This window comes from Podarcis cretensis, assembly GCF_951804945.1.
Source record: "Podarcis cretensis genome assembly, chromosome: 5".
NCBI classification, from domain to species: Eukaryota; Metazoa; Chordata; class Lepidosauria; order Squamata; family Lacertidae; genus Podarcis; species Podarcis cretensis.
The window spans coordinates 53,115,769-53,187,857 of NC_137174.1; the positions used below are offsets into that span (position 1 = coordinate 53,115,769).

At 41.1% G+C, this 72,089-nt stretch overlaps 1 protein-coding gene across 1 annotated transcript; it reads right to left on the minus strand.

The window, feature by feature from the left end:
- Window positions 1–2,302: 2,302 nt before the first annotated feature.
- Window positions 2,303–58,112, minus strand: LOC307217455 (uncharacterized protein; the record flags this gene model as incomplete). The annotated part of the gene is made up of 4 exons (XM_079978627.1): window positions 58,015–58,112; window positions 55,730–55,778; window positions 29,838–29,863; window positions 2,303–2,606 (listed from the first exon to the last, which is right to left on the minus strand). The coding sequence occupies exons 1-4, from the start codon at window positions 58,062–58,064 to the stop codon at window positions 2,303–2,305; spliced, it is 429 nt and encodes a 142-aa protein (XP_079834753.1). The 5' UTR covers window positions 58,065–58,112.
- Between the last annotated feature and the right edge of the window lie 13,977 nt (window positions 58,113–72,089).

The following is a 72,089-nucleotide window of genomic DNA, read 5'->3' on the forward strand; positions in this document are numbered from 1 at the left end:
TATCTCAAGAGCCACCTATGTACTATGAGAGCATATTGGGTCTGTAGAGCATTGCAGCCTGAAACAGCCAATCACTGTGTTATTGTTGATAAAAAGTTGTTCCTTTCTTCTGTGGGTTTTTGGGGGGGCAGAGGGGCTCTTTGCCCCATCCAATGTAGCATTTACTCAAAGAAAAATATATATCAAAATAGTCCCTGTTCTGAATGGAGGCGATATTTCAAAGAGGCAGGTTAAATTTTATTTAAACCCTATTGCAGAGATTAAGGCCTCTTCATGCAATTCGGAAGCACATCTGGTTGAAGTCTGAGATATCAAAAACTGCATGGTGACTTATTCCTGACCTCTGACTTTCTTTAAAAAGTTAAGAATAAATATACAGAAACATGATCATCTGGACTGGGGTGGAGTGGGGATAGCGAGTGGGGTGGGGCGGACGTTTGAGTGATATTATTTTCCACAACCTAAGCTGAACCTGTTTGAAATGTGTGGGACACTTTTATTTGAAATCGTAAATGCTGTGGAGTCTGTGAGAAAGCATTAAAAATCTGTAGAGCATTGAAGCTGCAAACCTAACTTTTGAGCCATGCCACTGAAGGTTAGGATAAGGTGGGGCTAACCTTCTACTGGATTCTGCTGGTGTGAAGAGCTCTGCCGCGGCAACTGGGAGGCTGAGAAGTTGCTGTTGCTGGGTTCTCCCACAGTTGGTGGCTTGCAGAAAAGCCCTGAAATGGGGATTGGGGGGAGTTTGCTTTGGCTTTGGATCTGAGTGATCTCCCAGCCACACCAGTCTGAACTTGGCACAGTAAAAAGGAAAAGAACCACCACCTTCGCCTTTTGCCCTGGCTGGGGCAAATGGAAAGGCTACCCCACTACTCCCAGGCTGAGGCTTAGGACTACCAAGCCATTAATTAATCCATCTATCTATTTATTGTTATTCAAATATCAATAAGCAATACATAATAATAAATATGAATTATAGTTCCTAACATGGTAGGCATTTTACTCCTGACATAGTAGATATTTTACTATTGTCAGAGGTTCACAACCGTGGCAAAGCTTTACAATTCTGGAAGAATGGTTGCGGCCAGAGCAAAATGCAAATAAACACAAAAGATGATTGACATCTAATGGAATTTGCCTTAGCCTAACCCCTTTAGTGATCTTGTTCTACAGGCCTGCCTTCCCACATTGATTTGAAACTCTGAAACAGATCCTTCAGACCTTCCTGTCACTGGTTGGTAGAGCTGTCATCTTTGTGCATTGTACATTCTTTGATGAATATATATATATATATAATTCACAACTCCCATTTTGACAAGTAACTGCAGGTCTTATTTTCAAAAGCAGTTATCATCCAGCTGTTATAGAAGCTTAGTATGATGAGTTGCAGGGAATGAGTCCCCCCCCCCCTCGATCCAACTCAAATGAAAATACTAATCTCTTTTGAAGATAAAGTAAAATCATTTTATCCCAAAACTTTAAAGAAAGAGAACGTCTGAATCAGATAGCCTTTAGGAAAAAAACAAACTGTACACGAGAAGAGGGGTCATAGACTAGTGGGGGAGCGTTCGTTTAGCAAACAGAAGGTTCTGAGTTCAATCCCTGCTCTCTCTATTTAAAAAGAATCTGGTAGCCGGTCATGTCAAAGACCATCTGCCTGAGACTCTGGAGTGCTGCTGCTAGAGTAGACAATAGGTGGTTAGATGGACAAACTGACTAACCTGGAATAAGTCAGCTTCCTATGCTCCTACAAACATAGTAGGGAATGTTCTCCATTATTGGGGTTCTGACAAAAAAAAATATCACTACAGATCTCTGATGAGAAGGTTAAACCAGAACTTCTGCAATAGAGTTAGATCATGTCAGCTAACAATGCAATAGTTTTATCCCATATCTGCAGCAACCACACACTCCTTGTGTGGGGGGTTCACAGTACATCAAGACATAAAGAGTTGAATAAACATTCACAAACTTTTTATTGATAATTATTACTTAAATAGGTTGAGGATCTATACAACTGTGTAACATGCAGAAAACAGCATTTTTAGAGAAATCGAAGACTGGAACTGAGGGGAGTCGGGGGGTGAGGGGGTCAGTTCTGTGGGGGGAGGGAGGAAAAAAGGGGGAAAATAAGGATGATATGTTTCTGGATAATTTGTTTTAATTTTGAATAAAAAAGTAATTTTTTAAAAAAGACATAAAAAAAAGAGGGACATAACGTGTAAGTTTTCCCCTATTGCTGTGTGGTTGCGATTCAAAATGTGTGTTATCTCTCTAGATTTTCAAGCACCTCATCTTTTTTTCATATTGTTTTCCTCGAGAATATAGTTGCAGCTGCAAAAACTCCCCATGACAGCAAGCGCTGAACCAGACCCACCCACAGCATTGGGCAATTATACATCATTACAGCACATTGTGTATCTGTGTGTCTCCCCCACCACGCATGAAATAATAATGGCCTTGCAGATGGAAAAGTCATTACACTTTTGTTTAATGGTGTTGGAAGTGAAATTAATAAGATCAAAGAAAGCACAAGATTGCTAGATTCCTCTGCTCTTCCAAATAACATTTCCCTGTAAAAGTTGGTACAATAGACTTCTTGTGGCCTGTAAGGAGAAGGGGAAGGGAGGGCATTTTGAGAAAGACTTTTTTACCCCAGCCATATTCACATTTCCATAATTCAATCTGGACTAATGTGTTGTAATGAGATGAAAGCTTCACCACAATAATGCTGCTCCTTTTAAGGCAATCTATCTCCTTTGTTGCTGTGAAATTCTTATACTCTATAACCCTATTGTATTTTGGTAGAATTTGCTTACAGTAATAATGTGCACTTTTTGCTGCACCAAAAAAATGCAATAAAGTGATTTAGAAAAATATGTACATAATAGATAGAAAATGACGTCTGGAAAATGATTTGGTTGAGCAGTCTGCAAATAGGAAGGCTTATATGATGCTTTGCCATGCTGAATCTAGTTTAATGGCTGGAACATAAGTGCTGAATACAGAAAATCTCCACTTTCATTTGTATAAAAGTTTTTGCTTTTATGGGTTTAGGGGGAAGCTTTAAAATGTGCAATCAACATCTTGTTAATGCTTAGAAACCAAACTGGAGAAGTTCTAGGCAATGATTCTTGAGAACTGAAAACATATTTCCTATCCTTCCCCATTGCCGCTCTCCTTCAACAATTTTATGACTTATTTAAAGTAGGTATGCATTTCTACTACAATATTATTTTGGGGGGAGGTGAGGGGGTAGGTAGGTGTGGTCTATGACCAGATTGAGGTGGCTTGAGAGACCGCCTTATCCCTTATATACCTAGTAGGCCATTGCTGTCTGCAGGAGAGCTTCATCTACCAGAGAGGGCAAGCTTTCTGGAGCTCACTTTCATCTAACTCAGATTCTGAGTCCTTACAAAGAAAAATCTGTTAAACTTTGGATCAGTTTTCTAAACAAATTCAAGGGCTCTGAACCCATCCATTTCCACAATCCCCCCCCAAAAGCCATCCCACCACCGATACTGCAATACAAACATTCCTTTCTAGCAATGGCAGCTGGAATATCAACAGCTGCGATGTGCTGGGAGGGGAGAGCAGAAGAGCAAGCCTCTCTCCCTTTCCTCCATCCTGTTCCATTCTAACATGCTTGCTTGCAGTGTGGACAAATGCCTGGGGGAACCACAGGAGATATGGTTCTCCCAAGGGTTGCTGCAGTTACAATCCCAAGAAAGCATTCCCAACATTTATTACATTAAGAGTACCCAAGAAATATCCCTCACGGCTTACTGCACTACAGAGTCAGCCCTGCTTTAAAATCAATTTAAAAAAAAACAACCCACAGAATTTAATTTTATCAGTAAATAAAGGTTTTATGTTTTGAGGAAGCAAAAGTTTGATAAACACTCTGCTTCTCAGAAACATACAAGAAAGACTCCCTGAGCTGCCTTAATTTTGTTGTGGCTTTTGTTTATATCTCAACAGGAAGCTACATGTAGCCACTTATTGATGTATTACAAACACACCAAAAAAGAAAGAGAGAGAGAGAGGAGGAAAAGATCATACAGAAAAATAATGCGGCCCAACTGTTCTCAGTCCCTCCAATGCAATTTGTGCTAGCACTGTGCAAAATAAATTATTCCTGGGATGATTCATCCAATACTGCTAACACAAAACACAATAATACATCCCACGAACTCCCTAGGAAGTTTCAAAAAATGCATGCAATTAGTCGTACTAAACACTACAAGTGCATCACACTATTCCCTGCTCTTATTTTTCAGATTTCACTGGATGCTTATCGGCTGGCTGATTACATTGCAGTTAACTATTTATGTACAATTCATACAATTGTTCAAATTTGAGTTCAAGGTAAATCAAATGAGGATTGGTCCGAGCCGTCTCCAAGTCATGGTAAGAAGAGAATGACTTCAGATCGTAGGTTGCCTTGGGGGCAGAACCTGTGTCTAGATAATGCAAAATGATTGAGAAAATCTACTTGAAGCAGTGGAGGAAATATACCAGGGGGAAAATGGCAATGTGATTCCATGCCAGTAAAGAATAAAACCTTAAGAAACCAGCTTTTCTTGGTAGGTTTACCCCATTTGGCACATTTCTCCTATTTTTTTCCTCCCATTCCCTCCTTAAATCTCATTAGCAATATTATAAGGATTTCACCCACCTTTTTTAGACTGCATTTGCCTTCACAGCATCCATAGACTTGTATTTTTACTGGTTTCCTTATATTACTTTTTATTTATTTTTCATTTTTTATTCACCTGCTATAAAATGATCTCAAGTCAATGTACAATATAAACACTAAAACAGCAGATGAATTTAAAACAAAGCAAAACAAACAAACAAATACAAAATAGACTCTCATGGCAAAGCCGCATTTATCCAAGTAGGAAAATCTGTCAAAACTAAAATGCAGTCCTTGTTTTCAGGAAGTGCAGATAATGAGTGCCTGTTGTATTTTGACAGGAATACTATTCCACAGACCATGGGCAGCCACACTGAAAACCCTGCTTTCAATCACTGTGGAGAGGACTTCTGTGATCTTTGGAAACTGAAGGAGAAACTTTCCCACAGATTGCAGCAAACTACCAGGTATATAAGAGATAAGGCCGTCTCTCAAGTTATCTGGTCCAGAGCTTCATAAGATGCTATATGTTAATACCAGCATCTTGAACTTGGCTCAGTAGCAGATTGGCAGCCAGTGCAAATCTCATAAGCTAGGTGTGATATGCAGGTAGCAGTTTGCCTCTGCAAGCAACTTAGCTTCCCTGTTTTCCTCCAGCTGCAGCCTCTGGACCAACCTCAGGGGTAGCTCCAATGAAGAATTTGGAATAGATAATTGGCTGAAACTCCTGCAATTAGTCTCATCTCTTTTTTTCTGCCTATAATATATTAATGGGGGTTTATCCTAAATTTCAGAATTCAGTGTTCTGTCAACAGCTGCTCACCCAATAGCTTCGGGGAGGGGGAGAGAGAGTAATCACTCTAGCTGTTAGAGTTTTCACTGAAAATGTTCTTTCAAGTTAGCTGAAAACTACAATCCTAGGGAGAGACTAAAACAAAAGAAAATGTCCCTGTTATGAGCTGGTATGGTTATGGCTCCGGTGTTCTGCTTCTCTAGCAACTGTAGATATAATAGATATATTTTAAAATATTTTCTAAACATATATATCAATAATTCTATTAAAGTAATGATTGGATGAATAGACATATCAGCAATTAAACAATTCAGAAACATGTTATTAAACAGAATCACTGAAGTTATCAACTATTAATATATAAACCAGCCAATAAATAAATTGCAATAGGTAAAAGGTAAAGGTACCCCTGCCCGTACGGGCCAGTCTTGACAGACTCTGGGGTTGTGCGCCCATCTCACTTAAGAGGCCAGGGGCCAGCGCTGTCCGGAGACACTTCCGGGTCACGTGGCCAGCGTGACATCGCTGCTCTGGCCAGAGCCAGAGCCGCACACGGAAACGCCGTTTACCTTCCCGCTGGTAAGCGGTCCCTATTTATCTACTTGCACCCGGAGGTGCTTTCGAACTGCTAGGTTGGCAGGCGCTGGGACCGAGAAGCGGGAGCGCACCCCGCCGCAGGGATTCGAACCGCCGACCTTTCGATCGGCAAGCCCTAGGCGCTGAGGCTTTAATCCACAGCGCCACCTGCGTCCCTATTAATATATAAACCAGCCAATAAATAAATTGCAATAATATAAAGCAAATATGTAAAAGGAACACAAATGATATGCAAGTCTTGTTCCTCTCCAACAAAGTTATTGTAAAAACAGCACAAACCACCTTCCTGATTCCTAGTCCATACACATCAAGTCAGAGTCATGTTGGAGTCTGAAGGATGTGAGAAATAGGCTTTCCACATGACTCTAATGTCCTTAGGCCAGCTGCCCTATTTATCATGAGATCCTAACCGGATTATGAGGGAAGTCCTGATCTTTGAATTTTTGCCTGTCCCCATTCCACCACAACTGTGCATCTCAAAACCTTCTCTCACAAGGAGCTGTCCAGCAAAAGCAGTGAAATATGTACACCTACTCACTCTTGGAAGGGCCACTGCAGTATCCCACCAGCCCAAATCAGTGGTAGGTATGAAGTGTGATGAGAACAGGAGGTTCAAAATCTTGGAATCATAACCAAGTTTATTGGCAACCATGACAGCACATCCTTGGAGACACTCGGATACCATTAATTTTGTGGCACATAGAAAGCTGACTTTTGAATTAAGCGTGTGTGGGCATGCTTACTACAAGGATCTTTGCATTGGTGCCTTCACATTCTAGCCCTTGGTGATGATTGTTTCTGGCTCTCCTGCATAAAAAATAGATATACAAATAGTCCTCTGCTGGAGTAAAGAGTTGAATGTTCAGATACGCAGCCTCTCATTTTTTAAATACTGCTTCAGGTTACAGACTCCACTAACCCAGAAATAGTGCTTCAGGTTAAGAACTTTGCTTCAGGATGAGAACAGAAATTGTGCTCCGGCGGCGTGGCGGCAGTGAGAGGCCCCATTAGCTAAAGTGGTGCTTTAGGTTAAGAACAGTTTCAGGTTAAGTACGGACCTCCGGAACAAATTAAGTACTTAACCTGAGGTACCACTGTATTGGGTTTATATTCCACCCTTCATCAGAAGATCTCAGGGCGATTCAGATGATAAAAACATGAGAAAAATTACCAAAGGATCACCTTTTGTCAGTACATAATACTTCCTCTTGGAATACAGAAAGTAACACTTCACGGTGTACATTTTACAGTGTTCTACAATGCCCTGCCTTCTTAATTGGCAGCACTGACTACATTCCAAATCCGACACCTTTAATTTTTACAGCTTGAGAGCAAACAATATTATTTTATTCATCGGTATTTAAAAGGACTTAAAAGAAAAAAACAGTGCTTCAATCTATTGACAGCTTTGAACAAAGTGATTCATCATTTAAGTACAAGAAAAAGTTAATTATACTTGGCATCCCTACTCCTGTAATCAGTTTTGTATTTCAAAGCCACTGCTTCTGATTTACACTGCAGCCAGCAGGGTACTGGAGGAGCAAATAAGCTTTTGCATGCACTTTAAGAACTGGAGTACTGAATTTATAGGTCCATAGTTAAGACAGGAATGTCTGCAGAACAAAAATATATAACGAATCAGTTTTGTGTAGCAAAAAAGCAGATATCCCAAACAACCAAGCTTCCGACTGTAAACCGACCAGCAGGTGTTTACCTCTGTGGGACGTGCTTGCACTTAAGTGTTCCTGCTGTTCTGTACCTTTAAAGAGTAATTTGCAGATGTTACCAGGAAATGCGTTAAATAGGGTGCCACTTAAGTTTAATTAAGATGGAAGAACTAACTGGTTGCTGGCAGAGGAGGCAGAAGGATGGTTTCCCAGCTGGGACTTACAAAAGAACAAACAGCTTTTGCCCTCGCTATGACCGTGAAATCCACCCATTCACAAACCTGCTCACCTCCCGTGATCTACTGCACTTTCCCCTAAGTTTCCTCCTTTTTCTCAGTCAAAAACTGAAGCACACCTACACTCCCTTAAAGTGGAGAGTGGGAGCATTCTGCGTTTTCTCCTATGGGATTCTGCCGCACTGCCATCCTCCTGGAATAGGAATAGGAAGGGGTGAAGCAGTGTAAAGGGACTAGGTTGTTGGTGGGGGGGAGGAGCACAGGTGTGAGGCCATCTGCATTTGCCACCTCCATCCCAGTTCTCCTCCATCCTTGCCACTGCTCTGTCCTGCCCCAGCATTTTGCTGCAATTCAAAACTGTACCACAGTTAAAAGAAGTTCTGCTTCCTTCCTGTCCATAACACCAAATAAGACTCGGATCAAAAGGCGATAATAAGTACTCTGTGCATTATTAAATGATTAAAAGAGGAAGGCTCATACATCAGTGGTAGATAACTAGCTTTGCATAAAGACAATCCCAAGTTCATCTTACAGCTTCTCCAGGCAGGACTGGGAGAGAGAGGCCCTCCTTGAAACCCTGATGATCTGCTGCCAGTCAGAGTAGACAGTTCTGGGCTAGATGGACCAATAGTCTGAAACAGTGTCTGATATCTGGACAGGTGACATTCAGCAGCATTAGATGGTTGGAATGATACACAGTTTATTATTTGACAGCAGAGTGGTACACATGGCCTAACCATTTCCTTCAGAGAACCTTGGCCATATTAATGTTTGCTAAGGGAATTCTGCAATGACAAACCTAGACAGCATCTTAAAAAGCAGAGACATCACCTTGCCGGCAAAGGTCCGTATAGTTAAAGCTATGGTTTTCCCAGTAGTGATGTATGGAAGTGAGAGCTGGACCATAAAGAAGGCTGATCGCCGAAGAATTGATGCTTTTAATTATGGTGCTGGAGGAAACTCTTGAGAGTCCCATGAACTGCAAGAAGATCAAACCGATCTATTCTGAAGGAAATCAGCCCTGAGTGCTCACTGGAAGGACAGATCCTGAAGCTGAGACTCCAATACTTTGGCCACCTCATGAGAAGAGAAGACTCCCTGGAAAAGACCCTGATGTTGGGAAAGATGGAGGGCACAAGAAGAAGGGGACGAGAGAGGACGAGATGGTTGGATAGTGTTCTCAAAGCTACCAGCATGAGTTTGACCAAACTGCGGGAGGCAGTGGAAGACAGGAGTGCCGGGCGTGCTCTGGTCCATGGGGTCACAAAGAGTCAGACATGACTAAATGACTAAACAACAAAGGGAATTCTACCTGTCTGCCACAGAATCCCTGCACACTGTATAAAGGAATTCTAAGGTTTTTAACGTGTGATATTTTACTGTATTTTTGGTTTTTATGTAAGCCGCCCAGAGTGGCTGGGGAGGCCCAGCCAGATGGGTGGGGTATAAATAATAAATTATTATTATTATTATTATTATTATTATTATTATTATTATTAGGCATGCTCTAAGATGCACATTCAATACATTATATGGCAATGTTGAGCCTCACTGATCCATTCAGCCACTATAAACTGAGTGTGTCCTAGAACTCATTCCTTTATGACTGCATATTGCAGAAGAACATCCTAAACATTCAGCTGAGAAAATAGGGATGCCTTCCTGCATGTCTCCATTCAGGAAGCCATGCAGACCAGGTATGTGACTGGATAGATCACATTCCAGAAATCCCATCTGAGTCCAGTGTCCTCAAAACATAACATATATCTGCAAATTCAGTAGACCTCATGCACCATGGCATATTTCCCATGACCATCACAGGCACAGTAGAACATGAAAAGTACAAGATGTATTTATCTGCTAAAATATGCATTCTTATTTGTTACTCATGGCTTTTGGAGCTCATAGCATAAACAGGGCAGTGTGTTAGTTTATCTAAGTGGTTGCATATGTATAATTTAATAAAGTGCAGTCGAGAGCATTTTGTTCTCAAAATCAACCTTGTTAAATCGTGCCACTGAGGGGACAAAGGGGAAAGCTACTAAAATTAATGGGATTTTTGACAGAAGAAACCTGCAAAAAATGCATACAGATGATCATTTGTATGCATTAGTACCCCACTGATCTATTATTTAAAGCTGCTGTCAGTTCTGACTGAATTCAACGGAGACTGTTCTTGCAAACCAAATTATGTGGGTCTTGTGAGTATTAAATTATGGAGCCATATAGAATCATAGGGCTGGAAGGAATGCTAAGGATTGTCTAATTTAATTCCTTCTCCAAAGGCAAGATTTATTACACCTAAATATTCCCTAACAGATGTTCGTCCATTTCCTGGTTCCAAATCTCTATGGAAGAAGCATCTATGAGCCCCATAGATAATTGTGCAATCCTTTACTATTTAGAATATTCTGGCCTTCTTTTTTCCATGCAATGTCCCGGCAAAGAAATTGGGCTGACTGACAAAATGTTCCCAAGAATTTTAAACATCAAATCAGTGAGCGAAACCAGTGCTACAACCACTATGCTGCTCCGACCTTTAATTGCCCTTTTGCCATTTGCCAAATACTATTGGCAAAGACTATTAAAAAGACGGCAAAGTGGACTTGTGAAGGATTTTGGCCTAGATGTGGGATCTTCAGGATGACAACACGCATTGATGGACATTGGGGAACGCAACCGGGAAAGGGGGGAGGGAAATTTGGAATCCAAAGGGTGTTAAACTATATTTTATTCTTTTTTCTATTTTCTTTTATTTTAATCTATTCTGCATATTAAAGAGGGGAATTCGTGGAAGGGAGCGGGGTCGATTTTAGGGGAGGGAAAAATACTTTTAACATTGGGTTAATTATAATAAGTTTAAAATTTGGGGTAAGAACTTGTTGAATCTATTTGAAGGAATTGGAATACAAGAGGGGGTGGGGTGGGGAAGTCCTGGAAAGATGTCAATGAATATAAGGTTACAAAATGGATGTTTTATTTCATTTCTTTTTTCTGTTATATCTGAAAATGTTCAATAAATATTATTAAAAAAAAAATGCCCTTTTGTCCTTTTCTGATAATGATTCCTTAACTGATTTTACCAAACTGCCTCCAAGGGATAATGAGGACATTACAGACGAAGGGGCTATGCCATGCTTCATCTAAGCCATGGGTGGGGAATTGGATCCAGCTGTGGGCTGGATGAATATTTGCCCTGCAGCCTAGTTTGGCAGGTGGGAAAATAACATCGGATGACCATTTTTCACCCATTCTCTGAGGGGCACTTTGGAGCCCTAACAGGCCAGCTAAAAATGGTCCTCCTAGGCCACAGCATAATGCAGCCAGAGGGGGTGGCATTGTCCTCTTTTTGGATGATATAAAACCTCTTCTTTTGGCAGTGCATAACTAATCACCACATTGAAAGTACAGTTCTGAATTTTCTCTTGTACAGTGGTACCTCGGGTTACGTATGCTTCAGGTTACAGACTCCGCTAACCCAGAAATAGTACTTCGGGTTAAGAACTTTGCTTCAGGATGAGAACAGAAACTGTGCTCTGGTGGCGCGGCGGCAACAGGAGGCCCCATTAACTAAAGTGGTGCTTCAGGTTAAGAAGAGTTTCAGGTTAAGAACGGACCTGTGAAACGAATTAAGTACTTAACCCTAGGTACCACTGTACTGCCTTCAGTGACACTGATAGATCTGCTGTGCTCCATCTTTTTGTGACAGATCTAGATATTTTCAAAGATTATCATGTTCACTCCAGTCCTAATTAGTTTCTATATTTACCCAAACATGAGTAAACCATGGAAGGGTAATGGGGCTGTACACAACTGCCTCACACATCCCTACCCCACCCCAGTTCTACCCTGACCTTCACATATTGATTGGGAGAAGTCTGAAAGGTGATTCTTCATGTGTTTCTCTGAAAGCACTTAGAATCATCCCCATAATTGGGACCCCTGATTACACTACATTTCTGATCACAAGGTAGATTCTTAGTGTGTTTGACAGAAAGGATGAAAAATATCTCCTCCCCCCCCCCACACGTATCAGTCTCCTTGCAGAATGCAGAAGCCAGAAAGGATGTTGGCTGCTACATGAGCCTCTATGCCATCTTCACAATTTATGCCCACCCCCCTTTCTTTAAGACCTGAAGAGAACTGATGTCAGAGACTTGCAGGGCTCAGAGGAATGGGAGAAAGAGGTAGTGGGGCCATAAGCTGATTCAGTGGAAGGGGACAGTGATTTATGAGGGTTTGTTTATATCCATTATAACATTGTGACACCAGACGGTGCTGTGGAGTTCCATTTTTGCCAATGCAATTTCTCATACAAAGTTTGCAATGCGTTTAACTGAAACACTTCTTTGATGTGCATCTTTGATGCATGATGTTGATCTTGTTCTGTGAACCACCCTGAGACCTCCAGGTATAGGGCCGGATATAAATTCAATAAATGAATGAATAAATAAATAAATTCAGCCATAATTTTCAGGATAAACTTTCAAATCTATATACTTTTATAGACCACCTGAAACACTACCAGTTTATTATTTCCGATCATTAAATTCATATTCAACATGGAATGGCCAATTTTCTGGCGTATGGAATCAGTAATGATAACAGGTGGCGCTGTGGGTTAAAGCCTCAGCGCCTAGGGCTTGCCGATCGAAAGGTCGGCGGTTCGAATCCCTGCGGCGGGGTGCGCTCCCGCTGCTCGGTCCCAGCGCCTGCCAACCTAGCAGTTCGAAAGCACCTCCGGGTGCAAGTAGATAAATAGGGACCGCTTACCAGCGGGAAGGTAAACGGCGTTTCCGTGTGCGGCTCTGGCTCTGGCTCTGGCCAGAGCAGCGATGTCACGCTGGCCACGTGACCCGGAAGTGTCTCCGGACAGCGCTGGCCCCTGGCCTCTTAAGTGAGATGGGCGCACAACCCCAGAGTCTGTCAAGACTGGCCCGTACGGGCAGGGGTACCTTTACCTTTAATCCTAAACATGTCTACTCTGAAGTCAATCCCATTGAATTCAATGGGGCTTATTCCCAGGTAAGTAGAGTTAGGACCATAGTTTATGTCACCATGGCAATCTGAATGTGGAGTACTACAACATATGGTGAGTCCAGCAGTTGCTTAATTAGTGCTGCTACTTCCTGGACCTCACAGTTTTCTTTAGATTGTCTGCAATATGTTGTTGCAGCGTTACCTTCATGAGTCATTAAAACCTTCTTGGCCACATAACCTCAAGTCAGTTTTGCATTCATTCTGTACTGATGTATTCACAAATAGGTTTTTTCCCAAAAACATAATCGGTATCATTAGTTTAAAAATGTCAACTATTTATTTTCTACAGGTGATTTTATAACTTTGTTTTCCTACTGTCTTTCTTATATCTATTCCTGATATTCGTATTTAGTTGCCAAATCTATTTTTATGTTAACTGCATTCTTTTTAGCTATCAGAAGGCATGCCTTTTTCTGTGAATTTTCTAGCTTTCTGGAACAATCTACCAAACGTTTTCCACATGACTGATTCCCTACTACCAATAAAATGGATCCCAGAAGCTAGACATTCTTTCTTCAAAACTTTATTAGACTAACTTCCCATTACTGTACCAGCAGGAAAACTTAATGTTTTCTGCTATATTTACTGTTCCCAACTATAAAGAAACCTTCCCAGCAATGAAAGTTCCAGACAATATTTTGAGAAATGTGCCTCCACTTGGAAATATGAGTTCTCAGGTCTATCTCCACAGTATATTTCTGAACATCAGTTGCTGGGTATCACAAGTGAGGACAGTGCTGTTACACTCAGGACTTCTAATAGGTATCTGGTTGGCTAGGATGCTGGACTAGATGGGACTTTGACCTGACTGAGCATGATTCTTATGTCTGCATTTAACATCCACCAAAACGAAAACCTTCTTCAGGCATTCTGATGGTGTGCTAAGGGGCTGTTGGATGAGTATGCTAGCTCCATCCTCATACTTGACACTCTTTATGAGTTGCAGTGTAATATAGCCTCTTGTACCCTGGGTACTAAATTGTTCCCCACTTTAGACAGCTGCCCTCCAACTCAAGGAAAGAGATGTGACAGTGACAGGGAGCAGATCTTGTGCACTCACCCACACAGGCCCCCCTCATGATCAGCTTTTGCAGAAGTGCAATTTTCTGAATTGCTCATATTGTCAAGAATTAGTTCAAGGGACTTGGCTACTACTAACATCACAATCCTGGTTTTCCCAGTAGTGATGTATGGAAGTGAGAGCTGGACCATAAAGAAGGCTGATCGCCGAAGAATTGATGCTTTTGAATTATGGTGCTGGAGGAGACTCTTGAGAGTCCCATGGACTGCAAGAAGATCAAACCTCTCCATTCTGAAGGAAATCAGCCCTGAGTGCTCACTGGAAGGACAGATTGTGAAGCTGAGGCTCCAGTACTTTGGCCACCTCATGAGAAGAGAAGACTCTCTGGAGAAGACCCTGATGTTGGGAAAGATGGAGGGCACAAGGAGAAGGGGGCGACAGAGGACGAGATGGTTGGATAGTGTTTTCGAGGTTACCAGCATGAGTCTGACCAAGCTGCGGGGGGCAGTGGAGGACAGGAGTGCCTGGCGTTCTCTGGTCCATGGGGTCACGAAGAGTCGGACACGACTAAACGACTAAACAACAACAACAACAACAACAACATCACAATCCTACGCATGTCTATTGTGTTGTTGTTTTTATTAAGTATTTTGCAGCTTTATATCTTGATTTTATTCTGTGAACTGCCCTGAGACACCCACCCACACACCCGGTATAGGGCGGTATATAAATTCATTCAATCAATCAAAAAAGTAAGGACTTCTGAGTTCAGTGGAAATTACTCCCAGTTGATTGTGTATAAAATGCAGCTCAGTAAATCAGCCCTGATCTTCATGGGACATTCACTTGTACTTGATGCCAAGTACAATGCCATCTTAGAAACAATGCAAGGTAACTGTTTTTACAGATAATTATTACAAAGACTCAAGATGAAAGTTGGGGGGATGGAGAGAGAGAGAGGGAGGGGGGAGAGAGAGAGACTCATTCTTATCTACCATTTCAAATGTACTGCCAAACAAACACTATGTGAAATCAAGACAGAAACTCTAGGGCAGGACTACAGCTATAGCAGGAGATGGAGAAGGAGATGGAGATGAAATCCTGATAAGTCAGTGTGGACAATATGGAGGGAAGATGGACCTGACTTGGAACAAGCAGTTTCCAGTTTGAAATAATAGCAAGTTTCTCAGTGAGCAGACAAATCAGGAAATAGCTAAAAAGTCATCCTGGCCACAATGTCACATCTGAAGCAATCAAAATATAACCCCATTGCATGCACACACATTTGAACTTTGAGGCCCCCAAGCCCTTCCCCCGTAAATAACTTCACACTGAGACATAAATTTTTGTTTAAGTTATTGGGCAAAATTTAGGCCACAACTTTATTGATTACAAAACAAATTGAGTAGTATTGGCCTAGGCATTGGTCAGACACTATAACTGACTCCTGCCTCTCTGGCTGGCAGTCTGAAAGGGTAAACACCAAACAAGGGAGCAACATCGATGAAGATCAACCAAAGGTCACCCCAGGGTTCCTGTGGTCCTGGCATGTCCCTAGCCCCTCAAGCAGACTTCGGACAAGATCCAGGACTCCCAGATTCCTTTACCGGAATACCCTATTTCTGGAGGGGCAGGTGACGGCTGCACCTCCCCTCCCACACACTTCAATAGGCCAATGCTTAACCACCAAACCTTACAAAGTTGTGACAATTGCTAAGGGGGTAGGCAAAAACCATGTTCCTACAGCCAATCTGCCAAATGGAAAAATTCCTACCCAGCCCCTGCTCCAAAGCAGGCGAACCAATCCAAAGCAAGGCCAAAGCAGCACGACCTAAAGTTAGGGAGGGAGGGTGTTCTGCAGCACAAAGCAAGTGCCCCCAATCATGTCGCGCTGCTGCTTTTATAGGCCCCGGGAAACACGCCGCTCTCCCCAATTGGCCAAAACAGCCTGGTGTGATCCCAGGGCCTAATGGTTAAGGCTTGGCCCACCCACCCTGCAGGGGTGTCCTGGGTCTCTAAAAGCAAAATAGCCCTCTGCATCTTACCATGGGCTCATTCATTGCTGCTACATCTGATCTCGAGTTTTTTCCAGAATTCTTAAGTGAATGCTTATATGCTTTGAAAGAAGGCTGAATTTCAGCAAGAGCAGGGAGTAAAATAACTCTGTCAACATTAGAAATTTTCTGACAGCTGTATTTATAGTACACTCAAAGCATTCCATCTTAGTACAATACCAAGAAGTACTAGAATATAGGCTGCAATCGTGTGCTCACACTCACACTTCCTAGAAAATCCCAGTTAAAGATGGGCTTCTGAATAATCATGAATGGAATTTTCCTGCTTGAAGAGGGTCCAGTAATATGACCCATTAAGACAAGAACTTTCCTGTTTTTGCCAATGGAGAAAGAAAAAATCATTTTAGTGGCGGATTTAGATCATGGTAGAACAAAGAGGGGGAATGGACCAGAAAAGCAGTTAGGAAGAGGTCAGTTCAATTTTGCTGCCCTACTCCATTGCTAGAGGTGGCCTTTCTAGTGTGAAGTCAGGACTGATAGTTTAGTTCAGTCCTATGCGGTGCATAGATGATATGCTAAAGATCATATAGATAAGATAGCATTTCTGGTCAACCTGAGAAGTCATAAAGGAATATGCAAATGACCTCTTATTTCAGCTATGTTGGCCTAAACTTTTAAAGATTTTATTAGACATTACTTAGACCTTGACTTCACCCCAGAAGTCAAAAGGAACCCAGTGCAGACATTGGATTGTTGGGAAAGGAAGTCTTCACAAACTGTAGTGTCCAGGGACTATGACTCAAGCAAATACACTATACCTAGGTTATCAAGAGGTTCCTATTTGCGGCAAGTTTAGGGATCAACAGTGTGACTCATTAGCCTGCTTGCGCTATTGGTGCTTGTTGACTAATGAGTCCCTGGTATGAAGAAAGGGACAGTTGCCAGTGCTCAAGGCTCAATTCTGGGAATCTTGAAGAAGATAAATCATATGCAAGAAGTAGAAAACTCTAAATAAGAATGTGCCCATTGAATAACAGTTTGTTCTTTCCTATAGTTCCCCTGAATTATCACCAGTACAAGAACATTGACTGTGAGAGGTAGACATGGCTGTGTGTATGGATAGAAAAATGGGGGGGGTGGAATGCTCATGAAAGGGAACCAAACATAAAAATACCTGTTTATGTAAATATATGAAACAAAACAGCCTTAGCTGGCTATATAAATAAGTGTATCACCAAACTGAACGTGTTTAATTATAGTGCAAAATTACTATAAAAGTTCTGAAAAGATCTAGTCTGAAAATAATAATTACACAAATTATAGAGGAAATTGTGTGAGGATAAGCTTGCTCATATCCTTTTACTTAAAAATAAAGGAGATTTACATTTTAATTCTCATGAAGAGGAGTATGCAGGTTTCAAAGCAAAAAGGTTAACAGAAAAGAGCTTTGTTAGGAGCAATGATTCAAAGAGGGATGAGAGTTGTAGCCTCACACTTCATTGTACATGGCTAAAAATATATTCAGGGTGTTCAAACTGGAATGAGACAAAACGTTCTGTTTGTATGTGGGTGACATGGTTCAGATGATCTTTAGCTTTCATTATAAAAAAACTATGGTGGTTTTGCAGATGTTTAGTAAGATTTCTGGCAATAAAGTAAATCGTTGGCACCAAGTATAAAACTAAAAGTTGTTGAACACACAGAAAATGGAAGAAGAGGTGCTAGAAGACTGCAATCTTAGCCGCCCTTACCTGAGAATAAACTGCACTGAATTCAGTTGGATTTATTTCTGAGTATACATGGTTAAGATTGCAATGAAGAATATGGCCTAGTTAATGAACTCTTTTAACTCTCTGGTTGTTAGCATGCATCAGGTTTTAGTGAGAATATGGGCTCAAAGCTTTCAGTCATGGTTAGGGATGGATGCTTCATATTGTGTGTTTGTTTATTCATTAATAAATTTGTATATTGTCCTTCATCTGAAGATCACAAGGTAGTTCACAACATAAAAATACAAAATGAAAACGCAAAATACATAATAAAAATAAGAACAAACCAATAACCCCCTCCCACAAACACATTTAAAAGGATGTTGCATGTTAATCAGGCAAAGGCCGGGTTAAAGAGAAATGTTTTCATTTGGTGCTTAAAGATATGTAATGAAGGCACCAGGTGTGCCTTCCTGAGGAAAGTGTTTCACAAATGGGGAGCCACTGCAGAAAAGGCCTATTCTCACTTTGCTGCCCTCTAGACCTCTTGTGGAAGAGGGTCTCAGATGATTATTGTAGGGTCTGGGTCAGTTACCTTCTTTCTTTTCTCGGCCAGTCTATTGAAAACTCCTACACTTAAGTTAAGCACAATGCAAGCTAGTATGGATAGGTTTTAACTAAACTTTAAGAAAGCTGGAGTTACTCATATTCAGAGGCATGTTAAAAGTGGGTGATTATCTTCACCCAACATTATAAGATATCATCTAGTGGCACTTCTGAATTCTTTGAAGCAATGAATATAAAAATCTAGTTGACATTACCTTTTTTTAAAAAATACCAAGCACCGAGCAGAGCTTCTATTAACTAAATGGATGTGGCTCTCAAAAGTAAATTGGAGGACCATTCAAGAAAGTGAGACATGATCTGCCATTATTTCTGCATGAGATAGGCTTAAAGGGATGTTAGCACCACCTATTTCTCCTTTAACATCATATATTAATTGTAACAATTTAGGTGGGAGGTAGATTAGGTGATTTTGAGATTTCACTGGGCCATGTGTCTAATGTTTTTTCAAGAATGGAAATAAATATTGTAAATTACAGAACTGCTGCAAAGAGGATTTAATCCCCCCCCAAAAAAAGAGATATTTGTATAAAATGCAGAAATGTTCAAGTTTTGAGCTTCTTCTAAATTGGAAGAATTACTTCTCTTAAACAAACACAGATAGAACTTAGGTAGGTAGCCATGTTGGTCTGACGCAGTCGAAACAAATTTTTAAAAAAATTAAAAATTGTCCAGTAGCACCTTAGTAGGTCTCTAAAGTGCTACTGGACAATTTTTTAAATTTTATTTATTTATTTTTGACAGATAGAACTTCTTTCTGAACTGTATAAAATACTTGATAAAATCCAGCAGTATGATGATAAAATCTGAAGCTGGGTGGGGCAGGCAGGAAGTGTTTCAAATTGTAACCAGAGTAAATCAGTGGAATCTTATAAGTGCCGAAGAATCTAAATACATACAAGAGGGTGCTACAAAATTGATCAGAAAATGAATGGAGGTCTACTGGAGGTGTGCTCTAGGAATATGGGGGAGATTTTAAACATGGTGGTTGGGTATATAAAGATAGACATGTTTAGATGGGATTTTACAAATTAATGAAATAACCAGCAGCGCCATGTGACCGGGTTAGGGTGGTAGTGGATTCCTCATGGTAGCAGTACTGCTGTTTGCAGTGTAGGATTGATGAGGTGGCAGCCAGGATGAGGGAGCTCTGGGCTGGTGCTGGTGGTCCTGCAGGAGTCTGGCCCTGAAGGCATATCAGTAGTTGCAGCACCATGGAGAGCTCCTACTGAACAACATGCCACAAGCCCCACTGAAAGTGAGCAGAGGCCTTTTGAGCCTCAACCTCCGGTCCCTCTTTCCTAGGCTGTGCTCCTTATGGCAAACTAAGAGTCTCTTAAAGAGTGCCCAACCTACCAATCTGAAGGCAGGCACTCCTCCTGTGCCCCATGGCCTCCTGCCTGATACACTCTTTCCACCAAGGTACAGTAGGCATATTGTTCATCAGGATAAGATACCCATAAGGATCCTGGTGCTATTTCTATAGGCCCTGATGTATGGCATCTGGTTAAGAGGACTCCTACTTGTCAGCCCCAGGTTCAGGGGTTTCCTGGTTAACATCATCAGGTACTAAGTCAGGAACCTGGTCTAGCTCCTTAGGTACAGCACTGTAGCCTCTGACTCAATATCCCCATTGCTGCTAGGCTCTGGGCTCCTTCTGTTATCTTCTCTGTTTCATTTAGTGTAAAAATTCCTTGGCCGCAAGGACTTGTTTTCTTCTTTTTACTGAATCCCTGCAAAGCACTGTGCATTCTTGATGGTACTGTTTAAACTTTAAATAAATGATAATACTGAATCAGCACTACAGCAATTACCAAATCTGATGAACCAGACATGAAAAAAGAATCATGTTGGTTGAGCAATAGAATTTTGCATTCTGGGTGCTGGGAAAATACAATTTTTGAAGCTGAAGCCCTAAAGGGAAGAAAGATTTCTGGATCCCACATAACAGCCCAGCAGTGTTCCCTCCCCAAATAGCAAGAAGGAGACAGCTACATTAGCGCTATTTAGTCTCCAGGCTACAAATACTCTTTTCATCAAAGCTTTTAATGGTTCTAATGGTTTATTATGAGCTGCTGTGACAATTTAAGGATATTGGCTGGTTGTTGTTTTATTATATTGCTGCGCTCTTCATTTTGTTGTTTTAGGATTTTGTAAGTTAGTGCTCTATGAATGTTATTGCTGACATGGTCTTTGTAGGCTTATAAATAAATAAAACAGCACTGTTATTACACAACCTCCATCCCACATGTATGTGTGTGCATGCACACACACCACAGGCCATTTGAATAGGCAGTTTTAAGAAGAGAAGAGCCTGCTGGATCAGGCCAGTGGCACATCCTGTTCTCGCAGTGGCCAACAAGATGCCTGTAGGAAGCCTGCAAGCACGACTTGAGCACAGGAGCACTCTCCTCACTTGTGGTTTCCAGCAACCGATAGCCAGAAGGATAGTGCCTCTGACCACAGAGACAAAGGCTAGTAGTCACAGTTTTAGCATTTCACATGGCTCGATGCAAGAGCAGCCACTGATTCTCTGTCCTCAAGTTCAAATGCGCAACTGAAAGTTCTCCTCCACATCATCATCTTTCTTACCTTGCAACATCCAGGTTTCCTTGGGAAACACTCCATTCCCATGATAGGGAAATCAGAATTTGTTCTGTTTTGAAAGAGCTGATGAGATCACAGCACAGTGGTAGCACGTAATATGGATGTGAATTTTTGGTGATGGGAAAGCTTCAGAAGCTATTTTAATTGGTGAAGATTCAGTGCAGACTTGATGTGCTGAGGACTGGAAGTTCCCATCTTTAGTTCCCATCTCACACACGTATGCATTTTCTTAACGCACGCAGCCACCCTCAATGGTGCATATCAGGCTCTGTTTCTTTCCACATGCTGTTTTCGAAACATTCTTTCCACAAATGCGACTTCCTATCAGAGGCTAGTACCATAGTCCAAGGTCACTTGTATTGGACACGGGAGAAGAGTTGGCTCAACAGATACTGAAGCATTAGCTAGAGGCAAGGAGACAGTGTTTTCCTCCCCCAAATTAATAAAGGAACTGTTGAGGGGGCGTCGGGGGTGGGGGGGTTAGAGAGATAATACAAGACCCAAGAGAAAGTATGTGAACTTTAAACTTACTTTTTTAAAACAAATCACTTGCAGATGATAGCAAACGTGAAGCAACAGAAAGAATGTCTGCCAAAAAAATAAACAAAAAAGCATTTGCACAAAATGTTGAGGTTTAGTGCACAAGGAAAAATAATAATATTGAGTGCTCTTGCAAATACAGCAAATACAAAATATGGCACCCGAGGAGGAAATGATTCGCTTCTCTCAACAGTGACGCTCATACTTGGACTACTGGGCTTGCTTCCAGCTGCAGTAATAGCCCACTGTATCATAGCCAAGATGTATTTAGAGGCCTAGACGGAGTTGACCAACCTAGGTCTGTGGTTTTTTGACCAAATAAAGCCTGAAGGAAGGGGAAGGAACAAGAAGCATAGGCAAAAGTTTCTCAGCCTTAGAGAGTCAAAATCAATGTGTTGTGAAATGCATATTGACATATTGAAATGCATTTTTTTTTAAATGTAAAGAGCATCAGCTAGAGTGGGGGCTAGTCATTAACAGGACTTCAGTAGGCATGGGGGCTATCTGAACTGCTCCCTCCCCTGCTGCAGTTCTGAATAAAATCCCTCCTCTGAAGGGTTTGGCATTGGAAGCAATGTTTTGGAGGAACAGATGTGGCTCAGAAATCAAAAACTGGCTGCAGCCCTGCCACACATGAGCGCCCAGGCGAAATGCGGGATGAGTGGGCAGGTCGGATCAGGCCCAACGGCATCACCTGGAGGCAGTGGGGTTGTCTCAGGATCCAGTAGATTCCAGGCCAGCTTATCTCCTACCTGCACATGGAATGCTTCATTTCAGGACTTTATGTTGGAGATCCCAAGGGTGACACTTCTACTCACATGCAGATTTGGCTCATTTAAATTCTCAGGTAGTTTAACTTTTAGTAAACTTCTGAAAATCAAGAAAACAAACTCCAGAATCTGAGGAGGTGGGATACTGGGATGAATAAACAGTAGGCAGCAATATATGTATAGTGAGAGTCGGGAAAACATTTGCCCTGGACACTGGAAAGCCCCACGTAGCTCTGGTCTGGGAAGAGGTGAACTGAGGGCCAGATTTAGGGACAGGAAAGAGATTTCCTTAAAAAAACATATGTTTGTCTCACACCTTTCCCCCACTACCCTACCCATGGGAATAAATAACTTGCTGTTTTGTGCGTGTACTCACACCCACACTGATGATCAAGAATTCTGATGATCAAGCAGGAACTATATTTTTTCCCCATTAGACACATTTTGTGTAGTGTGACTGCAATCAGGGATAGTCTTATTCTTGTTCTTATTCTTTTATTAGAAAAAGAGTCCATCAAACCGTTCCACAAACAGGGGCTTGTCCTGGGCAGTTACTGAGCCTCTCTTTTATTTAAAAATAAACCATGTACTGTTAAAAAAATATCATGGAAAGGATCATAATTCTTTGTACAGACAGTACGTTTGAGTGCTTGCTTTCCCAGTTCCAAAACGAAACCCAAACATTCCTTGTCTGTAAACAAGAATTCAGAATAAAACAAACATGATTACAGCTGTCATTTTAAAGTGGACGCAAATAGGATTCTTCAAATTTATTTGTTTCTTGTTTAACCAGCCCTGTCCTCTCAAGGGGGTCAGAAGAAAAAAATTAAACTTTGAACATTTTACTTGTATACTCACATTTACATTTTCGGCGAATTGCATTTTCCTGTTGAAACAAAACAGCTTTTTTAAGCAGAATAGTGAAAGGTGGTCTCGTTTCTGAACCTAGACTATAACTCATGTGTTATACATGGGTTAAGTAATTATGGACAGTAGCACCCTTTTAAGTATACCATTTTTCAAATGAACCTTTATCATGAAGGCTATAAACCAGTGGTTCCCAATTAGGGGTCTGGGGACCCCTGGGAGTCTGTGGAATATACCCAAATTTTATGGTCTGATTTCCAGTATTCCTAAAATCCTTTGCTTATTAGGGGCTACCCCACATTTTGTTCAAAAAATTGTTTCGCAGAGGTAACTACCACAGTTATAAAAATTGACAAAAGTAGGGGCTCCATGGCTTGGCTTTTGAAAAATAGGGAATCCTCAGTAATTAGCTAATTGGAAACTACTGCTGTAAACAACTGATCCGAGTAAAGATTATTCTTAGTCTATTTATCCTAGAGAATGCTGCCAACCCAATGCAACATACTTGATCCCTGCTTCTCCAGAGGGCAGGCATGCCTAGAACTCACATTGGGAAATTCAAAGGATAAGTTTTTGGAGAAATATCCTAGTGGTAAGAGGTGTTTGACAGTGGAACAGATCACCTTAGGATGCAGAAGACTCCTCTTTACTTGGAAGTATTTCAGCAGAACTGAATGGGAACACTGCTTGCACCCTGCATTGAGCAGGATATTGGATAAGATGACATTCAGGGCATTGAATGGGGACCTCCAAGTCCCCTTCCAGCTACACAATTGTATGATTCTATTACCCCAACTACACATTGTGCTTACTGCTGCCATTTTTTTTACTAAAAAGAGACTTTCAGTACAAAAGGGAAACAGAATGCCAGGGCACACCAGAAGGATTGTATTTGCTTCTCTCATCCCCTTCAGAATGTGATCCAGTGTGTTCATCACTTCCTACCCATTCAGTGTAATAAGCAGACACTGATATTAATGGCAAATTTCACACCTTTCCTCTGGAATATATTTATATTCACTATGAAATTGGACGCCTCTTAAGATATCATAACTAAATTTAGCACAATGGTTGCAGAGACCAAGGAACAGGTTTTCATCAAAGTATGGGTGGAATAGGAAGCCATTATGGATCAATATGGTGGGCAGAAGCTTTCAAAAGTGCCCTGATTTGGAGGGGTTCTTAGAATTCTGGAGCAATGCCAGATATAGGAGTTTCCAATATCTATAAATAATTGCTAAGGGCATTGTTTATATGTAATTCGTAAATTCATTAAAATATATATATAACAATTACCACTGGACTGATAACCTTTATGGAGTAATTGATCAAATCTGGGTCATGGTCCAATAGGGGTACTGTGCAGGAAGCCAAATAAGGTGAGACATTGGGCATTCATGATTGGATTTCTCATGATTTAATTTCTTTGAAGACCAGGCATGGGAGAATGCTACTTGAAACAGAACCAGGATGCTGAAGAGGTTACCTTTTTCCTGCCCACCAGTTTCCCACTCAAAATTCCACCCTGGTTAAGAGGGACAATACAGCTTGATTGTGATTTTAGTAATGCTATATGCTATATGCTGTATGCTATACATAAATGCAAAAAGGAGAAACTTCTTCTCAAAAGGGTCAACTAATGATCATGGTACCAGACAGGCAGCAAAACCTGTGCAAAAGCTGCTTCAGCTATTCCGCAGTTTTTGAGGGCTGTATCCAACATTAGTTATACTTAGAATAGACCCATTGAAATTAATGGGCATGGCTAACTTAAGTCCATTAATTTCAATGAAACTGTTCAATTAGGTTCATTAATTTCAATCAGAGTAGGGTTCAGCCAAGTTTAATATTGCTGCAGAAGAAGGAGCCTGTGTTCTGAAACACACTGAGCTATAATAAAGCCTCCTGTTCATTTGTTAATACATTACTGTAAAAGACCCTGATGCCTGCTCCCAAGACAAGTGCTTCTATCACTCCACCTGAATTTTAAAACAAAGTTGGTTAATGATCTGTGAGACTGCAGCTCTAGACTTTCCACCGCCATCTATGCATTGCATAGTCTGGAGCAAACCATGCACTTGGGCTTTGGTTCCCATCTTAATTTTAAAAAAAATAAAAAAATCCTCCCCAGAGTTACCATGAAGATAACCACAAACAATATTGCAAGGGCAGAATTAAAAGTGCTATACTAATATTGCTATTTCTGTTTCTCAAGTAATGCTAAGAATGTCTTGTTCTCTCTCTCCACATATTATTTAAGTTTTGGAGTATTACCGAAACCACTGACTTCAAGTTGCGAGAAAGAAAATTCTGACTAAATATCAGGAAGAACTTTCTGACAGTAAGAGCTGCTTGACAATGGAATGGACTCCCTCAAAAGGTGACAATTGGAGGCTTTTAAACCAAGGTTTGGTGGCCATCTGTTGTGGGATTGGACTAGATCAGGGGGCGGCAATTTTTTTTAGCCGAGGGCCAGTCCACTGTCCCTCAGACCTTGTGGCAGGCCAGAGAAGTGGCACTGGGGGGGAGAGCTGGAAGAAGATGTGAGGGGGCAAGTAGTTCTCCTCCCCACCCCCCACCCCCAGCCTCAGCCACTGCGCTTACCTTCCCTGGGGCTGCTGCCGCCGCCACCACCACCACCGCTGCTGCTGCTGCTTCTTGTGGGTAGGCAGAGCGAGCTCATCTGCTCCACTCTCTGGCCCACAGGAGCACCAGGGCGGTGGAAGAGGTGGCAGAGGGGAGATGAGCAGCGCAAAAGGGCTGGCTCCAGAGAGGGGCTGCTTAAAATGGCACTCAACCAGCTCAGCCCAGCCCCCTTCCTCCTCTAGGCAGGGCAAGGAGAAGCTGGGAGGAGGGAGGGAGGAGGCACCGCCATGGTGTGGGGGAGAGATGGAATGGCGCAGGGGGGGAAATGGCGCAGCCCGAACGAACAGAATCTCCATGCCGATCCACAGACAGTCCGTGGGCTGAATCCTGTAGGCAATTGGGCCTGATCTGGCCGACCCCTGGTTTGCCAACCCCTGGACTAGATGATCCTTGAGGTCCCTTCCAACACTACAGTTCTATGTGCCCATTTGACACAAACCTGCACCCACTTTTGTTCTGTCATTTAGTGATGTGTAAGTGGCCAACCTCATCCTTGGGCCTGTCTACGGGAACATTGTCAAGCCTGCACTTCTTTTTGGTTCTTCCACAGGGCACTGCTGGAGATCAGTAGGCAAGAGGGGGAAACCGCAGAAGGATGCTCCACATTTTAATGCACAGTAGAGTAGCACTATCAAACGCTTTCCGTTTAACTTGTGGCACACTTGCTGAAAAGGGTAAACCAGCAGTTTATTCAAAGAACAGCTGTAAAGCAGCTTCAGATTTGACATGTTGCACTTCCTACTCTTATTACTTCAACAGCCAGGAAACTGCAAGAGAAAAGCAAAGTGCTCATTTTTATTTTTATTTTTGCTTTGTTTTTCTCCCGCATCTTCTGGGCCTACGTGATTTGGAGATCAAAGGAATTTATGTTCAGTGTTGCCAGCTTATTCCTCTCTGGAGTGTGCTTACTGACTTCCTCTTTATCCAGTATGATGTCTGTCAGTGTTTGAATTACTTCCTCATTCTCTCACTCACTCACTCATCCACTGAGGCTCTGCTTTGCTGGGTGTCCTAATACACAGTGGACTTAAGGGACCTATTGTCTATTTCATGTTTAAAGAGGATGCATATATTACACACACACAAAAGATGTTTATTACTGCCATTGCTATTGAATCTGTACAACCGTACCTACCTGAAAAAGACTTGTTCTGAATAGAGGTGGTACATATTGTTTATAAAAAAAAATACATAGACCACATAACATAATGGTAAAAAAAAAAAATCACAAAACAGTAGCTAATTAAATGCAGCAAACTGTTAATCGTACATTGTGCCAGTGGTGCGACATATGGCTGTAATTAGAATGGAAGCCCTAGGATAAATATTGGTAATGTACTAGTCCTCATGGACACATCTGGGTCTCTATTCTATTTATTCATCATGGAAAGCATCGTTTCTGGTGCATGGTTTGGAACTGGGGAGAAAAAGCATTCTCTCCTTTATCATTAAAAAAAGTCCTCTAAAATTCATAACAAAGATTCATACTATTTACAAAAGTACAGTCTTTTAGAAATGCAGATATCAGAAGGTCAGAGGCAGAGAATGTTTCCAGTGACTTCAGGCAAATTTTATCTATTATCTGAGCTTTTCACCTGGCTCTGAATATGGTTTAAATATATGCAATATTAAATTTCCTTTCCAGTGATCCTTAATATGTAAATAGGATTAGATCTTTGATGTATCCAGTTTCAACATCACACAGAAAGAGATAGAGGTGGTGTTGCATTTCATGCATATACAAATTATTTTTTCTTGCTCTTTTGGCAAAATGTCATAAAATAAATCCTAACGTGACCTAACCGGCCCTTGAATGGTGGTGGTGGTAGGTAGTTCTTGGATTTTAATTTCCAATTTTCATACACAGAAATCAGTATCTCGTACTGCAGCCTCTGAACTTATTTAGGCCATTGGTAAGGCAGAATCATGTAGAACAGGGACCCATCTTCTCTAGGGCCTCATAACAGTTCCTAGAAATGTGATGATCTAGTTCCTAAGGATTTCTCTCTTTGTTCCTGTAAATAGGAATATTTCTAAAGGCAGACGCTGCAAATAAAAACAAAATAAAAGGGGCAAGTTTTATTTAGATTCTATCAAGGCTGCAATGAAGCATTTTGTTTCTGAACCTGCCACTCAGTGCTTTATGAAGCACATAACCTGCTCTATACAGTTCAGCTCATTTAATTATTATCTGTCATCTGAAGTGAAAGTTAAATATAGCATTTCAAGCTGCTTGCGAACTAGACCATCTTTATTTTCTTTCACAAACCACATGTTTATGCCATTAAAGGCTGCTTTCAAGCTGTTTTCAAAACATCTCATATTCTACAGCAGGGGTGGTCAATCTGTGGCCGCAGATGGCTATCAACCCAATTTCATGCAGTGTTTGGCCGGGAGTGCTATATTTGTCCCCCAGTCCCAAGGTTCCTGAACCCTGATCTAAGTTATCTCTACCTGAAGCACAGTGGCAGCACTGGGTGGTGAAGTGGGAAGAGGCAGTCTAGAAAAGTTGCGAGCCTTTGAAAAGGCATACTCAAAAATGAGAATGCCCTTGTTCAAAAGCCTGCACATCTTTTGAGTCAAGCAGCTGGCTGTACAAGCAGTTGAGCAGGCTTTCCTTGCTTCACAGTGCTAGTGGCTGTCTCCCCATATCCTATCATGGGCTCACAAGCCTTTGATGAGGCATAAGGTGGAAGTAGCACAATGTGCCCAATATCACTGCCTGATTGATGTAAAGGTCTAGTCAAGCATCCTTCTTTCAGCCATGTTGAAATAGCCAGTTTCCTTAAGGAAGTGCCCAAGCAGGGTGCCTTGTCACCAGCCCACTCCCTTCTGCATTTGCCATTCAGAAGAATATTGCCTCTCAAAATTTAATTTCAGGTGACTGAAAGTCATAGGACAGCTGAGGAGCACATGTTATACTTCTGGGCTTCCCATAGACATCTGGTTGGCCACTGGGGGAAGCTGGATGCTGGCATTTGGTCTTACCCAAAAGGGTCCTCTCATGTAGGTTTGAAGCATTGAAGTTTAAACATTCATGACAAAACTGAATGAATAATAAACCAACAGAAACATAACCTGGATCAATATTCAATGAGTTCATGTGTATGAAATCCTGAGCTGAAGTCTGATCTTATAATGCCTTTGGAAATAGGCTTTTCAAACAGTATATCCAAACAGCAGCACTAATTTTAAACTAACTGTGCTTAGATGCCAGGTTGCAAACCTGCTCTCCCATGCTCATTTACCCCTAGTACCATCAATATATATTCTTATATTATGTTCTTACAAGTCCTCATGGTCTGTTTTAACACCACTACTCTACGTAGCCAATGGTTGCTAACTTAAGCAGCAATAGCTGACATGGTGCCAACTGTAAAAGTGTAAACATAGAGAGTATTTGACTTCTGGGCTGGGAAAGCATTTTCCCTGGAAGAAGGAGGGCATGGCAAGTAACAGAAACCAAGTAAATATTTGCATAAAGGAGACAAACACCTTTGTTTGCAATGTTCCTGGAAACAATCAACATCTCACAAGCTATGAGCAATTATTTTCACTACTTATCTACAAAAAAAAAAACCTACAAAATGCTGTTTAATATTTCATCCCCCGCTCTTCTGCTTAAAAAATATATTCCAGGAGAGGCTAAATGACATATTGACACATGCTGTTTTAGAAACGGACCAAGGAACAAATATGCAAATAATATTTGTTGAAGTGCAGTATCTTCAGAAATGCAGATTGCCTAAGAAGAGTCAATCTAGTCCAACATCCTGTGGCCAACAATATGCCCAGAAGGAACTCGCAAGCAGGATTCAAGAGCAACAGTGCTTACTCTTCTTGCTGTTTCTGGCAACTGGTATTCAGAAGCATGCTGCCACCAATAGTGGAAGTTGAGGCTAGTCATTATGGTTAGCAACCATTGATAGTCTTATTGCCCATGAATTTATCTAACCCTCTTTTAAAGCCATTCACATTGCTAGCAATCATTGACTCCCGTAGGAGCAAATTCCATAGTTTAGCTATGCACTGTGCGATGAAGTACTTTCCTCCTCTCCCTCCTTACCTTTTCCCATGTGGTGTCCATACAACCTGGAACAAGGACATAAACAGGTATTAGACTAATAACCACTTCTTTATTAAGAACAAGGATCTGCAAACAATTAGCAGCCTGGGTAACTTCATTAACTCGACAGGCAATGTGTTACGATAAGAGCTAGGAAGATGTTTCTGCCCTTGCCTGCTTCACATAGGTAACTGCACTTTGGCTCAGTCCATGAACTGAGGGTGGGGGCAAGGAGAGAATCTGTTTTTCATCTAGGGGTGGTTGTTATGATTTGTTTGTAGGGAGGTTATTCAACAAAGAGCATTTGTCCGGAATGTATCCTGACTTGCTTGGAGAGGGTTTATCTTCCAGTGAATCTTTCTACACTTTTCAAAGCATTTCCCCATCACTTTCCTTTCCACTGAAAGTCAGGAGTTTTGCTGTTGCTGTTGCTCAATGTGAGTTTGTGGCACCAGAGTGACGAGAGTGCTTTAGTCCACTTTGATTGCATAAACCTAAATTTTCCAATATGTGCCTGAATCTCTCCTGCTAAACACTGAGAGTCTGGAGATGCCTGACAGAAATACAACTCTTCTTACTGCTTTTGGTCTCATCACCCTCCAAAACTCTGAGGTAGCAATGCGGCTTCTGAAAGAAAGTTTACATGCCACATATGACGATCTAAGGTGTGTGCTGGAGGGGGGGGGCGGCTATAATCTAAATAGCTTTCAGATCTTCCTTTCTTATTCACAAACATTCAGACAAATACACTTCGGATGTTAAAACATCCATTTTAAAAAATATCCACACAATTCCCTCCTTACTATTGCTCCAGTTCTCTAATTCTCTGAAGGCAGGAAGTTTCACAGGTAGCCTTGACTAGGTGAGCACTGGTGTATTAGGCTACATGCAGACATCTGTATAAATCAGGTTTTTGTTTTTGCTGCAGCTTGAGCCCATCTTCCAACCCCCTTTGACAGACATCTTGGACAGTGAATTAAATGCTGATTCAACAGCTTTTCTTGTCTCCCTGGAGCGCTTCAGGCAGGCTGCATGTAAATTCAGGTTATGTGGGTCTGCTTCATTTGGTAGCTGATTTCACTCGCCTGGCAGGTCAGAAACAGGATTGATGTGTTTTGCTGGTCAGAATGATGTTGATGTAGGACTATCTAAAAGGGTTTAGGCTTTTGGTGACCTCCAACCTCTGCAGCATCAGGGTTGCTTTGTGCATGGTCAGCTATATCCTGCAGAGCGGTAGAGGATTCCTTGACTGGCTTCTCTGATTAGTTCATGAGACACATTGATGATTAAATAATTCTTATATATTTGGATCATGACTCTGCACTGAGCATAGCTCCATTAAATGTACCTTCACCCTCTTCTTGTCACATTTCTATGGATACTTTTCTATTTGTGAGTTTTGAGGTTGTGCATAGAATCTTTACTAACAGAACTTGTTCCAAAAACAGACATAAAATGTTACATCGAGATAACTGCATAATATAATGTGCTGAGCCTAGCATAGGTACAGTATCTTAGACATATGAAATTATTGTATCCAGGACTGAAAACAAAGCTCTTTCTCTCCACACAGACTCCATTAGCCTGGAGGCTGTTTGCTTCTGGAAAGAGAGTTATTAGCACACCATCCTCTTTGGTGGCTTGAAAACAAAGACTAACTCACACATCCAAAATGGAGATCTGCAATGGAATGCCCCATATCATCTAAGTTAAATACCTCCTGAAAAGGCAGAGATCCATTCTTGGTTATTTTTTAACTGTTAGGCTCTCTGAGGGCTTTAGTTTAGCTCAATGGAATTTTACAATGTTAAATCTTTAGCAATACACATAGAGTTATTTTCCATTTCAATGTACAATTAAACAATAACTCTTAACAATGCTCAGAAGCCCCCTTGAGATCTGAATGCAGAGAAGAGCCCATGCCAGTGGGACTATTGAGGCAGGGCTTTTGTGTATGCCACTCACTATTCTACAAAGGTTTAACCCTCCTATGTTCAGCTGAATACTTGAAAAGGGCTTTAGCCTAATCATATAGTTGATTCAGCCCTTCCTGGGAACCCACTTCATTTGATTTTTTAAAAAAAATAATCTCAGTTTTTGCAAAAAAATTAAGAAGAGGATAGCATAAATAAATAATTTAAAGCAGATTTATGGCTGAGAAATGACTTTGGTCTTTTTCATCTTTAGCAAATTCAAAGCACTGGCATTCAATGATTGATTTGAAATGTCTGTACTCTAACTTCTCAAAATCTTCTTCTATATCTTGAATATGCTAATGATGAAATTGGCCAAAGTCCCTGGTCATCCATAAATCTACTTTTTACAGTCAAGAGGTAATTGATATGCTAAGGCTGTAATTTGCTAATAGCATTTTATAGGTAGAAAAATGGAAGAAAATGGCACCTAATCTCCTCCTTGATTTATTAATACATGGAAGTATAACAAGCTGAAGTGTATGACCCACACACACCACCATTATCACTCAATTAGGAGTGAGCATTGGAGTTGGAATACCATTCTTAGGAGATTGACTGGTCTGCTAAGTAGTTCTAGGTACGAACAGTTTTAAAGGAAACAAGCACTCTGGAAGTAATGGAACTTAGTCTCAGTTTTACAGAGCAGGCTGTGGTGGTACACCAGAAATACTATTGTGATTTCATTTGTGATTTAACAAAATGTTGAGTTCAAATGTAGTTATTGGATTTCACTAACTATCATATTGCTGTGTCACTGCTGGAATATTTAAGTGACATAACTTTATAGAAACAATCTAGAGTTATCCTTAGTCTCAAGTTTCCAGAATTCACTCATTCCAGATGCTACAGTACTCAGACAATACTTGTGGATCCCAGGAAATGCATTTTCTTCTGTCCTCCGAATTCCAGATCATTGTTAAACAGAAGATAAATGTGTGTTTAGGGCACAACAGTTGGCTTGACTTCCCTGACACAGGAGCAGTGAGCAGAGCTTCTTGTACTTCACAAGCTTATTGTGTACACCAGTCAAAGGCCATGGGAAAAGGGAAAGAACAGCTGATTCCTTGCTGAGTGTATTACTCAAACCATAAAAAGAGTAAGTTTCAGTTTGAAATTATTTATATTTTCATTACAAAAATGTTTTCTTCACAGATACACAGCAACATATGGAGATGCATAGGAAATGTGCATAATTACTACTAGATGTTTTGCTTGTGGGAAGATAGATCTATTTGTCATTACATTTTTATTTAGAATGTTATAACTTTCTGAAAGCCCTGCATATTGGACCTGCATTTCTGCTGTCTTTTCATGGCTAATTGTGGGGGTTGTCAAGCAACAGTTGAAAAAGAGAAATAAGTTCTGTAGTATTTGCAAGATCACAAATGATTCACAGATACTGAATTAGAAGGAATCCTGCTACCAGGATACTGAATTAGAAGGAATCCTGCTACCAGGGGGTGCGGACCGTGCGGTAGGTGCAATCTGCCCCAGGTGCCCCCACTGAATGGGGTGACAAAATGGCGGGCGGCACTCACTACAGGGCCTGCAGTGTGCCCGAGCCACGTGTCTTGGGCGCCCACAGGCTCCTCAATGTCCATCCGCTGCCTCCCCCCAGCTGTAGGGAGGCTGAGGCCCCAGCCCCCATGGCGCGCCCCGTCCCTATAGGCACCACACACCCTGCCCCGCCCTTACGGCCACCGCACAGCCCATCCTTCTCTAAGGGTGCCATGCACCCCGTCTCATCTTTCCCTAAGGGCATCGTGTGCCTCGCCCCTATGGGCAGTTCGCCCCGCCCCAGGCACACTGCCCCAGGTGCCCGAGAATAGAAGAAAAGGAGTTTGGATTTGATATCCCGCTTTCTCACTACCCTAAGGAGTCTCAAAGCAGCTAACATTCTCCTTTCCCTTCCTCCCCCACAACAAACATTCTGTGAGGTGAGTGGGGCTGAGAGACTTCAGAGAAGTGTGACTAGCCCAAGGTCAACCAACAGCTGCATGTGGAGGAGCGGAGACACAAACCCGGTTCAGCAGATTACGAGACTACTGCTCTTAACCACTATACCACACTGGCTCTGTGTGGCTTCCTCCACCGCTGCCTGCTACCAAACCATGCACAAAAATGAAACTAGTAGGTTCCTTAGCTTCTTGTCCCTGCTGGTCACACCCAGAGCTGATTTCCCAACATATAACCATTTCTAAATCATTTTAGTTCCTGCTCACATTTAGTTCCTGCCTGGAGAAGAGAAAATTAAGGAGAGACATGATAGCAAACTCCAAATATCTGAAGGGCTGCTATGCAGAAGATGGAGCAGCTTTGTGTTGGCCTGGATGGCAGGACAAGAACCAATGGATGGCAATCTCAGAGAAGCAGATCTGGGCTAAATATTGAATAAAGCTTCTTAACCATAAGAGCTGAACAATAGTCCTTTCATATAAGGACTTAAGCAAAGGCTGAACAACCATCTGTCTGCATTGCTATTGTCCCATCCTACACTGTAGGTCCTGGAATGAGCAAGGGAATGGACTAGATGCCTTCAACTCTATGGTGGCAGCAAGGTTATTATGAGGTGGCTGTTTCTACTTCATTTCTACAGCTCAGTGCTTCAGCTGCCAGTTGAGAACAGGACTACAGCTGCCAGCTTGCACAGGCATTTTCCTAAACATGCAAACAGTCAAGGTGTGAACAGGGGCAAAGAGGCATGGGCCCTGACATCTTTGTGTGAATCTTTCTGCTGGTGGATCCCTGACCACCCCATATTATATAGGGAAGGCCTGTGGATGACTTCTGTGTACATTTGTTTGGAGGTGAGTAGAGTGCTGTACATTATGGGGAAATGCCCTGTGTTGCGTTATCACATCTTAATATTGCAAAAACATTTTTACAATGAAAATGTAAATAATTTCAAACTAAAACCATTGCTCTTTTGATGGTTTGATGAATTCATTATGAATCCATTGTTCTTTCTCTTTCACTGTGGCCTTTGACCAGTGTACACAATGAATGGTGAACTGAGAGAAACTCTGCTTATCTCTCCTGTGACAGGGATGTCAAACCAGCTGTGGTTACATGCAGACATTAGCCTAAGGAAGCAGGACCATGGGATCACCTTATAAGGAGCTTGATACAGTTCACTGGTTGTAGTGGTCTGTCTTCATAAAGATGCCTCCATGCACGTGAGTCAATATGAAATGTTAGCTTGCTGGCTCTGGGCCCGATTGTCATATATCTAATAAAGCACCTAGTAGCCTGTTGGAACTAAATGCATATTTATATATTCATCATTATTACCATCTCCATAAATTCCTACTCATTCAAAATTTACTGCTGACATTTGTTTGCACTGCAACACTGTTTTCACATTAAGAAAAAGTGGTCATTTATTTTAGGCTTTGCAAATCAAACGATTACATCTCAAATCTTGTTTAATAGTAAAGCTGATCCAAGCACAAGCATGTCTTTTATAATTAAATACTTAAAGAAGAACGGTTGGGCAGTGGTGTGTTCAAATTTGATTTAAAGTCTGCTGCACATAGTTTATTTAGCCACATGCTGGAGGCTGACAGTTAAGTGCAAAATGTGGTAGGGAGATTCGGGTAACATTGTTTTATTCATTTGTTTGCAGATTTATAACCACATTTCAGCCAAAAGTTGAAAAGTCCACCAAGTACACATACTGTATAAAGTGCAACAATTACAGGATAAAACATAACAATTTTTTTAAAAAAAAACCCATGCAAATATTAATATCTGAGTATATGAAAAGAAGAAACATTAAAAAATAATTCCCAGTGGCATACAACCCAAGGACCTGTCTGAACTCACTAGGTGGCCACAGCAAACCAATGTTTCACAGTCTAAGATGGAGATAAATAATACTTGCTTACCTTACAAAGTATCCATTATTATATATAATAGGGCTACCTTGTATGTATAATAAACATGTTGCAAAATCTGTTACAGTCGTACCTCAGCTCCCGAACGCCTTGGGAGTCAAACGTTTCGGCTCCTGAACAATCAAAAACTGGAAGTGAGTGTTCCAGTTTTCATTCGTACTTTTGGAAGCCGAATGTCTGACGGGGCTTCCAATTGGCTTCAGGAGCTTCCTGCAGTCTATCAAAAGCTACGCTTTGGTTTCCAAATGTTTCGGAAGTCAAAGGGACTTCCGGAACGGATTCCATTCTACTTCTGAGGTACAACTGTATTTTCTTGCTGTGACATATTCCAGCTTGAGACTATAGTTTTTCCTGAAGAAGTGTATCTTCCAAGAGTTGGTTGGATGTCATCATTTCCCCCCAGCAATTTCACCAGTTTGTTTGTTTGTTTGCTTGCTTGCTTGCTTTTTTAAAACCGATAATCTTGAGGCATCTAGAATAAGGCATCTAGAGACCACATGCTTTTTATCTTACGTCACTCCAGCAAGCTAATAAAAGGAAGAGCAAATATAGAATTGGCCTTATCTGCTGAGACAGGAGTAAAAAGCATGATTATAGCACTTCGCTCTTGTTCATTCTATGTAGGAGATGTACAAAAGCAGCTGACCTTGATTTCTGGGGGGGAAGGAACTGCAAGTGAGTAACTTAATTCACGAATAACATAGTGAAGCTTTTGACTTTTGCCATTTTGTAGTCCTGTCCACAGATGCAGTAACAAGCAACAGCCATTTTTGTTGGCTGCAAACAGTTGACTCACTTGCAGATGGATGAGTTTACTCTCTGTTGCTGGGATGGGACCTTTGACAGTTGGGTGGTATTTAATTGGAGTGCTACTCGCCAGCTTCCTTCCTGTGCTTTTATTGATTTGTTTTAATCATTCCTACTACTGCTGTGAAACATCTGTGGCATAAAGGCTCGGCAGATATTAAACTGAAACAGCCCCCAAACTGACTGTATATGAGAAGATGGCAAAAAAATAGTGTTGTGTTAGTTTATCATCCAGCTAGGTGAGGCTGAGACTGGAGTGAAAGTTAAAAGCATGTGTTAAAGTCTTGTCTAACAAACAAAGATTTGCAGGACAAACACCCACATTTAAAAGGGCTGCGGCCACTTGTTGATTGAGAAGCAGAGATGGAAGAGGATTCTTTGTTTCATACAACACACACTTGGGTCTCTAAGGGGGCAGTGGACATCATGGAAAATCAAGGTATCTTGAATCTGCTTCCTTTAGTATGGTATGTCACCTACATTGGAAGACGTCTGGAGAGCAGGCACACCAGTCAGCTAATGCATCAACCAGGGCTTGGTGGTTAACTTTCATGGATTTATCCAGCCTCTGATACCATGATATTATGGAGGATGGGTAACAAGAGTACAAAATAATGCAGCACGTAAATTTATCTGCTAATTCAGGATAGGTATAATCAGAAAAGCTTATTTGTTTGTTTTGCATTCTCTCATCAAGTATGTTGAAGGCCAAGTGCTGCAGGGGGATCTTGATACCAAGATTTATTCTAAGGCAGGGGTTAGCAAACTTTTTCAGCAGGGGGCCGGTCCACTGTCCCTCAGACCCTGTGGGGGGGGTGAACTATTTTTTTTTGGGGGGGTGAACAAATTCCTATGTCCTGCAAATAACCCAGAGATGCATTTTAAATAAAAGTACGCATTCTACTCATGTAAAAACACCAGGCAGGCCCCACAAATAACCCAGAGATGCATTTTTTAAATAAAAGGACACATTCTACTCATGTAAAAACATACTGCTGCCAGATTTAGAAGGCGATTGGGCCTTAGATTGCCTACCCATGCTTTAGTCACTACAAAATAAATATAACCTCCATCTTTCTTCAGCTTATTGTATTCAGACACATTGTTGCATCAAAGTTTCCTCAGGCTGTAGCATCCCACCATATCTCAACTGATGTTTGCCCAGAACTCCCCTTTATTTCCTCACCTCTGCCACCATTTTATTCCCATATACATGAATGTAACTCTTCACTGGGCTTTTCATTGCTCTGTGTTCTGTGTTCAAGCAGGTAGGATAAAAGTCTGGTAACGTGGGTAATTCAAGTCCTGGCAAAGAAGGCAGCATCTCTAAACTATTATATCTACAAATGCTACTTCTGGGTTTGGACCTGGCACCACAACTTAATGTTAGAGAGCTTTTTAAAAAGAAGCAGCATTTTGCACACAAATCAGTTGTACTTTCTTCATATTATTAATAATACATATACCTCAACGTGGAAAATGGGTCCTACACTGATGGCTGACTCATATTAAATAAACCTCTATATACCCATTTCTTTAAAGCCCCATATGTATATAGTCTTTTCCCCCTTTACCACCCAATTCTCAGACAAATGTCCCAAAGGCTGCTAACAAGCCCCGCTGTGATTTGTGACATTATTACAATTTGCATGGGAAGGTTTTACAAGGCAATTCATATGAAATATGCTCTCACATTCCCAGATTTTCTTTTTTCTTTTTGTTTTTAAAGCTGGAAGCATGACAGACTCACTTTACGTTGCACTGTGGCCAGACCACAGTGGCAAGCTGTTAAAACATCACTTTCTTTTCTTTTTAAACTCAAAAGGTAGGTAGCTGAAAAATCCTGCCCTCTGCAAGTGCCAATTAGTTGGACTAGATTAATGGTTAGTAAAATCCTGCTGAGATATCTGCCTAGCATTTTGATTTCATTATTTTTGCTTTGTATCCAAATGGCTTTGTTCTTAGTTGGTCAGTCCTTTTGAGGGGACAAGGGAAAGTTTGATAGCTGCTTGTTTTAAATAATAATAATAATAATAATAATAATAATAATAATAATAATAATAATAAAACTTTCAGGTGATTCAATTGATAGTTTGCCCCAGGCAGCTGAACCTCATTGTTGCTATTATTCCAAATAAAACTTGTAGGGAAGGATGTGTGAGAAGCCCAGAGAGATAGCATGCTAGGAAACAAATTATTCTGAAGCCCTTTGTTATGACTGTGTCTATTCCAAACATGACGGCACAGATTTACTGCTTGCCAGAACTGCTAAGGAGGCATTCTTATTCAATGGCATGTCTTGGCAGAGAGCAAGCCTAACAAAATTGCCAGAACATAGCCCATAACTGGACCATTATCATTTATGAAACATCACACAGTGGCAACATTTATGTGAATGCTACAGCTGTTACTCCCTGGGAATTTCTTTTACATGTTGTTCCAATATCATATCAGGAGACTATTTCAACCTCTGTCCAGGTTTTTGTCAGCTTGGCTGCATGGCTTTATTTAAATGATAATGCCACCTGAGGGAAAAAATACAGTGCATTACCAGTAGCCCGGCTATTTTTATTCGTAATTTTAGATTTTTATTAGTCATCCATTTGATCCAAACAGTGGACAGGTTTTGTCAGGATTGATGGAACTCTGGCATGGCAGCACCAAAAAAAGAAAAGAAAAAAGGAGAAGAAAACATGCACAAAAGGCAGTCATTTAGAATTAATTGCATGTTATTCACCATTAGTTTGAGTAATCAGAATGATTCATGGAAGCAGCAGCCCTGTGAAAACTTCACACATGGTTTTTCTACACAAAATATCATTGCAGAAATGTCCTGGGGGACGTTTTAGTGCTTGAGTTGTCTGCATTCCATGCAAGATGGCACAGAATGTCTAGAACATCTTTGAGATAACAAACATTTCCAAGCTGGAAGATAAACCTTAATGGAAAGCAAAATATTTGTGCTCTGTGTGTGAGGGTTTGTGTGCATGCACATAAAGAACAGCAGGATTTAAATTATTGCTCTGACAAAAATAAAAGGGGGAGGGAAAGTCGTGAAGGATGTGTTAGGTGAGCTGTGATCTCCTTGAGCTACCAAGAAGAATCACCCAGTAGGGTGATCTCTTTATTAGGACCAACCAAGATGTTGCAAATCAGTGAGACAACTTTTGAGTTCTTCAGAATCCTCCATCAGGATTAATGTTAAGCATAACAGGAGATGAGAGTGAGAGCATACATAGCCATATGTGGTCCTTGAAGAGACAGGCAAAATGGAATTAGCCTGTGGAAGAGATCATGCAGTTAGCCTCTACCTCGGCCCTCCAGATGTTTTGAGACTACAATTCCCATCATCCCTGACCACTGGTCCTGCTACTTAGGGATCATGGGAGTTATAGGCCAAAAACATCTGGAGGGCTGAGGTTGAGGAAGCCTGCTCTACCGGGTGCCAACAATCACCAGGACACATCCAGTCTGCTGGGACTTGAAGCAGACTGACGATCATCCATTTCCTGAATGTACAAAGTCCAACTGTCACTTGACTATGCTTCCATCTCCAAGTGAAATTCACTGGTTCTGTCCTTGGCCACAAAATGAACCTGTGCAATCCACCCAGAGCAAGGGACAGTTCCAAACAACAGCTAGACCCCACAGTAAAGATTCCATCTTTACTGCCTCCCACCACATGGGTACTGCTATGTTTCAACATCCTTATGTTGGAGGGATGGTGGCAAGATTTCACAATATATATAAGCTCCCTGCTCCCACTGGTGGGACTTTGCAGAGTGGCAAGTCCACCGCTACAGTGGTAATCCTTCTGCTTACAGTTGCTGCTATGGAAAGTGGTGGGGCAGGGTGAGTGAATCTGACACAGTTACAAGACAGCGGTAAGTTCAGCTCAGCTGGGAGATTTGGGCAGAGGGACACCTCTGCCTAACCCAACTCCCCCAACCCAGTGTAGGGGGGGACAGGTTAGATTGCTCTTCCTGAGTTCTTTCAGACATTCTTGAATCAGCTGAACACTGAGAACTCCTAGAATTGGTTTCATGGTTTCTACAAGTTATAAACAAGATCATGATGAAAAAAATTAAACTCCAAACCCAAGAGATATTTTGTATTTCAAAACTCATCTGCTTTTCATTTCTTTTGTTTGTAGTGCTTAGTAGATGTTCAGTCAGAGCTAAGAATCCTGAAAACCCAGTCCTCAGAGCTTTCAGCATCAAGGCCGAATTGCAAATTCTTTCCTTTCAAAACATATTTGTGCAGCTTTATGACATTGTTTACATGTATATGCTGCCTTTTCTCCAAGGAGTTAGTTGTGGTCTATAGTTTATCCTCACAAGCCTGTGAGGTAGGTTAGGCTTTGAGACAGCGACTGGCCCACAGTTATCCAGTGAGCTGCAGGGCTAAGTGGAGATTTGAACCCTGGTCTACCAGATCCTACTTTAACAATGTAACCAGGGCACCACACTGGTTTCCTTCAACTATCTCCGGTGTATCCCAGTGATTGCTGGCATATTTCTATCCCAGCTGTTTTCAGTTTACCTGTGGTGTACTGCCTGGCTCAACTGAGCGATCTAGAGCTACTTGCTGCTCAAGCACACTTCTGCCTCTATCTGATTTTGTAGCATGCCGTGCTCTAGACTGCAAGACTTAGCCAATTTATACATTCTGCAAGAGCTCCCATAGACTAAGACTGATGCTCACTATTTGGCAATGATTTTAAGCATATATCTTCCTGTGTCAGCATGCGCTCTTTCCATTTGTAGTATCTGTTGGGTTGGGTAGAACCATTTGTCTCAATTGTCAATAGACAAATTGTGACTTACTGTTAGTGTCTGTTTGTACAAGAAGCAAAAAAGAGAAGATGATGATGAAATAGTGTAGGTCAACATGGTCCATGAGGAGCAGACCTGAAAACCTAGCCTCTTCTCCTTTGGTTCTCAGAAGGCATCTTTATTTCCAGGCGTATTCCCATAAACAGTTCTTCAACCTCCATAGTGTGAATAGTGTTGTGAATAATTTGAGCATGGAGTGAATAGCAAAGACAAAAGAAAATAATTTTAGCTTTTACTAGCTGTTTTTGGAAAGGCAGCAATTGAAACTGTTATTGTAAATATATTATTGGAAGAAAGCTAATTTCAAAGCAGATTGAGCAATTAACCATAGGAGCAAATGAAAACAACACAGAAAAACTAATTCAGCAAAACCTAATCAGACTATTTCACTATGCAAGCCAATATAAATAACTTGCCTACTGCTAGCCATGCCTTAGCAATGTCTACAAAAGCAGTTCAGAAATTGCCACTGACATCATAATGGATCACATCTTGCTTGTGTTGAAGCATCTTCACTAGTTTCCTGTTTGTTTCCAGGAGCAATTGAAAGTGATATTTTTAACAGATAAAGCCTTACATGACACGGGTCTCTGGCTTCTATAAAGAAGTGCTTTCCTCCATATTATTCTGTTACCATCTGCTGTCTCCAGAAAAACCTACACACTGATGATAGGGATATATGTGCTGATGAAATGGCCCTCCACCCCACCTCCACCCCACCCCAATCTTTCAGCTTGGCAAAAAGGAAGTTTGGATTGCCTGCAACAGTGTTTTTTTCTCTTAGATCTGCAACTCCATGTTCTTAGCCATACACAATATGTAAAACAAAAATAAGGGTCTTAAACAAGGATTGTACTCCTCGCACTCTATCCTACGGATCTGATGTGGCTCCTGTTTCAGCACTTTGGAGCAGCCCTGATTGGACCAGCAACCAAACCAATTGGAATCTGGGCCCCAAAGCAAATTGGAAGCCTTGCCTAGGCTTTCATTATTATCTCAATCAAACATTGGGGAGAGGGGGTAAATGCCCACAGGCAACCATTACAGGGGGAAAGAGGAGGAAGGTCTAAGCCAGCCTGGGATTCCCCAGATCTTGAGTCAGCCTCCCACTGTCATTTAATGACACCAGAACTAATCTGGGTCCAATAACACCAGTTTCAGATTGGTGCTACGATTTGCCTGCTCCCTCGCCTTCCACCCAGGTTGGCATGAGCAGCAGGGCTGCAGGTAGGGCAATGGCACACACTCCATTAAGCTGGGCCACTTCCGAAGAAGCTGCTGGGATCTAAAGGCTTTAAAATTTTTGTCCTGTTAGATTTCTAACAGGAAACATTCACAAAAGCAGAATGCTTTCCATTGATTTGATACTGTTTGTGTCCGCTATCAAATAAACCAGTTATTTCTTGTTACTCTACTGAACAATGCCTACCATACACAATGCATATCTCAAAAATATCACCTTTTGTGCTGGGAGAATTGTATAGATCACAATTATGTTCAGAGATAACAAGAGAGGTTGGGGGGGGGACCGAACAACCATAAGAATGATATTCATGCAAACAGGAAGTTAAAATTGGATGCATTTGCCATTTTTAAGATAGTTTCCATTACCTTGGCTTTCCACAACTAAATTGGTTCCAGGACACAGAAATCAAATACAGCAAGGATTTTCTATTGGGGAAAAAAGAATTTTATTTCTTCCTCAGTTGATATTATCGAACTTTTCTTTTTTCTCAGATAAAGCTGCAAACAATCAACCTTGTTGTGCAGACATTGGGAAAGAGAAGTGATAAGGTACATTCCCATGAAAGAACTCTGGCCTTCTGACATCAGTCCAACCTCAATACAGTTTGCATTTGTTTAATACTGAGGGCATGATAGCAAGAAAATCTATGATATTCACCATGGAAGCCTTTGTGAAAAGCTTCTGTATAGAAAAACACTGATATCCAAGTAAGTCATACTCATAGAAGCATAGAGTTGGAAGGGACATATTGTCCAACCCCCTACAATTCAGAAATTACAGGTAAAGAATCCTGATAGATGGTCATTCAGCTTCCAGCAAAGGAGAGTCTACCATGTTCTGAGATGGTCCATTCCACTGTCAAACAGTTCTTACCATCAGAAAGTTCTTCCTAATGTTTAGTCAGAATCTTCTTTCTTGCAATTTGAATCAATTGGTTCAGCTCCTACTCTCTGCAGCAGCAGAAAACAAGATAGCTCCATCTTTCATGTGACAGCCCTTCAGATACTTGAAGATTGCTTTCATATCACCTCTTCTCCGGGCTAAACATTCTCAACTCCCTCAAATGTACATCAGAAGGCTTGGTTTCCAGACTTCTTATCTTCTTGGTCACCCTCTTCTGCACATGTTTGAGCCTGTCAATATTCTTTTAAAACTGTGGTGCTCAGAACTGGACACACTACTCCAGGTGGAGTCTACACAGAGTAGCTCCATTGATTTCTTACCATCAGTGCATCTTCTCTGAGTATTTACTTACTTCAATCTCATGTGAAGCATTTAGAAAATATTTTCTTCAAAATTACACAAACACTTTCCACCCACTTCTGAAAGGTTCATAGTACAGTGCATGGCATGGGGGTGTTGTATTACACACACAAAAATGGTATACTCTACAAAAAAAACCTGTAGACATTTTCACTACTTCAAACACAAGTCCATAACAAAGAAAATAAACACATACAGAAAAATAAATTTCACATAGTGAACAACAAACTGCTTATAGTGTGCACATTATGAAGTTCCTCTGATTGTGGAAGTTTGTCTGCCAAAAAATTCTACAAGTTTCCAGCTCACATGGCTTGCATTGATGCAAGTGGAAAGCCCAGGTTGCATTGATGCAAGTGGAAAGCCCAGGTTTATCGGAGTTTTAAGGATATGTTGTATTTTTATCTGCTTTAGAAGTTGTGCTAAACTGGTTTTATTGGACTATTGGTTTACTGTTTTATTGTATTGTAACCATCTCCCCCCCCCCCAGATCCTATACAACTGAGTGCCACAATTTTTCCCTCTGAAATCCTTAAGATACTTGGGAATAACAATGTGACGGCTGAGTTGCAGTAAGCTGCCTAATTAGAAGTTAATATATGTGCACTTCTTGAGAGATAGCTGAGGCATGCTGTTTGGCCACCTTCTTCTGCCCCCTTGAAGCAGTTTGCTTGCCCAGAGCTGCATGATAAAACAGTTGCTCCTTTGAAATAGTGTGTCATGTGAAGTTAACCCAGAGCATGACCATCCCCTTGGAGAAAAATGGAGCAGCTTGATTTGAGCATTCCAAATTAGATAGAGGTGCCTCTGGCACCAAGGAGACATTTGGCAACTGAAGATAACTCTAAGGCACAATTTATTTTCTGCTAGACAAACAGAAAGGGGCCATTTGGAAGTGATGTAGAGAGGTTTTGTAGTGCTGTAGAAGGGCCAAAGAGTGACAGAATGCCATGGCTGTCCTCATTTTGCAGAGCTCACTTTGAGTATAAAGTAATATATTAGATTCTGGCCTAACAGAAATAGATGTAATCTACATATCCAGTTGCATCGTCTCCTTGTTCTCAGAATGTTTCCCCTACATTTGGCCAAAGTCTCTTGATTTCCCACTTTGGGTTTGAAAGAGAGTGCCAGCCTATTTACTCCTAAGAGAACAGAGAGGTTTCTGAGGCCCTTCTGGGAGGTTTGGTGACCCTCAAGAAGTGGTGTGTGTTGAAGTTAATCCACAGCATTGGGCTTCTCAACCAGCATTGCCATTTCTATTAGCAATATTTATATTTCGTCTTCACTTTATGAAAAATGAACTACAGTGGTACTGAGGCATCTAATCATAAGCCTGCATTTTTATCAAGCTTATATTTTGATCAGGGCCTGTATCTTAAAATGAGCTTAAAGATTTTCAAATGTTCATGCCAGGCAGAAGAGCAGCTGCCTAAGAACCTTGGCAAAATGTTTTCCCTCCTAGACAAGGGGCCCCCCTGATTTATAGCAGAAAACAATTCTCAAAGTCGTAAAAAGGGAATTACAGGCTGACGGCCAAGGTTACACTGACCCTACATATTACAGAAGATAAAAAAAGAGATAAACATAATTAAGAGTGGGTAAATAGTAAAATAAAACCATGTGCCTCCCATTAAACTTGAGCCATATTTTCCTAAGGTTCAAAGGTCAAGAGCAATGGAAAAGCATCTAGCTGGCAGAAAGGAAGAGAATATTTTGGGAAGTCTTTTTCTAAAGTTGTTTCTTTCTTAAACTGAGATCCTTTTAAGATTTCTTTTCCTTTTAAAAGGTTATTTATGTTATGTATTAAATATATTGGCTTAAATGTAATTATGCAAAGGAATTAAAAGCTAAGAAATGTTAAATCCTTATGCTAGATTCTTATTTCATATAGTTGGAAGAGATCACAGGGGCCATCAGCCACCAGCCCAGCCCCCCCCTGCCAAGCAGGAAACATCATTGGAGCACTGGTTGTCAGGCCTTTGTTTAAAAGACCTTCAAGAGAAGGAGATCTTTCAATGATGATCCTTGACATCTGTTTAAGATAAAAATTTAAGATTAAACCATCTGTTTTGGAGGGCAATAGGGCGAGGTGAGCTGGTAATTAAGGTTCCTTGTTGAGACACATGTAAGATATATTACTACTTATTTGTCATTTATAGATAGAAGAATATATAGCTTTTTGTTTCCCATAAAAGGACAGAAGGAAATGGGTGTATCTTTTGTGATTGGTTCTAGCAAACAGCCAATAGGAATTTCAACCAGGCTGATTGGACAGAGGCAGCCACAGGAGGAGCAAGGGGGTTGGATTAAGGAAATATAAGTGCTGGCCAGAATGGCAGGAGGCCAGGCCAGAGCTTGGTAACCATATACCACTGTGCCTCATATTTATTTGTCTGACAAATAAAGTATTATTTTAATTTCTCTATTGCTGCGTTGAATATTTCATTCCAGCTAAGCATTAACCACAAGCAGGGTGCTACAGTACCTCAGGTTACAGGCACTTCAGGTTACAGACTCCACTAACCCAGAAATAGTACCTCAGGTTAAGAACTGCTTCAGGATGACAACAGAAATTGTGCAACAGTGGTGCGGTGGCAGCGGGAGGCCCCATTGGCTAAAGTGGTACCTCAGTTTAAGAACAGTTTCAGGTTAAGAACGGACCTCCAGAATGAATTAAATTTTTAACCCAAGGTAACACTGTAGTCTGTTTATTTTCTTAACACCGGGGAGCTTTGACTCCATTAATTCCAGCATTGTTGTTTTCATATCACTGAAAGGAAAAGCTTGCCACTGATACTACTCTACCATGTTTCCTATGCTAGTAGTACAAGCTGTAATTACTTTCTCCTGTTCTAGTAAACAGGTTTCATTGACTTCTATAGGAGAAATTCTTCAGGGAATAAAAACCTAAGCATCATCCCAGAATTTCCGACAGGTACAGCAATGGATCTTCTTACAGCTAGGCTCAGGTTACCATCTATAATAGCTAGAGCTGACCTGATTTATTTGAGATACTGACATGTAAGTTACTAGTCCTACTAAACTGTGCTGGATGGAACAATTAAGGCTCAGAGGTAAGGTAAAGGGGTGTTAAAAAAAATTTGGCAAGTTAAATGCTGCCAAAATGCTCCTTGGCCTTAGACTGCCATTGTGCCCTGAGGGATTGTTTCTTTGGTTATGATGCACAGAAATATTGTGCTATCATTAATCATCTGCACTTCTCCCAATGGGATGCTGTGATCAAAAAAGATCTTAGTGGGGTACATTCATTTCAAACATTGACTTTCCCCCAGTTACATGGGCCTTTATAAAACTTAGATGCCAAGTAATGCCATCTGCTTATCTTGAAGAAAAGTATAAAGGCATCCCACAGCAGGACAGAAAATGTGCTTTTGGATGTAATCATATTGAAGATATAACTCACTTTTTTTATTATTCTGCCCACTATATGCTGACCCAAGGGAAATTCATTACCTAGCATTATTTTATAGTACCTGGATAAAACAGCTCAAGATGATATGCCAGTTATTAGATAACCAGCTTTATATTACTTTATTTGACCAGCTGAGTTTTGCTAATGATTCTAACTTACTAACTGACCTGTGTTTTATGTGCAGTAAATACAGTGCATAGGTTTTCGTTTTTGTGTACTTTGCCAATGTACATGCCATTTTGCAAACTATTAATCGGTCCCGTGAATGGATGAGAGGTTTTCAAAGCTCTTTGGCTATATGCAGTAAAGTTTATTACAAGAACTAAAAGGGAAAATAAAAGAGCTTCAGATGAGAAGCTTGTTTAGATGGAAGCCAAGATCATACCAATACCCTTAAACAGCGGGATCACAAATGTCTCAGGTGCGTTTTGACCCAAACTTCACAGTCTTTCCTACTGCAGCCTTGGAGAATGAGTGCTCCAAAGCTGGGTGGGGGAAATTGAATGGACCGTTACCTGGAGGGGCAAATGATTGGAAAGAAAGGCAGGCATATCACACTGGCAATCCAGTGTGATCAAGAGATGAATGCCAGGATTTCTTCTACCAGAAAGATAGGGATGCAAGGGAGGGGAGGAAGGGAGGAGGCACCTTCCTAGAGAACAAGGGTGGGGAACCTTTGGCCCTCCAAATGTTGCTGAACTACTGTACAACTCTATTCAGCTTTAACATGCATGGCCAATGATCCAGTGGCGTAGCGTGGGTTGTCAGCACCCGGGGCAAGGCAAGTAATTTGTGCCCCCTAACCCATGGATTTGTGCCCCCTAACCCTAACCCCCAGATGTTGCGCCCGGTGTGGCCGGGGCCCCCTGCACCCCCCACGCTACGCCACTGCAATGATCCGATATGCTGGGTATTGTAGCTGTGCAACATCTGGGTGGCCATTGTTTTCCCCACACCTCCTCTAGAAGCTGATTTACAAGGAATTGCATCCTTGTACAGTGGTACCTCGGGTTAAGTACTTAATTTGTTCCAGAGGTCCGTACTTAACCTGAAACTGTTCTTAACCTGAAGCACCACTTTAGCTAATGGGGCCTCCTGCCACCGCCGCACCGCCGAGGCCCGATTTCTGTTCTTATCCTGAAGCAAAGTTCTTAACCTGAAGCACTATTTCTAGATTAGCAGAGTGTGTAACCTGAAGCGTATGTAACCTGAAGCGTATGTAACGCAAGGTACCACTGTACATTTGGGCAGAAGTCTTTACAAACCATAAAATGCCTATCTCAAGATGCCAATTTTCTGGGGTACATAATAAAATAAATGCATCTACTTGAGACTTCACTTAAAATCACTTTGAATAAAATAGTGGTTAATCAAAACTGACATTTCCCTGTTCTCCCTCCACCTCCATTTTTAAAAGATTTATTATCACCGCATATTTGATCTTGCTGAACTTAGAGAACAAAAGATCCTTTACATAATACATTGTTCCAGCCTCTTAAAATGCTATTCAATTTATTTTCACAAGAGCTGGCTATTGGAATGCAAATGTTCATTGATCGGCCATCCAGGCAACAGGGAGTACCACTTACAGATGTTTCTTTTGAAGAACGAATCCCTTGTACATGAGGCCACCAATCATCTCCCTCAGATCTTACATCTTTTGTGCCAATATCATGTCTTCAAGGTACTTCGCTGATTTCCCCCCTCCTGAATTTGCTGTGATAATCTTACAAATGATACCAATTTTGTATCATGGTTTGGTAGCATTTCTCTTAACATTGTGCTCTTAAAATATACATTCAATTGTAGCAAGCAACCTTGAATTGGAAATGGATTGGTCAAGTTTGCTCACTTTTAATTTAAGTGAATTTACAGTAGATTGCACAAAATATTAATAAGTCGTAACTACTAAAGGAGTGAATGCACACATTTCTTTTCAAAGCTTTTCACTCTATTCCAAGGGCTTGGGGCAAGTTAAAGTACATTTTTATCCTGTTTTATCCTCATAACAACTGTGTGAGGGAGTATGAGCTGACAGTCAGTTAACCACTTCTGTGATATGTGAGTTGTGTTCCTTTAGTATTACAAGTTTGTAACTCTAGTCCTCTTCTGGTTTTCAGTCTGAACACACAAAAGGGCAAGTGTGAATGTGTGGCATAAGCTCCACCCTTCAATCATGCTACATGAACCAGACACACAAGGCATACATGATAGGCCTTACTCACACACAGCATTTCCAAAATGGGGAAAGGAAGCCTGGTCATAGTTCCTGCCCTGTCTTTGAGCAAGTCAGACTTTTTTTAGACCAAGGCTAATCACGTATTGGTCAGGGACTGTGCCTTGCATATGCAGCATCACTGAGAGGGCGGGGTTTGCCCCACATGTTTTTGGTGGGCACGGGGATTTCAGGGGGGTAGAGGGTCAACAAAAATGGTTGCTCCTCCCTTCCTCCAGCAGAGCATCCCATGGGTAAAGTCCCATCCATGGGTAGTTTGTCCCAACCCATAGAGTATTTGACAGTATTTCAGGAACTGACAGCTTATGAGACCCTGTATTTCAAGCCTGTCAAAATCAAAATGATCAAGGGATGACAGTAAGTAAGTCTTACTTATTCAAATTTTGGGAGGATAAAGTCAAGCAAAATGCAATGCCTGTCACCGCTTGACTAACCATTGTTCAGGGATGGAGGACTAACTTGGCGTTTTCCCTTTTTACTTGGTTTAAGGAGGCTTCATTTATCACAATATCTGAAAAAACATACTCGTTCTTTATGAGTTTCCAGGGGTAAAGACAAACCTACAGTCTATGCAGCTACATATTGGTCATTCATTATTTATGTCACAAGACAAATTTAGGTCTGGCAAGTTCCTGAAAAGTATGTTTTTATCTGGATTTGTTTGTATCCCATGACTTTTTATTAACTGCTCCATTGTGCTTCCATTGAATCATTATCTTATTCATTGTATTATTATTTCTAGATTCCTGCAATAACCATTTTTCTGCTCTGCATCATTTTCTTTATTAACTTGTGGACCATATGATGTCAAACATGCAAGCCTTCTTTCTGTGACTCTAAAACACCTGTATTGCTATGTGTAACAAAATGAAAAAACTTTTGAAAAATGCAAATTCAGAATGTGCTGCACAAAGTTTGTAGAGTGAATTTGGAAACTTTACCATATTTTGAATATTTCTGAATATTAATTTCAGCACTACTCTGTGCTTCCTCTTAAGGTTTTTTAGGTCTAGAGAATGGAAAAGTACAGCAAGTGCTTTTGAATATATGTGTTCTTTATCACCACCAGAAGCTTCTATTTTCAACACACAGCTGACTTACGAATATCTAAAAATTCAAAGCAAAGATATGGAATAGGCAGGATGTCACCAGAATTATGACAAGATCAAAGAAGTTACAGCCCACTATCGACCAGTTATTTGTCATCAGGTGGCACTTTGACAGCAGACTTATATTACAAAGCCATTTCTCTTCTCTATTCCACATAAACATCCCATTAACGTTTCTTACCATAGATATTTTTTATATATATGTGCTCAAAAATGAACATAAATGGTGTTCTGAAAATCCATTTAAGAATCATAAGCAAGAATAAATCAGGCAATCAAAATCCAACCTTCACATGCAAAGAAATAAGACGAAATCTTTCTCAATAACTAGAGATGTTGCCATAAAAAATGTCATGTAATTGGGAGGAATGGTCTTGTAGAATGTCAAACGGGGGAGGACACCCACAGTCTGTATAAAAAAGGAAAGGCTTTTGTTTTTGTCTCGCTGAAGGGAATTTTGGTAGGGGCAGCCTTGTCCATCTTTGAGAGGTTGTCAGGGTGTTTGAAACTTTTACAAGATCAGTGCTAGAAGATACGCCTTGGCAAGATCATACCTAGGCTGCAATTCAAGCTCCAGGGCACAGGTGAAAGGACCAGGTCCAGAAACAGGAGGCAGCACAGGCTTGGAAATAACAAAAAGGGTAAAATACCTGGGGGTAAACTTAACATCCAAGAATGTGAACTTATTTAAGGATAATTATGAAAAATGTTGGTCAGAAGTTAAAAAGGATCTGGAAATATGGTCAAGGTTGAAACTTTCCTTGTTAGGCCGAATTGCTACTATTAAGATGAATGTATTGCCTAGAATGCTGTTCTTATTCCAGACGTTGCAGATTGTGGACAAGATGGACTGTTTCAAGAAGTGGCAGAAAGACATATCAAAATTTGTCTGGCAGGGCAAAAAGCCCAGAATTAAATTTAAGATCTTAACTGATGCAAAGGATAGAGGGGGGTTTGCCCTGCCGGACTTAAGACTTTATTATGAATCAGCAGCTTTCTGCTGGTTGAAACACTGGCTACTTCTTGAGAACACTGACATTTTGGATCTGGAAGGGTACGACAATAGTTTTGGTTGGCATGCATACTTATGGTACGACAAGGTAAAGGTGTATAAAAGCTTTAAAAACCATATTGTAAGGAAAGCACTGTATAACGTTTGGATTAGATACAAAGATTTGTTGGAAAGTAAAACCCCTAGGTGGGTGTCACCAATGGAAGCTAGGGAAGTAAAAAAACTTAATATGGATTCTAAATGGCCAAAATATCATGAGATTTTAGAATACGATGGCGAAAGGGTGAAACTTCAGAGTTATGAGAAACTAAAGCCTAAGGTTCGAGACTGGTTGCATTACCATCAGATAAATGAGACATTTAAACAGGACAGGAAAATAGGATTTCAGAAAGAGAAGTCAAAACTAGAAACAGAATTGTTGGAACCCAATAATAAGAACTTATCAAAAATGTATAACTTGCTGTTAAAATGGAATACACAGGATGAAATGGTGAAATCAGCTATGATTAAATGGGCACAAGATATTGGTCATGATATTATGTTTGCTGACTGGGAACAGTTATGGACCACCGGTATTAAATTTACTGCATGTAATGCCTTAAAAGAAAATATTATGAAAATGATCTACCGATGGTACATGACCCCAGCCAAGCTTGCAAAAATATATCATTTGCCTAATAATAAGTGTTGGAAATGTAATGAGACTGAAGGCACTTTCTACCACCTTTGGTGGACCTGCCCAAAGGTTAAAGCTTTCTGGGAAATGATCTATAATGAAATTAAGAAGGTCCTTAAGTGGACTTTTCCTAAGAAACCAGAGGCTTTCCTCTTGGGCATGGTGGGCCAAATGGTGCCAAGGAAGGATAGGATTTTCTTTATGTATGCCACTACAGCAGCAAGAATTCTACTGGCAAAGTATTGGAAGACGCAAGAACTACCTACTCTGGAAGAATGGCAAACAAAGGTGATCGACTTTATGGGACTGGCCGAGATGACGGGCAGAATCCGGGACCAGGGGAAAGAGACAATGGAAGAGGACTGGAAGAAATTCAAAATATATCTTAAAAATAATTGTAAAATTGAGGAATGTTAAGATGTCAGGGGGTAAGAAGTAAAGAATTGCAGCAGTAAATAAAAAACTTAAGAAATTTTTGATGAAAGGGAATTAAGACAATGGACCTAAGGGTTGCTAAAGAACTATTAAATAAGGATGCAGGGTTGGGGAGGTATGGGGAAGTCAAAGAAAAAAGGGCATGAACCGATGAGCTTGAAGTTATACTGTTTTATATTGTTCTTTATTATTTGTGTGGAAAATTAATAAAAATTATTATTAAAAAAAAAAAAAAACAGAAACAGGAGGCAGCAGCAGATTACACTTAACCACATAGTAACTTGTTGGCATCTTGCAAACTTCATAGCCTTCTGGGTGTAAATTGCATTTCAGATATCCTTTCTTCTTAACTGTGTAGCCCAAATGTCCTTTTACGATCTTAACATGACTTTCTCCAGCAGAAAATTGTGTTAAAAAAAAAAAGTCATGAGAAGTGGGCACAGTTACTTAGAAAGTAATGCCAAAAAGCAAAAAGAGGATTTCTCCATTTCTATTGCCCAGCTGCCTCTCCAGTCTCATAGTCCACACTCCCGCCCTCAGGCTGTTTTTAAAGCAATGTTGCACTACAACATGTTCTCATTTTGTATTTTTATATTGAGAACCTCCCTGCTTCATCTTCGTATGAAGGGCAGAATACAAATTTATTCAATAACAACAACAACAACCTTTTGTAAGCAGTGCTAAACAGCTTTGCAGGGGAAGCAGACTGAACAATCGATGGGCAAAGTCCTTAAAAACTGGAAAGTGTGTTACGCTGATAAAATCACAAGACACTTTTTTAGAGGACCTCTGAATGATGACCAGTCTTGTCAATATTCTTATGAGTTTCAAGTTCATAGCCTCCCATTTTCCAAAAAAACCCCTCAAATAAAGGTCATACCATAAGGTAGAAAAATCATAATTCTATTGTGTCAGGGCCTTCTTAAAAGTTTGCCAGATTGGATCTCTTCAACTTACGTGATTTAAAAATCTTTGTATGGATAACTCCTTCAGGCACTTAACATTAAAAGTCAGCACAGAAATCCCCAAACGTGTTGCCTAGATAACGCATGGAACAAACAACCTTGGGCAGTTCATAGGACAAAATGTTATGGCAGATGTCAAACTACTTACTAGCTGTGCTTGATGTTACATAGCTTGTTAAAAGGCACAAAACTTGTTTGACTTTCTTTTGCCCTACAATATAAATTACGTATTAGAAAGATGCCCATGTACTAGAGGTTTATAGCTTAGCATACATAGTCTTCTGTTTGCTCAGTATAACAGCATGAAGTGAAACTGGCCTTCTGCCATTTCAATATCACTGGTCTCTTCCTCTTTGAATTTATTAGGGTTCAGCTGGATTCTATTAATGGTTTATTATCATTAGTATTAGTACTTCTCAACCATACAACCTTCAGAAACAATGCATATCAATAACTGATTGGTTCTCTGTGGAGAAAGAAGGCCCATGCATTTAGACGTCTGAACTAGAGTGGGGACCCATTTCATTGCCTTTTGTTAGCATCACATGTCCGTGTGAACATATTTATAGTAATACACCTGTACACCTAAATGTTGGAATCTTTAGCCTCTACCCTAGAGTCATGGTGTACCATGGCAGAAACTATATTTTCAGTAGGCGGGATTAACAATGAGACAAAACACTAGAGTTCAGAAAACTCAGATGTGTGGTTCATTACACAAATAGACATAGTGAGTATAAAGATAATATTCAAGGGAAATTAGCACATTTTTTGGTAAATCTGGAGGAGGCAGGAGATGGAGAAGACCAGCAGAGAGGAAGTCAAATGAGTATATCAAAAAGTATTTGAATGAGGTGATTTATTTTAATGGTGATATCGCATCACTCATTGTGCTAGATTCACACATACTCAGTAATGCAACCTGGAGCATGTAGCTTAATGAGTTGCATATTGCCAAATCAAAGCTTACCTACAGTCCCAGATAGGACACTTTCCTGTAAATCAATTTTAATATATCAGATGTTCACTGTATCCTGTCCCCTTTGTTCATGGAGGCAAAAACTATTTGCCAACTAGGCAGCATCCCAAAATGTGTCCACTCAACCATTTGAAGAACTGCACAGCCATTTGGAGCAGTGCTCATCATAATTAAATATTTAACTTGTTTGCACTCTTTTAATGAGAGGTTACGGAAATTTTTCCTGGCCTCAACTAATTGCTGGGGAAATCTGAGGTACATAAAATAACCAATACAAAGCAAACTGGCGTTGGAACAAATTGTTGGTTTGAGTTACAGTATTTATGTAGCAAAGATAAAACACACAGTTATGGACAGAATGGAAACAACGTCCCAAGTGAAACTGGGAACCAATTTAATCCTAAAGTGGTCCAGATTTTATCTACATGACTGTCAGCAATGGTGGGCCATTTATCACCTCTGTTGAGGGGGACCACTGATATACTGACTTTAATGTGACAAATATCCTCTCTTAATATGACTGCTACTGCTATATCACCATCAGGATGTGTGACATTACAGAGTGTAAGAACACATCCCTGCTCCAAGAAGGGTGCATACTAAAATTGGACATGGAAAGCATAGGAAGGGGAGGCAGGGATAAATAGGAAAAAGAATGTGTGATTGTTTCATGTGTGATTGTGTGTGTGTAAACCAGTGTAAAGACTATGTTGAATGTGCAGGTACTCACCCTCTACCTTCAAAAATCATTCAGATTATAATACAGTCCCTTCTAACTGGCAGTTTCCATGCCATCTGCATATACATACACACACACACACACACACACACACACACACACACACACATAGAGTAGAAGCTTAAATTCTTTTCTAGTGGCACTTTGGAACATACCTACATGTTAGTTTCACTTCCCAAACAGCTGTCTGGCAGCTTCACCAAGCCTTTCAGATAGTGGCATAAACAATAGGGTCAGGTTGACCTGAAATGGGTAACAAGCTATGTAATTACAAGTGACACTGACCTTCACAGCTATTGGAGTTTTGTCCCCCAGACTTGTGCCAACATCATATCTGAAACAATATAATGCCATTTATAAAATTATTCAAAAGGCTGTTTTCTCCCTAACAAGAAAGGTGTGAGGTCAAATGCAACAGGCTTAGTAACTTAACTTAAGACCCTATCGAGTTCCACCTGCCTGACCAGATCTAGGATTGTTAGATTGTGCAATTTGGGCTTCAAATGCCATAATATTGTAATTTCATAATAATGTTCTATTAAGTCTAACAAATGGTTGAAACCACTAAAAATCCCTGATTTATTTTGCTCACCTACTCCTACCCAACTTTATAACCTAATGCACATAATCCTCCACAAGCAAATAGCAGAGATTTGATAAAATAGGGTTTCCATGTCCGGGATCCCAATGGCTAAATTAGCGCCTGGGGGGAATTTTGAAAAATTGGCAAAATGTCTGGGTTTTTGCCAACAGAACCAAGAAGTATGTGTTTGAGTATCACTCTTTGCCTTTTCTGGGTGAATTTTGAAAAGGTTAATTTCCCACAAAAATCTTAAGAACTTTGATGCCAATAGGGTTGCCATATTTCAATTTTCTTGAAATATGGCAGCCCTATAATAAAATAAATTCAAAAAATACTGATTTCCCACATGGTCTCACCAGAGGGAAGATTATGCCCAGAACCCAAATATAGCATATAATAATGGTGGTGGTAACAATAATATTTCTGTACCACTTTTAAAGCAGTATACAAAAATAAATCCATTTAAAACAGATAAACCAAATCACAGATAATAGGACAGAAGGGCATAGTGGGGCCTATATAAGAGATGCAAATGTCAACAGTGACAATCTTAAACTTATTCATATCTATTTTACAACTTAATGAGCTTCTTTGATCCCACAGTTCCTTTGGATAGACTCTTCAAAAAAAATTTTCAGGAATCATTGTAAACATAAGGAGTGAAATTCAGTGTTGCACCATCTTGATGATTCGTTCAGGATAAGCTTTTAAGCTTCCCAGGTGGAACAATTCCCCCTCTGGGGGTTCTCGCAACCCCCCTCCCCAGAGTCAATTTCAGGGAAAATCTGTGCAAGGCCTCTTTAGTTGGCTCCTACCCATGGAATGCCCACAGTGTGCTAATAGAGCTGGATGGTGATGAGCCACAGTGCATAGATGCTTTACTACAGGACTGATAGAAAGAAAATGAAACATGGGATTTTGCTATCTCATTTGCATTTAAACTTGTAGCTTCCATAGTCTAGAAGTTTGAAAAGCCCCCTCCTCCTTTCTTAAGTTTTTTAACTGTGTAGAACATTTTTACAAGCTGCACCTTTCTGATGCCTCATTAACATAGCCACTGTAAACACAATGGTACAGTTGATCTGAACCACATCAACACAATTTCCAGATCCTGCCATTAATCATTTCTCCTGTCGGGAGCACTATTTTAAACCTTTCTCCTCCTATGGAGATGCCAAACCGGCAAAGTCTCTAAAAAAGAAGAAAGAATGTCACACAGCTTTTACATCTGCTTAAAGCTAACTGAAGGGTGATGCATATAAACACCTCATTTAGAGAGAACACCGGCATAAAAAGTTGACAGGCGAGAAAAAGCAATTGAAAAGATTAATTCGCTAGGATGTGGGTGCTGAGATAAGCTCTTGAGATGCAGCATCTTGTTTTCAATGTCGTCTCCAAATGTGGCTATGGTCCTAAGAACATTTAATTATGTTTAAAGCAGCGAAAGAAAGAGCTGCAGTGTTTAAAATGATAGCATAACTAGGACTTTGCACACACGCCCAGAGCTTCCATCTTTAAACAAAAGATATTTATCTTTAAACAAATTTGGTTGGTGTTAGATGTTATGGGAGACACAGAGTTCCCACCAAAAAAGTATTATTTATAACTTATTATTTTCCTATAATGATATACCACTTTTCTTCTAGCATGGAACTCAAGGTGACATCATCTGGATGTCATTAGATGTTATGGAAGACACAGAGTTCCCACCAAAAAAGTATTATTTATAACTTATTATTTTCCTATAATGATATACCACTTTTCTTCTAGCATGGAACTCAAGGTGACATCATCTGGTTCCCACAAAGTCTCCCATGCAGGCATTAACCAGTTCTAAACCTACTTAGCTTCACCAAGGTGGTGGTGTCTGCGGCTTTCAGACCATACCTGGGACCCACCCTAATGGAAGCACTGTCAACTTCTTCACCACTAAGTTGTAGTTTCACTTGTCCCACGTCATGAGGAGTGTCCATAGAACCTGCCTCACCTGTTCTGTGAATGGGTGCTGGACAAGGGAGTCCATTTGAGCATCCCCATGACATGTCATTATACATAATGGTACATCTGTTCTCCCAGCCTCCCAGGTGTTCCAGCTGTTAGTGCTAGTATTACTACTACCCATATTGTAGTGGCATAGAATCATAGATTCATAGTCATAACTGGTGGCTCAGTCTTCAAGGTTTCACATGAGACTTCATTGATTTTGGTGCAAGATACTAGCACAATCACACCTCTAGAAATCAGTCTGGTTTTTTTGCCAGTATCAATATATATCAATGTGACTCAGTGTCTGCAATTTCAGTCTTCTTCACTTTAGTTAGGTTGCATGTCTTTCAAAATGTTCTACTGTAGACTTCCATGTAATCTATTACCAAGGTAGGCTTTCTAATTGTTATGTCTAACAACAACCATCCATGATAGCCTGGATATTACTAAGGAGGAAAAATAAAAGGGATTCAACAGCTCCATCCATTTGTATAGGGGTGTTGCATAAATTTCAGGAACAGAGAAACGTCTTCCAGGAACTAATATTAGAAAGAGAGATGATTCAACAAAGACATTGAAAATAACATTTAGACAGAAATGCACTAAGACAAGTTAATTCTTATCATCTAACAATGACACCTTAAACCTTCCTAAGCCATATCAGAAAACAACTCCTGTGTGTACCTAAAGATGAATTTACAGATCACATGAACAATTGTGTTATTTACAGTTAACAGTTGATAACTCAAATCTATTAAACCAGTAGCATCAATGATTGCAAATTAATACATTCCCACAATTTTCCAAGTGAAGGGCATGGGGGGGGGGAATTCTGGAAGCAGTTAACACAGATATGAGCACTAAACTTTTGCTAAATTCCACTGTGTCGTGAAAGATCACATAAAATAAGAAAATGAACAGGTAAGAAAATGTTATGAAGGTAGAATTAAGTGTAGTCTGGATCACATACCTTCCAAGTGCCCTGGAAAAAACAGGACATTCCATTTTTTCATGTGAGACCTCTGAACATTTTGGGTGCCATGCTCTCACACTGTGCTCTCCCCCCCCCCCCCGCCAAGTGCTTTTTTCAGGGCTGCGATCTCGTGTGGCAAAAAGATCCCACGCTTTTTTTATTGGGACAAGAATGAGGTCAGGTCATGTGACTTGCCGGGGAACATGTCCTGGTTTGGGTTGGGTAAAGTTGGGTGGTATGTTAATGCAGCCAGTGACATTCTAGACTAATGCAGAGGGTTCCACATGGAGAAAAGTGATAGGCCTTCAATCCTAGCTGAAATATTAGTGACACTGATATATGCATGGGGAGAAAGTTGCCACAGCTTGACTTTAGAGTCCTAGCAATTAAAATATACCTCAGTTTGACAGGAGTTAGACTTCCTGGTAATATCATAAATATGCAGGAAAGCAGGTGTGATTGAATGCTTTCATGTCAGGAAATAGGGTCCAGATGATCCAACATAGAGGCATTTAGAGAACATTGTTGTGTTCATTCACAGCAAGATCAATAGATATTGGACAAAGACTGTTTCTTCCTGAGGCGTCAGAGTTACGGTAATCAACATTGTAATCTGTAAATGCTCCATATATATTGAATTCACACATACCAAAACCTGACCAGACCCATTCAAGGATAACAAAAAGCACTAATTAAAGACTATGAGGCATAAAGAACCAGAATCGCTCCTCCTCCACCACCACCACCACCACCCGCCCCTCTCTCTGAGCAGGAGGGAGGAGTTCTTCTGAAAAGTAGAAAGCACTTGATCTCATTGCCAGGCCAAAGTGTCTGTACACAAAACTCAATTTCATGTTGGATAAGAATCCTTATTTTTCTGGTCATGATTATATATTCTCAGCAAGTAATTTTATTCTTTGTTATGTTTTGTGTTGATGCTGTTTGTTTAATTCTGAAACTTCTTTGGGGTCAGATAATGAAAAGCAGGATCCTCTAATAAATAAAAACATTAATTATATCTAAGCACTCATTCCCTCACATGCTGAGATGGTGAAAGGATTCTTTATCCTCCTCCCCTTCCCTACCAAATAGAAAGGGACTTTGGATAGGTACTCTCTTCATTTGCCATCTCAGGCTCTCTGAAACACTGAGACAGTACTTTTAAAGTGCTCGCTTTGGCAGCACATATACTAAAAGAAAATACTTTTTAAATCACTACATGAAGACACAATAATTGTTCCAGTGACTTTGACAAGAGCTTTCCCCATATGCACTTCAACTGCTCTCTTCTGTATATGAAAAGTATGAAAATGGGAGTGAACTGCTGAGTGGTTTGGGGGGAGGATTAAGGGCTGTACTTAGGGCTGCATGGGAAACCTGTGGGGTCTGGATTGAGCCCCCTTGGCATTAGTTTCCTATTCCCACTCTGTGGACAACTGCAAAGGGAATTAAGAATTATTACAACAAAACCACATCCCATTATCTTCCCATCACAGCAAATGATGTGGCATGTTCAAGAGCTTGTTACTGTAATTGTGTGATTCGTTTTGCAGTCTGGAAAATCCATCATGGCCACATTATCAAGAGACATTTAGAGAGAACTCTTCCCGGACTGCCAGCTCTTTGGATGGTGCACAATGAATTACATTTAAAAGCAGACAGTCCAGTCACAACCAATGTAATAAAAACAGTATCTTTGCTGCTGAGAAGAAACGTTTAATTGGGTAGGAATGACCCAGGCAAGAAAAACACACGTGCAGGAAGTAGATCAAGTTCTAGTTGGTATGTTAACTGAACAGCACAGGAGCTATTGGGGTATGGCTACCTCCTATATCATACCAGTAACTTCCCACTCTAGACTCACTCTAAGTCAAAGGCTTACAATGCAATGGGAAGTAACCACAAGGGATGTGCACTGACCGCAAGGTTCAGTTCAGCCTCTGGTCCAGTGATTTGGAAAACAGGCATCCTCGATCCAAAGCACTTCAGAGGCTGGCCAATTCAGTTTGGGGTGTGAGACTGAATCAGTTTTGGGAAAACAAAGCAACGTGTGCACTCAGGCACACACACACCTCATGTACTATGGCAAAATAAAAAACAGCTCCCTCCCCCTTTTGACAAACTGGATGAAGTTTATAGGCATGGTAATCCCTCCAGAGTGGATAAAGTGACAAACTGGTCCAGGAGTTTCTGTACTGGACATCTTTAACATTTTGGAAGGGGAGGAGGAGATCCTAAGGGGATCCATTGTGTCACATATCAAAAGCGACAGTGGCTTTCCTGCAAGAGAAGATAGAGCTTCAACTGGCATACCAGACTAAGCTGGTGAAAAGCACTGCTTTTTACCTATGGCACTGGGAGTCAGAAGGAACTGTTCCTCAGTGGTAGAGCACATAATTTTGTGCTCCTTCCTTCAGCCTAGTCATTCAGGTACCCAGTTTACATTATCTCAACTCTTTTTGAAGGATTGTGTAAAGTGAGTAGCTACTCAGATTTCAGTATGGTATGCCACCTACATTGGAAGACATCTAGAGAGCAGGCAGACCAGTCAGCTAATGCTTGAACCTGGGCTTGGTGGTTAACTTTCATGGATTTATCCAGCCTCTGATACCATGATATTATGGAGGATGGGTAACTCAGTGACATGCAAGAGTACAAAATAATGCAGCACGTAAATTTATCTGCTAATTCAGGATAGGTATAATCAGAAAAGCTTATTTGTTTGTTTTGCATTCTCTCATCAAGTATGTTGAGGCCAAGTGCCTGCAGGGGGATCTTGATACCAAGATTTATTCTAAGGCGACAAGATGGGAGAAAATAAAGGCATAAACAACACTTAATTATTCAGGCATTGTGATTGCTCAATCTCCTGCATTCATAAAAATGGCAAGCAGAATGGTTACTGCTCCTCTTTCATTTGGAATGCACCTTCAGTAAACATTGTCTTGCTTAATGAAATTTATATGCCGGGTAAGAATATTATAAATCAAAGATGTTCAAGGCAAGTAGCGTTTCCTACAACAAGCCTATTTAACATTTTGATGAAAGAATGACTGCATCGAGTGCCTATCTACGATAAAAGATAATTCATTCTGCTTTGCTTGAAGTATGGGGAAGTCTTTCCAAAGAATATTAGTGCACTGGATTTTCCCGATTCTCAGCTACGGTAATTCATTTTTATGAACTTCTCAGAGACATTATAACGTATATCTCCACTTGGGTGATTGTGTTCATTTCCATACACATGTAGAGCAATCCCTACCAAAGTCCCATCTAGTCAAGCACTCTGTTTACACAATGGCTAACCAGATGCCAATGGAAAGTCCACAAGCATGACATGAGGACAAAATCACCCTCCAGACAGTAATACCCAATTTGTGCACTCAAGTCAGAAGGATCATTCATCCATTTCTGGAGTAGTGTGACTGCTGCTTCTCCACAGCTTCGGCCGATGCTTCAGAGTGTTGTTTTCCTCTGTTTTAGCAAGGAGGAGTTTGCATCAAAAACTGATAAAATAAAGGAAAATAATTTTCATTTTAGCAGCACCTTGGAAAGTGCTTTGAAGTCCCATTTCTGGGACTTCAAAACACCTTGAACCTTATGTCCTTACGAAATCAGGAGATTGTCTGGTGGCTGGCCCCACCCACTTGTCAGATTTGACCTTCAGTGCCACTCCTGCCTCCAGCTCATGGAGCCAAATGGTTCCCCAAGCCTGCTCAAGAACTTCACCACAAAAATGATGTAAAAACCCACATGCCAGGATCTTGTACTGTGTGAAGCACCTTTCAGAGTCATCAGGACTATTTCTATGTACATGATGCCAACTGTTTGGTATCAAAGCTGAAGTTGTACAATAAGGGTTAATTCAATGTAGTGCTAAGCAGATTGTCTGTTCAGCACCAGGATTTCTCCTTGCACAATAGAATTATCTCTTCTTCTTCTGCACACCTCCTAAATCCATTATCAGATTCCCCCAACCAGAGCAGACTTGGGGATGTCATGGGGCACATGCACTAACAATCCTAGCACTAGTGGAAAAACGGAGTTGAATACTCTCCTAAGTATGGACATATAAATATACCAAGGACAGTCTAGTCTGAAAATCATATAAACTACATTCCACATAGGATAGCAGTTTATTTTGTAACTGCACACACACACACAAATACTTTAAAGCTTTTGATCAGCTGTAGAGTTGACATGTCAATTAAGAAGGCTTCTATGTTACTAAAAAATGCAAGCAGCGTGTTACAGTTGCTTTTGATCTATGAAAAATTTGGGAATTATCCTAGAAGATATCATTACCATGCAGTCTGGCAAGCAATTGTAAGGGGTGGCCTTTGATACTTACTGACGTGGTGAGCTGCTTTGAACTTGACAGTTGTAAGCTGAGCACATAGTCCATATGCCTCAAGTTTTCAATTCCTCTAAAACAGCACCTGGTTGAAAATAAAAATGCTCCCCCCACCCCCACCCCCACTGGAAGTGTGTGCACGTTTTTTGAACACTCATGTGGTGAATTTATTTGTAGAGTGCCTTACCCAAGAACTGACCTCATGAAAACTCCGAACAGAACTTTAGTTTTAAAAGTGACTGGAGATTTGGCTTGAGAAGATTTTAAAATGAATTCAAAGAGGGAAATGCAGCGTGCTTGAACTGGTGACCACTTTCCTTATGACTACTTTCTCACCAAGACTCTTTCAATTCCCCCAAGTATCTGTGTGGGCAGCTTTCAATTAGGAAACACTGGGTGCTTAGAACAAACATGTGTGAGGCCTAGATCATAGAGTAAGGCTTTGTTTTTATCTGGCTATTTATTAAAGCAATCTTTTCTTTCCCCTGCTATTTGTTTTTTAAGCTGAATATGGTTTATGGTTATCCCCCAAGGATGCGATAAGGAAATATGCAATAAGCACTCGGCTTTACACCTCATTAGCAGTAGATTTGGGGATCTGTCTGCAAATGTGTTGCTGCTAGGACTGGTTGCTGGCACGCCATGAGGAATGAGCTTGCTTATTAAATTTTGGAATACTGAAAAGGTCACAATTGTACTGCACCAGCTAATATTTCATGAAAACTATTAGGCAGGCATGCACTCACGGCAAGAGGGGTAAAGCAGGAACAAATTAACAAAGGAGGCTAAACTTTGGCAACAAATGTTCTGGTGCATTATTTTCTTGATCCTGTTTTAGCATTACCAATGTTAATTTCAATGTCCCTACACAAAAGATGTGACCTTTCAGATGTTGCTCAGTTGCCATAAACCCAGCCAGGATAGACAGGGGTTATGGGAGGTGGTAATCCCTCAATAACTGGAGGGTCCTGGGTTCTTCCCTTTTCCTGATGCAGACCATTATGAATTGTATTATAATGTGGACACTACCACATTATGGTCCTTTAATGCTGCTCAGGTGATGCTCTGTTTGTAATCTTTCCAAAGGGATATAACACTGTGGTGGTCCCTTACCACACTTAAAATTTAGACAAGCCTGTCAAGACATGCAGAATGCAGAGGTGTATATCTGAAATGCCTGATGTTTATTTAGTAAACAATTTAGAGGTTTTATCACAAGTAAGCAGTATATAACATGTGAAATAAAAAGAAAAATTTGGTGGACTGTTTTTCTGTTAACGTCCCCAAATGCCTATCCTAGAAAAGGCAAAGTGGATGCAGACACAGACAATTTATCACCAGTGGCTGGTCTTTTGGGCACTTGGAAGAGAAGGAAAAGAAAAATCTCAAAAAAGCATCAGCTTCTTCTCACCTGCATCCTGTCTCCTCCACTACTGCCACCCTTCCTATCCTCATTAACCCACAGTAGATAGCTCAATTTGCATCACCAAGCTCTATGGGTTCAGATCAATTCATGACATACATGCCACAAATGGTCCCTCAATGTTTGCTTGCCTGCTTGCCTTGCCAGTTTAGATGGAGATCCTACTTCACCTCACCTTCTGGAGCCAAAGCCAATTGGACAAGTTCCCCTCATACTGCATGGAGGGGAACTGGAAAGAAAGAGACTCAACTGGAGATGAAGAACAAGGACTTACACCAGGTTGCATTGAGTACATGCAGGGGTTGAGCTGGGTTCATCAGAGAAGGATACTACAATCACCCCTTGGTGCTAACTCTTTAAAATTTAGGTTTTCTGCAGCTAGGAATGATAAACAGGATTCTCTGCCTCTGGTTGCAACTCCTATCCTTCAGTCTATCTGCACAATTCTCAGTCTATTTTGTGCACACGCACCCTCTCTTGCCCCGTTCTTTCCATTTCGTGTGTATGCTCCCAATATTCATTTGCAGCAGCTGTAACAATGACAGTTGGGGAAATTTTACCTATCCACCCGCTACTGCTGTCCCTGAAAATGATAGCTGTCTAATGCGCCAAAGAGAGGAGAACAAGGGTTGTGGGTGTGGGTGTACGCGCACACCTATTCATTAGGGCATAAGCACACAAGATGAGCCCTGTTGGATCAGATCAAAGGAATACCTAATCCAGCATCATGATTCTCACTGTGGTCAACTAAATGCCTACAGGAAGACCACAAGAAACAAGAGGTCCAATAGCCTCCTTCTGCTATCATTCTCAATCAATTCAGGAGCATATTGTCTCTGAATCAGGGCATATCATGACTGGGAAATCTACTTTAATCTGAAAAGAGAACACACCAGGCAAGACTGAAACAAACCAGGAAGTCATGCCTCCTCCGCCTTCTCAGTTTCAATTTATTGGAAAGGGCAAAGCTGTTCTGGTGAAAGAAATGGTGATGGACTGGAAGCGGAGGTAATATTGAAAGGCAGGACCACCAATCATGTCACCATCTATTTGCCTGCAGCAGAAGTGACAATAGCCTGTGGTGAGTACACACCTGAAAAGGAATTGCTGTAATTGTGTCAAAAGCTAAATTAATCAATACTTTATAAAAGCACCAGAGAAATAGGTAAGGACAAGCGATGTGTTGTTTCTTAATAAATTAGTGAATACATGGTATAAGTACCAGACTAAAAGGAAAACCTGGGCAGGAGACCTATTCTTTAGTAGCTTTAAACTGAAAGTTAATGTGAAATTCTTGAAAATACTTTGCATTCAATATTAAAAGGCACATCAATTTCCTGTCCAGCCCTGCTGAGCTCTAGAGATGTTTGAAGCATCCTGTCATGATTGATAGGCATCATTTTTCACAGTGGATGTTGGAAGCTTCTTTTCGAGGCACAGCATGCTATCTTAGCATGCAGTAAACAAATGCTTGTTGTGTCTGTATGATACACTTGCAGCAGCAGTCTCTTGAAGCACTGTCGTTCCTCCCCCACCACAAGCTTGCAAATCCTCTGCTATGATTATTAGTGCAATCAGCTCCAGTTCAATAATTCAAATAAGCCACTCAACTGTCATTCTGAGAAAGCCTTTCAAGCAGGCACCAAGCAGACAATATTGGGAGGGTGGAAGAGGGACGGGGGGGGAGAGACTTAATGTAGCCTCCCACCTAACAAAACTATGAACCTTGATTATTGGTTCTGTTTGCTCCCCCATTTTTGATGCTGTGGTCTGAAGTATTTGGTGCTGTGATCCAATATCCCAGGTTGCTGAAAAGCCTCCAAGAGCATTACAAACCTTAAAGTTTCTCCTAGCTCTATTCCTCTACTCACTAGATTCATATATTCTGCCACACACTGAGGTTCTAAAGGACTCTGCTTAACAAACTTTGCCCTCACTCTGCTTAACATACCTTGCCCTCACAGCAACAAATCTTCACAAATCCTGCCTAAATTAATATGGTGATGGCTACAGGTTCTCCTTAGAAATCACAGTCCATTCATCAAAAGCCTTTCATGGGTGAATTCATTGCTGGTAATATGCTAGAGTTCTCCAGGGGTTTTCACTCTAGGAAATAGCAATGTCTGCTCCAGCCAGGAGGCCAAGACTCTCGAAGTCTTTCAGCTTTTATAACAGTTTGTTTACAAGCTCAAATATCGAACACCACAAGTTCTAGGGGTTACATTCTGCTTGGTGATGGGCAGAGCAATTCAAACTCCTGATCCACCATGGTGAAGGAGATTTGACTGAAGCAAAGAGATCCCTCCCATTCAGCCTTGCCCAGCTCCAACAGCTTGTCCTGTCATTGGCGCTCTAGCATTGACAAGGAATGCCCCAGTGGCAAGGAGTGCCTAACTTTGCCTGTCCAAATGGAAGAGAGCCAGAAAATAATCCCAGAAGAAATGCCAGTGGTGGTAACTTCCAAAACCACATAAACACATCCCTGCCAAATGGGCAGTTTTGTGGATGGTGAAGGAGTTGGGCCAGTACAGGATCTGCTGAATCCTGGGCAGATGCTGCTGCTGTCAAGTTAGAGTAACAGGCTCAATCTGGACCTCTTTGCTGTGACACTCTGCAAGCTGGCACAGCAAAAGGGTGTTTCCTGCCATCCCTGTCATAGACCTATGCTCCCAGCCACAGCAAAGCTCAGTCAAGGGAGAAGCCAGACAATCAGGGAAGTCTCAGGAGGGTACTTGCCTAGAAGTAGAGTCTGTATGCAAGGTTCAGTCCAGTCCTAAGGTCAGGAGCATCTCAGTTCATGTAGTCAGATGATCCAGGGGTCAAGAAAGCCAAGGGAAGCAAAGAAGCAAGGAGGTCCAATGAATGTTGCTTCCAGCAACTAACTGAGGCTGGAAACCCTGCTTAAGAAAGCTGGAGCCAGCTGGTTCTCATCAGGAGCAAGAAGGCTGATCAACAGCAGGTGGACTCACTTCACCTGCTCCTTCAGACTGCTGCTCAACAGGTGAAGCCGACTCCTGGCCCATGACACTCCCACCTTCCACAATGCATGGTGTGAGTACCAGGACTGTGGATGTATTTTCTGGCTTTGGCACTGCATTAGGCCCTGCCACTGCCAGCCAGGGGTTGGGATTGCAACCTCAATTTTGTTTATAATTTGGTATGTTATGTTTTGCACCATATGTATTTTTATCATTATAAATGTATACATCTGTCAAGCTTCTTCTCTTCTCTCATTTTGCATGGGTGCTGAAACCCTTTTTATTCCATTAGGCAATTTGTGATTAATCTCTGCTGTCTGTATGCTGTCTCCTCGGGTTTTTGTGTTTATTTTATTTTATTGATATTAATCTGCATTATTTTTATGATACTGTGGTTTGCTGTTGCTTTCTTCTAAGCCACCAGGGATGGGGGAGAAAGCTAAAATGGGGTATACACACGCACAAATAAAGAGACATTTTGTTTAAAAAAATCTCTGAATACAGTGCTCAGGACAATACAATGGCATTGTTTACCGTTAAACAAAAGCAGGTCGAGATCCCCAGTGTAACTAGGAACTCTTTGCCTTCTGCTACAGATTAACAATGGGAACAGGTAAACAATTAGAGACTGAAGCAATTTAAGAAACTATATTAGCAAAGTGTCTGACAGCAACATAAAGAAAGGAGCATAAACTTGATGAGTGAATTATTGTACAGCCATACCAGCAGCTCAGATTTGTGACTGTTTTTAATTTTTATTTTTGCTTCAGGGTTTATATTGCAGCTTCATTAGATGTGTGTTTGTTTACTATTACCCTTTTTCAGAATATTTTATTCATTAATATGCTTTTGCCTGCAAGCTTTATGCTTTCGATAGTGTGGCAAAGCAAAAATCATCCACTGTGCTGCGGTGAAGAAAAGGTTTTCCCCAGCCATGAGACAAGTGTCTGCCCGCAAATGGCTCATCAAATGATTGGCAGACGATGTGTGAAGTGATTAAAATAAACCTCTCAGATAGGTAAACTGGCTGTGGATGCAGATGAAAAATGCCATGGAAATTACAACAGAACATTGCATACCTACTTAGGGCTGAGAGTTTTTCAAAACTCAGAATCTCCCCGAAGTTCTGAGGCAGTGGAGGGACCAAGTTTCCACCTCCGAACAACTCAGGGTTACCCCAACCCATCCTGTGTCCATCACAAATCATCCAGAGGTACCGGGATTCAGTTAGGGATTCAGCCAGAGTTATTGCACAGCTCTAATATCTACAATAGGAACTTGTGAAATAAAGTGAATAAAGTTGTGCTTCAAAAAAGAGTATGTTTGTGTTGCTTGGCCATTACAGTGCCCTTTACAAGAGGCCTGTTGTCTTTGTCCATGGAGTTTTCTCGGCAGGGATACTGGAGTGGCTTGCTGGTCCCTGCTCCAGGTGGATCTAGACAGCATTTTAAAAAGCAGAGACATCACCTTGCCAACAAAGGCCCGTATAGTTAAGCTATGCTTTTCCCAGTAGTGATGTAGGGAAGTGAGAGCTGGACCATAAAGAAGGCTGATCGCTGAAGAATTGATGCTTTTGAATCATGGTGCTGGAGGAGAAGACTCCCTGGAAAAGACCCTGATGTTGGGAAAGATTAAGGGCACAAGGTGAAGAAGGGGACAACAGAGGACGAGATGTTTGGATAGTGTCCTCGAAGCTACCAGCACAAGTTTGACCAAACTGCGGGAGGCAGTGGAATACACGAGTGTCTGGCATGCTCTGGTCCAAGGGGTCACGAAGAGTCGGACACGACTAAACGACTAAATAACAACAACCCATGGAGGAACTGAAGTGAAAACGTTGCAATGGAATTCATAATTCATGTGTGTGCATTTATCTGGTTTTAGGTAAGGCCTATAAGCAGGAGACTAGATGCCTGTCCACCCCTGCTTATGGATTATTGCTGCAAAATCTGTGTGAATGTTCACATTTGATTTTTCATGCCTATTAGCATAACAGAGCTGCGCAGCTCCTTTGATGTTTTACACCACCTCAGGAAAGCATGGTGAGTCATGAGTGTTTCTAAAATGTTTGAAACGCAAAGTACTGCATACGTGTGCTATATGATTTAAGCCATAAAAACACCACAAAAAAAAATCCCAGACCTGAAGAACACTGAATGCTCAAGCCTTAATTTAGTATTGAATGATACTTGATGGGAATCCAGCATTATTAACAACAGTGATATGGAAGCATATATTCAGTTTCAAGCTAATTGAAAATATGGCAATCAAGATGTGCTTAAAAACTGAAAAATTCATCAGAAGGAAAAGGTTGCTGCTCAGTCTGACAGCTCTCTGGCTGGCCCATATACAATTCTGTTTTTATAAGGAATCTTCTGTGATGAAAGCAAATGGAGAAAAAAAGCAACCAAAGGCTACATTAGGAACATCAGTCCTGCAGTTGGTTTTTGGGCTGTCAATGAGCAAGGCATGAAAGCAACAGCCTTCCCTTGCTGTTTTGTTTCCCCCAGCAACTTCTATTCATAGGTATACTGCCTCTGAAGGTTCTACTTTGCTATCGTTGCTTAGAGCTGTTGATAAGACACCCTCCATTCCCTCCCTGTTCAAACCTTTTGGAAGCATACTGGTCATTACTGCACCTTGTGGCAGTTAATTCCATAGGTTAATTGGGCACTTTATGAAGATGTGCTTTCTATTGCCTGCTGTCCTAAACCTTTTGCCAGTATGTTGCCCAACACCTCCCTCCATAAGACACAAAACTGATAGATGTGAATTTACCTTGAACCATTTCAAATATTGTGATAAGACAAATTCTTACTTGTCCTCCATAATGTGTAGAGAGGAGGCATATCTTATGTTTGAAAATGCCCAGTAGGAATGGCAATGTCTAAAACTTTCAAACACATGATGACTGTGTGCTTTCGGATATATGTCTTTTTACATTGTACAGTATTTGCTGGAGAGAGATGCTGTAGACAAGGGACAGGTTACATTAACTGAAACCAGAACCGGTCTTCCTGAAACAAATTTAGGAAGCGGGTGGGGAATTTCCCCCCCCCCCACTCTTCTTCATAAGGCTCCACATATAGAGTTTGTGGGAAGACAGTCCCTTCCTAAAGATGACAACCAATATGGGGTTTTAACACACCTGTCCAGTTTTTTCCCCTACCAGTACAGACTCTTGAGAGTCCCATGGACTGCAAGAAGATCAAACCTATCCATTCTTAAGGAAATCAGCCCTGAGTGCTCACTGGAAGGACAGATCATGAAGCTGAGACTCCAATACTTTGGCCACCTCATGAGAAGAGAAGACTCCCTGGAAAAGACCCTGATGTTGGGAAAGATTGAGGGCACAAGGAGATGGGGACGGCACAGGACAAGATGGTTGGACAGTGTTCTCAAAGCTACCAGCATGAGTTTGACCAAACTGCAGGAGGCAGTGGAAGACAGGAGTGCCTGGTCTGCTCTGGTCCATGGTGTCATGAAGAGTCGAACACGACTAAATGACTAAACGACTAAACAACAACTTACAAGAGGCTACCCTTGAAACTGGTCTGGAGGCTATAGCAAATGCAGAAGTAGCTGTCTGGTAACTGGGGCAGCAAGAGAGAATCTCTGTTTGTGTGCTACTGGACCCAATTAGTAATGGTTACAAACTCCTAAATTGCTCAGGATCCAAAGGCCTTCCGCATAGTGAGATGACCTCTTGTTAAACGTCTGTTGCCCTTCATATGTCAGTTGAAGACATTTTTATTTACCCAGGAGTTTGTGGTGTGATCATGGTATCTTTGATCCTCAGCAGTAATATATGAATTAGTGTTTTAATGAGTTGTTATTTCATTTTTGTGTTATCCTGTTGCTTGTGGTGTTACATTTACATTTGTTGTACATCGTCCCAAGCTCGTTCAGACCAGGGTCGTCTTAAGTATATCCGGCCCCGTGGTGCAAAGCTCCCTCCAGCGCACCCTCCCCTTTCCCAGATTTGTCTACCTTTTTTATGGAGGATGGCGCTGCTGGCAGGGCTGGAGGAGGTGGGCAGCGGCTGCAGGGCAGCTACTCCAGCGGGGAAGAGCCAGAGTCTGGACGCGGTGCCTCCAGGCTCAGCTGGCCACTTTGTGCTGCCGTGGCCACAGCAGACGGAGGCTCCAGGCATGATGCTGCTTTGGCGCGGCATGGCAGAGGTGGGCGAGGGTGGCGAGCTGATGCCGGGAGGCACTGCATCCAGCCTCCGCCTCTTCCCTGGCACCCTTCAGAACTTGGCGCCCTGGTGCCCCGCGCCACTAGCCTCTATGGGTAAGATGCCCCTGGTTCAGACGAAGGGTGATTTAGAAATATAAACAAACGCACA